This window comes from Denticeps clupeoides, chromosome 20 (assembly GCF_900700375.1).
Source record: "Denticeps clupeoides chromosome 20, fDenClu1.1, whole genome shotgun sequence".
Classification (NCBI taxonomy): domain Eukaryota; kingdom Metazoa; phylum Chordata; class Actinopteri; order Clupeiformes; family Denticipitidae; genus Denticeps; species Denticeps clupeoides.
Window position 1 is genome coordinate 1,961,767 of NC_041726.1, and position 72,089 is coordinate 2,033,855.

At 46.0% G+C, this 72,089-nt stretch overlaps 2 protein-coding genes across 4 annotated transcripts; one reads left to right on the forward strand and one right to left on the reverse strand.

Annotated features, from left to right (window-relative positions):
* Positions 1 to 564: 564 nt before the first annotated feature.
* On the reverse strand, positions 565 to 31,018 carry gatad2b (GATA zinc finger domain containing 2B). Of its 3 annotated transcripts, none has more exons than XM_028964153.1 (11): positions 30,858 to 31,018; positions 12,434 to 12,793; positions 8,999 to 9,128; positions 8,707 to 8,838; positions 6,811 to 6,939; positions 6,222 to 6,392; positions 5,460 to 5,811; positions 3,901 to 4,100; positions 2,142 to 2,252; positions 1,820 to 2,018; positions 565 to 1,505 (listed from the first exon to the last, which is right to left on the reverse strand). In XM_028964153.1, exons 2-11 carry the CDS (start codon positions 12,790 to 12,792, stop codon positions 1,369 to 1,371), a joined length of 1,920 nt encoding a protein of 639 aa, XP_028819986.1. In that variant the 5' UTR covers position 12,793; positions 30,858 to 31,018; the 3' UTR covers positions 565 to 1,368. The 3 variants fall into 3 exon arrangements, with proteins under 3 accessions (XP_028819986.1, XP_028819987.1, XP_028819985.1); XM_028964154.1 differs by lacking the exon at positions 30,858 to 31,018 and adding an exon at positions 29,626 to 29,698; XM_028964152.1 differs by lacking the exon at positions 30,858 to 31,018 and adding an exon at positions 15,690 to 15,770.
* Positions 31,019 to 52,038: 21,020 nt separating this feature from the next.
* gnrhr1 (gonadotropin releasing hormone receptor 1) lies at positions 52,039 to 60,550 on the forward strand. The gene is made up of 4 exons (XM_028963585.1): positions 52,039 to 52,282; positions 55,798 to 56,329; positions 59,398 to 59,605; positions 59,694 to 60,550. The coding sequence occupies exons 2-4, from the start codon at positions 55,805 to 55,807 to the stop codon at positions 60,101 to 60,103; spliced, it is 1,143 nt and encodes a 380-aa protein (XP_028819418.1). The 5' UTR covers positions 52,039 to 52,282; positions 55,798 to 55,804; the 3' UTR covers positions 60,104 to 60,550.
* Positions 60,551 to 72,089: the final 11,539 nt, after the last annotated feature.

A 72,089-nucleotide genomic window follows, 5' to 3' on the forward strand; every position in this document is an offset into this window, starting at 1 on the left:
GAATACATGGGAACACAATGATGACAGCATAGAGATAAGTGATAAATATCCAAATCAATCTGAAACATGAAGACAATTCCCCGGTTTGAGGTGGAGGGAAGGATAGAAAAACGTGCTGCCCCCATCGTCACATTCGATGGACACATGGCCCTTTCTTCCTCTTAGAACCTTCTGGGTGGCCTTTCATCCACCTTATCCAACGTCCATCATTGTCCTTTGTCGTTTGTGTAATTTATGGAATATGGTCCATATTTCTTGGGCTGTAGCAGAACCCAGTAGCATCCTCCTTTATAAGGGTTACTTCCCTTCCTTTTTAAGGGAAACTGGGAGGCGGAGCCCCAACTTAACAAATCTGGGGTGGGAAAAAAATAATCTAACCAAAATTAAAAAAAAAAAAAAAAAAGAGGGGGATGAAGCTGAAGAGGGAAAAGGGATGCAAATAATATCAATTTAAGAATTAATACTGAAAAAAAAAAAAAAAAAAAAAAAAGCAAAATATCAAAAAGCATCCAGCAATGATTCACAAACACCGTACGTAAAAAAAAATGCTTGTTGCGAGGGCAATTTAGCAACTTTAAGACGTATAAAACGGTCAGATGTGCTGATTTTTGGCATGCAGAGCTTGCATATCTTCTTTAAGTGCAATATGATCTGGAAATATGTAACCATTTCTGCATATGATCAATTTCTACAGACTGTTGTCTTGAGTAGGCATACAAAAAAAACCACAGTGATGTGGTGATATTGCCAAATAAGCGATGAATCACGAAGGCTAATCTCTCTTTATAAAAAAAGAAAGAAAGAGTCCTATTTGTACCGAACAGGACTGAAGATGTTTGATTTATTGATTTTTTTTTTAATAAACTGCAACATTGTTTCTGAATCTGATTGTCTGTGAAAACTTGCCTGATTCTTTTACGTCGGAGCACTAAATCGTTATTTGCATCCCCAGTCTTGTTGAAACTGTAAAATGTATGACCCTTCAAATCTAGCACCCTCCCTCTTAAAAAAATAAAATAAATTAAAAAATAAAATAGGGAGAAATAATATAGACACAAAAATACTACATCTACTATTAAGCATAATACGTGTAACAGAAGCAATAATGATAATTATAGTTGTGATAATAAAAGTAGTAATAACAATAAAGAGCTTTGCTATAGTAAGTAAGAAAGTTAAGTCGAGATGCACTGACAGTTTTGTGTCTATTGATTGGTTGATTGTGTCGTTCTCATGGATTAGTTGGGTAGGCACACGGACAGGCACTGCATGCGATGGGGTGGAGCTGGAGGTGCCGCTGGGAACTGGGATAGGGCGGGGCGGGTGTGAGGGGTTTGAAGGGGGAGGTGCGGGGGATCCTGGCGCAGCTCATTTCTGTCCGGTGATGGACTGCGATATGGACCGCGGAGGGATCATGTCCAGCAGGTACTCCCTCTGTCGGTCCGCTAGGCTGGATGCTTTATGACCCCCGACCCCGCCGGGATTGAGATAAGCAATGTTCAATCCTGCAAGGAGAGCATCAGTGGTTAAAAGAAAATGGTATCTTCCATTATGTGGGCATGTTTACACACAGACACACACAATATATTAAATATTAAATAATACTTTAGTGACCTCTGTGATGTGATATGCCAACCTCATCTGGCCCCGCAAGGTTTCATTTCTTTAGTTAGTTTGGAAAGCAGGTTTGGCCCTTAAACTAGTCATCTTCATCACAATAAGAAAAATGCTATTGTGCAATTGAGTTAATTGCAACCAAACTAGAAATAGGTCTGGGATGTTTCGCCTTTACAGGACGAGAATCTGAACGGCTGCTCACCGGGGATGTTGTAGATCTGTCGGCGGCTGTCGTGGTGCGCCCGGCTGCTGCTCCCACCGCCCACGCCGCAGCGCTTCCCCGTCATCTCCAGCAGCCCGCCGGGCACGGCCAGCTGGGAGGCCTGGGCGAAGTTGGAGAGGACTCCCCGCGCCGAACTGGACAGACCCCGCTGTAGAGCGGCTGCCTGGGGCTGAGGGGCCTGAGGACGCAGGATTCACGTGATTGAACGCTCGGAAGTTGTGGATTCCGATTTTAATCTCTTTTTATTCTGAAATCGCGCAAAACGGTCAATAAAAACCGCGGCCTTTTCCTCTGACAGTACCTGTCGGAGGGCATGGTGTCGGATCATGGTCTCAGCCTTGCTTACGCTGGTGACGGTCTGGGCCGAGCTCGGGGAGAGAGTAGCCTGCTGCTGGAGTCGCTGCTCGATCTCCTGCACGGAAGAGGCGGAAAGGCATGATGGGTAATTCACACCTCCACTCCCGACGCCGATGTAATATTTACACACACACACACACCTGCGCGCGTGTCTGAGACGTTCCTCGGAATTTACCGGGGTGAAGCTGGGGCTGCGCTAAATGGGCTTAAGCAGCCTTCCCTACCATATGCATGAGGCTGTGATTGCATCTTCGCCACCGCATTATGACTGATGTGCTTTCCGGCAGCCGCACTTAAAGACACTTATTATGCATAACGCGGTTAATGGCTTGTTTACCAGAGAAAAGTACGGCGAGCCAGTATTTTGTTTGTTGCAGCAACCAATTCGCCACTAAAATTTGCATGCTCTTTGTACCGAATGCATGCACAGACCTACGTGTGGCCATGCGATGTTAGATCAGCGCTCCTTATACCAATTTGATAAGGGGATTTGCCGCGTTTCTGTTTCTCCAGAATTGCAGGAGGAATCTGGTTAGCTAATCAGTAGTTACAGGGACTGTCCCCCCCCTGGAGACACTCAGGGTTAAGTGTCTTGCTCAGGGACACGATGGTAGTAAGTGTGTTACCCGCTAGGCTGCTACCACCCCAAACAGCTGAATGTGGGCGTATCAGTCGGTCACGTCTGAATATGGGCGTGTCATGGAAGCACACTTCAACGTTGAGGCAAGTTTGCATGGGGTGACTGAGGGTCATGCAACACCGAACTAAGATAGTCGGGCTGTCGATTTGTGTTGCTTGCCAGTCAAATCCAAGCCGGAACGACTCGTGACTGTTCCTCGGACACAACGACCTTCAGGCTCTGGTGTGGCACATGGGGTAGCGTGGGGTAACTGGGGTGACCGGGAGCGCTACACATTCACTTCAAATAGGGTGACGTCACACACCCCTAAACTGAATTGTGCGCCCATCACTCTGCATTACCCGTGGCAGAAAATAAAAAACAAGCACCATTCCATTTATGCAATTCCCCCAAACAGTCGGAGTTAAAGTGAAAGTGAAGTGATTGTCACCGTGAGACACCGCAGCACAGCACACGGTGACATGGTGAAACGTGTCCTCTGCATTTCAAAAGTGTGTAGTGATTGTCACATGTGATACACAGCAGCACAGCACACGGTGCACACAGTGAAATTTGTCCTCTGCAATTAACAATCACCCTGAGTGAGCAGTGGGCACCATGACAGGCGCCCGGGGAGCAGTGTGTGGGGACGGTGCTTTGCTCAGTGGCACCTCAGTGGTACCTTGGCGGATCGGGATTCGAACCAGCAATCTTCTGGTTACGGGTCCGCTTCCTTAACCGCTAGGCCACCACTGCCCTATTTAACCCCGTCACCCTTGGATGAGCAGTGGGCGGCCATGACAGGCGCCCGGGGAGCAGCGTGTGGGGTCGGTGCTTCGCTCAGTGGCAACATTCCGATTACGGATCCGCAGTTATGTTGTCGTTGGCAAGAAAAGAAACGGTTGGTTTCAACTTGTGTGCTCCCAGCACTCCTAAGTAGTATGAGTTCATCCAACTTGACCAAGACCTTGTATGTAATTTTCCAGAATGATAAATATAACACGCTAAATTATTTTCCAGAACGATAAATAAGCTGGCCAGCATACGTAAGCGGTCTGAGACGAGTTGATGAGGGTCAGCTCACCTGCTCTTGCTGCAGGGCCTTGACGAAGGCGTTCTTGAGCCGGTTCGTGTGCTCGGCCTTGAGGGCCTTCTTCTGGTTGGAGGTCATGCACTGCTCACAGAGGATGCGGCCGCTCTTCTCCTGCTTCCAGTGGGGGGTGAAGTCGGTTCTGCACTGGGCGCAGAAGAACGGTTCCGCGCGGAGCGAGCCACGGAACTTGCCTGGAAGGGACAGTTCAGCAAAAAAAAAAAAAAGCAACGAAGCGTCAGACGCGGCTTATAATAATTTATCCCTAGTTCCAAAAGTGTCTGGAGAAGAAAAGTGATGACGACCGGCCTAACCCAAATACATCAGCACAATGTTGCCGATTTAGCGTAAAACAGAAAGGTCAGTTCTGGTATTAGCGTCAGTCTCGGAGCGGAGAAGAGTCGAGAAGGATCTAGTATCTCGAGACATGCCGGGCGTCCTCACGTGACCGTGGACCATCGTTCACTCCACTTCGCGTGCCATGCCGAGTACCCGGCTTCTGGACATGGGGTTTAAAACAGACGACGTAGCAGGAAAATGGACATGGATGCGGTCGGAGTGCGTGTGTTGAATGCGGTTTGAAGAACGAGTCAAGGTTGATGTTCACATTAACGCGTCAAACTACCCTGTTAGTACGGCTGTTGAAATAAATCTTATAATCAATGCATCACGATGCGGTACAGAACATTACCGATTACGTCATAATGGCGGGATTTTGTTTTTTTTTTTTAATTGTTGCTCCGGGTAGGAGAAACTAACCATCTCACTGACGTATCTAAAAACAAAATTGTGAAAAGATAATCAAATCAAATCGTGGTAGTGTGTGGTAGTATCGTAGTAGTCGCCTAGTGGTAACACACTCGCCTATGAACCCAGACCCAGGTTCAAACCCCACTTACTACCATTGTGTCCCTGAGCAGGACACTTAACCCTGAGTGTCTCCTGGGGGGGACTGTCCCTGTAACTACTGATTGAAAGTCGCTCTGGATAATGGCGTCTGGTAAATGCTGTAAATGTAAATGTAAATCGTGAAACCGCTGAAGGGTCACACCTCCATTTAAAAAGTATTCGATCGGGTACGACCCCCATTTTCGTACTGACACATGACACGAACACGATCTGTTGTGGGTACGTCAGAGCTATGCTGGATATCTATTATGTCATCACCGTCAAATACTGCTTTGGACAAAATGCATTTCCCATACACAAATTAATGTTTACGCTTTATGTATACTGTATTTTCGTGTATATTTTACTGTCTGTTGTACAGGGTCTTGTACTTGAAAGTGATACCTTTTACAATAGATATTGTTTATTGCGTCGTATTGGTTGAGACTGTGCAGAAAATTGTAAAATTTCCCACTTGTGGGACTAATATGAACAAAGGATAATCTGAAGAAAAGTTTTCTTCAAGTAGACCGATACAGCCGACACTGATTCCAGTACGCGTACAGTCCGGGTTTGGGATTTTGTTACTAAGACACATAACAAATCTGTCTAGACTGAGCCCTATAAAAAGGAAAAGAATATGTCATTAGTCTTTTTTTGCTCACCCTGGCTGTCGATGACGCTCTGCACCACCTCCTCCAGTCCCACCATGTAGATGAACTCGCTGTTGGCAGCGGAGGGCAGGAAGTGCAGCAGCGGGGCGGGGGGTTTGGGCGGGGGGATCTCCAGCAGGGTTTTCTCCAGCTGCTTGCGGAGGGCCAGCTTGGCGGCCGCCTGGCTGCTGGCCTGATCGCCGATGGACCCCACGGAGGCGGCGCCGGCCAGGGCGGAGGGGCTGACCGCTCCAACGCCTACCCCACCCACCCCGACCGCTGCTCCCGCCGCCTGCATGTGGGCTAGGTTCATGTAAATGGACGAGCCGGACCGCTGAGAGGCCGCCACCTGTTGGCTGGTAGCCTGTTTTGAACCAAAGAAAAATATTATTTGGTTATAAAAAAAAAAATTATATATATATATATATATATAAAAATAAAAAAAACTATACATAACTATTTTAGAAGTTTTTATATTTTAAATGATGATTCGCATGCCTGTAGTCTTTTCCCCTGTGACCCAGGGGATTCCCAAAAAACCCCGACTGCCTCTAATCATAGAAAGCAGACATGATGGGGCTTGTAACGCCGTTAAGGCATGCCGGGGAACACAAGCACATTGTTTTACCCCCTTTAATCGTGTAACAATTTAAAATCAGTGACATCGTGGACGATGCTCGGAGCAGTTTTTGCAGGTTTGGATTCTGGTCTAAACCGTACGTTTAAAACGAACCCTGGTATTCATGTTTTTTTGGTTTTTTTGAGGAACTGCACCTGCTGGTAGCTGACCGCGTTCCCCATGCCACCTGAGGAGGAGCGACTCATAACCGGCTTGGAGGGCAACCTCTGGCCCTGCAGCTGAGCTGGGTTGGGGGCAATGACTCGCTGGGACATCATTATGGGGGGCAGAGAGGCGCTGGCAGCCGACCTGATCACAGTGTGACCCTGTGACGCAACAGAACAGAATTACACAATAAATACGCACGAGCGAGTGTCACAAATGCAGTCTGTGGGGAAAAAATAAATAAAAATGCAGTGCAGTTATTTCCACTAGGTGGCAGCAGAGGCTTATTAAGGCTTAACGAAACCTGCTTATGCATGACTGGATACATAAGGAGGAAGGAGAGAGAGGGAGGAGGGGGGAAAAGAGGAAAAAAAAAAAAAGACAAAGCCAGATCAACAAACTGTCCAAGGCACACCTAATGGCGGAAGGCTGAACAAAAGAACACGCTCTCGGGAATTTTTATTCTGAGCCTTTCACCCGAACCAATGTGAATTCATATCAATAAATATGTACATTTCATGAACTGAGGTCGTAAATATATGAGGTACAAAAAAAAAATGCGAACACACACACACAGACCTGTGTAGTGCGGAGGTTTTGGGGCTCGGTGGCGTTTAGGCCGGGCCGCACGGGCAGCTTGCTCAGCCCCTGAGAGCTGTGAATGGTAGACGGCTGCGCCGAAGAGGCAGCATTTTGGACCACCGGCACCTGGAGGACAGGGAGTTGGGGTGGGGTGGGCGAAAAGGAAGAAGCAGGTTCATTTTCGAGACGCCATTAGCATACGAATATGGGCCGAGGCCAGCAAGAGAGCGAGGTTCGCTGAGGAGCCGCCCTCGGTCACGTACCTGGAGCGGCCGTCTCAATGTCACAGAGCCGGGGCAAACATAACAGTGAGTTGTGATACAGTGTTGGACACCGACCCTCCGAAACACACTCTGCAGCTCTAACCTGACCGCACTATTTATGGACATATTAGTGCTGCCACTGCACTTCAAGCTAAAAAAGCCCAATCAGCACCTGCAGCAACAGTAATATACATTAGTGGAGTGTGCGGACGAGTCGGAACCGGCACATCGGTATACATGTATGGTTCCGAATCTGCATCGAAATAACACGAAGCCGCTCAAGAAATTCTGCCCAGACATCGCTAATGCACAAAATGACTATGGTACCTGGAATTGGCTGATAATTAATATCTGCATAAACGTCTTGATTTCCAGTGGAACGCTGAGTCTACTAATGCCAGCCTGACACTGTGAAAGCTTCATTGATTATTAGAAAACCGCTTTTGCAATCATCTTAGTATGGGGAGACAAAACTGGCCTTCTTCAGGCTAGCAGAGTATCTGGTGCATCAGCAAAATCATTACCTTTGTCAGCGAGCATTCCATATTAATTTAGTAATATTTTCTATTAAAAAAAAAAGTTTCATGGAAAAGTAGGAAGGCTCTAAATAAACAATTTGAATGGTACTGCTCTGGCGACTGAGTACAGGATCAAATGACATTCTGCACAATCACAAATGATTCAAGCATCTTCAAGCCTGCATTGGTGTCCATACTTTCACCAAATCAACCCATGTATCCCAGTTGGAGCCAAGCATCACCAGTCCAAGGCACCAATACAACAGACACAAACCCTGGATGTACAGAAAAAGCAGCCCTCACAGGTTAGATTTTCAATGTTCCATCACACACAACTCCACTCAAGAACAGTGTGGTAACAAGATGAAATGTTGAATCGGGTGTGTTAAATGAGCTTAAACCCAAAAGCCAAATTCAAAATCAAATTTTATTTGTCGCATACACAGTCATACACTGTATGATATGCAGTGAAATGCTTTTAGCGACTGCTACAGACCACAGTATTGCAAATGTTGCAAGTATACAATGAAGACCAATATGAAAATATTGCAAACATAACCAAATATTACACTTTTATGTCTTTAACACAGGTAGGGTGAAGGTGTGCAAATGAGTGAAAGACAATGTATAAAGATGTATTAATTATAAAAATAAAAAAATAAAATAAAAATAAAAAAATTATATATATATATATATATATATATATATATATATATATATATATATATATATATATTGTGCAAAGAGTAAAAAAAAAAAAAATTTGTGCAAAGTGAGTTTGTGCAAAGAGTCCAGAGTGATTGAAAGTGAAAGTGCTGGAGTATATTGGAGTTCTATGTAGTAGTGTTGTTGAGAGCACCAGGACCAGAAAGCAGCACTAGGGTACTCACACTTTCAGATGTGTTTTTTATTTTTTTTTATTTTAGTGCGTAAATCGTTCAAGTTCATCTACCGAGCATTAGAAATAATAACACTCGGCTGGGTGGGACGTTTCTTCGTCCTCCCCAACATGCAGGTAACGAACAAACTGTCCTTTCTTGTTACATTAGTGAACATTCCCAGGACAATCTGGCCCGTAAACGTCTTGTTGTGATGTCTGAGTGTTGAATTACCTTCTGTACAACGTTCTCTTTCTGCATCTGACTCTGTCGAAGTTTCTTCAGCAGGACCAGTCGGGCCTCTTCCAGCCTCAACTCTTCTCTCAGGGCCTTAATCATCTGCTGCCTCTCTTCGCCCGTCTTTCCCTGAGAAGCACATACACACGCGCGGTCAGAAGATAAGGATTTTCCATTAAAAGAAACAGACAGACAGTCACAGAAGATCGCAAGACTAAAGCGTGAAGGACGGCTTGGATGGGAACCAAGCTGAACTTGAGGAAGGAACCAGTTCACTTTGTGTTCGCACCTTGAACATCTCCAGGTTGGCTTGGTGTTGCCGCTCCTCAGGGCGCGGTGTGGCCCGCGGGCTCGACGCTTCGTTGTCCGACAGGATGATGACGTCTGGCGAAGGAGTGCGTCGCTCCCGATCCACGTCACTGAGAAAGCCGAAAGGGGGGCCGTGAACATCTGAAGCTTCTACGAGCGTTGACACCACTTCAGACCCCACTTACTACCATAGTCTCCCCGAGCAAGACACTTAACTCTGAGTGTCTCCAGGGGGGGGACTGTCCCTGTAACTACTGATTGTAAGTCGCTCTGGATAAGGTGGTAGTAGCCTAGTGGGTAACACACTCGCCTATGGACCAGAAGACCCAGGTTCAAACCCCACTTACTACCATTGTGTCCCTGAGCAGGACACTTAACCCTGAGTGTCTCCAGGGGGGGACATTCCCTGTAACTACTGACTGTTCTGGATAAGGGCGCCTGGTAAATGGCAGAAATGTTTGGAAATTTTCACGTAAGCTGCGCGATATAAACTGTATGCGATTTAAATTTGGCCAAAGGGAGAGATTTTGATTATTCCGTCCTATTGCAGAAATATGTGCTCCTCGCGAAAATGACAAAGTCGCATCGCCCATGTGAAACAACGCCCACCAGCAGCACGAGCCATCGGTTTTGGGTGAGAGTGCAGAGCGCATGGCAGGGTTTCCACGAAAAATTTGACCCTACTGCTGAACACAGGAAATCCTAAACGTTTATAGGATCACTCGCGTCATAAAAAAATACTTGCTATTCCACTGGCCTTATGGGTGAGACAGAAAGTCCACTTTTAGTACAATTGCCCAGATATTGATTTACATGGTAAAAAGTGGGGAAAAAAAAAAAAAATGTCAGCACACGGTGAAACGTGTCCTCTGTATTTAACCCGTCACCCTGAGAGATCAGTGGGCAGCCATGACAGGCGCCCGGGCAGCAGTGTGTGGGGACGGTAAGGTGGCACCTTGGCGGATCGGGATTCGAACCGGCAACCTTGTGATTACGGAGCCACTTACTTAACCGCTAGGCCACCACTGCCCCAATACGGTATACGGTTATGCTACATGCTGATTTTTACTTCCTGTTGCAGTGCATTTGCTATGGACACGTTACCCTTTCAAACTGTTAGGTTTAAATTTAATACCATCTTCAGTCTATGGTTAAATTTATATGGCAATAATCGCACAGCCCTGATTCCTTGCACGTTCCAGAAAAAAAATTTATTCAACTTGGTTCTCAATTTGTTGCCAGAAATGGTGACAAAACAAAAGGACATGCATGTTATCATTTAGCCGTTTTATTTTCACCTACAAAGCACTGCAAACCAAAATCAACTACGCAGGCAGTTTAAAAATGGCCAAATTTTCCCGGTAACTTCAGCCTATCACACGACTAGCAAACTCGATAAAGGCACAGACTGACCCAGGTACAGGAGTTATACAGTAGGGGTGTAGAAACTAATCTTAGAATTGATGCATCGCGATGGAGACGTGGACTATTTTGCGTCGATGCAGCACAGAACATAATCGATTATATAATAATGTCTACAACACGACGTTATCGGGAGTTTAGAAAACCAAGCCTACGGAGCCCCGTGCCAAGCGCGCCGTGAACCTCGTGGCGACTGCAGCACACGTTCGGTCTGAAAGCGGCTTTCGATTTGCTCCAATAAGCAGAAAAATGGTCTGCGTTCAGTCCGCACTCACATGATGTCACGGACGTCTGAACCAGGCGCATTTCTGGCATTTGTTGAGTCAGGTGAGGTCGGACGGAACGTTTCTGCTCATTGTAGCAGATCAAAGCATCCATAAGGTTGAACGAGACCTAAACTCTGGAATTTGAAAACAGCACGTGAAGTAACGCAGAAAATATACGGGATGTATATTTGCATTGTGATTAATCAATAATAGAGTTATTGATAATCGTGATCGAATCAAGTCGTGAGACCAATGAGCGTTCACACCTCTCGATACATCAAGAAATATGTTGCATCATTTAAATTTACGGCATTTACCAGACGCCCTTATCCAGAGCGGCTTACAATCAGTAGTTACAGGGACAGTCCCCCCCCTGGAGACACTCGGGGTTAAGTGTCTTGCTCAGGGACACGATGGTAGTAAGTGGGGTTTGAACCTGGGTCTTCTGGTTCATAGGCGAGTGTGGTACCCAACGGGAGAGATTTTGTATCCACGATACTGTCAAATACTCACGGTGTTGCAGGAGTAATAAACAACTGGATGCAAATAAATGTTGCCAGAATCAAATAAAATCACTTCCAAATATATTAAATGCTCGGCTAAACCAATTTCACTATGGGACAAAAAAAAACACACACATAAAAATGTCTTCTGTCCCTCCGGCCTACTTGATAGTGTCATTTCTTTTTACAAGATCAAAATGCTTCAGGGTTATGATTAAGTCGAACTAATTTTTGAATGTGAGTGACAGAAGCATTTTTTCCCCCCTTTTCATTATTTGACTTCTTCAAGTCTAGATAATAGAAAGTAGTCTCAGGAATTATGGCGGCGTGTCATATCTTTACATTAATGCAAGTTATAAAAAAAAAAAAAAAAAAAAGGCAGAGTGGCTTTTTGAGGTTATGCATAAAGTTATTGAAATACACTATAGGCCAAACATTTGGACACTCTGTTCTCATTCTTTACTTTCATGACCGTTTACGTTGGTAGATTCTCACTGAAGGCATCAAAACTATGAATGAACACATGTGGAGTTATGTACTTAACAAAAAGTGGAGACCTGACCTCCACAGTCACCGGACCTGAACCCAGTCCAGATGGTTTGGGGTGAGCTGGACCAACAAGTGCTAAACACCTCTGGGAACTCCTTCAAGACTGTTGGAGAACCATTTCAGGTGACGACCTCTTGAAGCTAATCGAGAGAATGCCAAGAGTGTGTAAAGCAGTAATCAGAGCAAAGAAACTAGAATATAAAACATGTTTTCACTTATTTCACCTTTTTTTGTTAAGTACACAACTCCACATGTGTTCATTCATAGTTCTGATGCCTTCAGTGAGAATCTACCAACGTAAATGGTCATGAAAATAAAGAAAACATGAGAATGAGAAGGTGTCCAGACTTTTGGCCTGTACTGTATATATTTCATGTGCTTGATAGCGTGCAGTGACCGCATAGCTGCATAGCAGTGATCTGTGATAAAACAGCACAATACTAAATGCCAAAATTCACTTATGTTCAGCATTCGCTAAAACACAAGCGTAATTTATTGTTCTGTTCATTTTTGCAGTAAATTTTTTTGAGAATTAAAACAATACGAACGCATGCCAGTTATCTACCGCATTGTTCCACATTGTACAATTGCAAGTTTAAAGCATCATCGCAGCAATGGACCATTAGGCAACAGACATAAATAAAAGACGATCCCTGAAATTAACTCTGTTCTCACCTCCTCCTTGCACTCATGTCCACCGGTTCATCTAGTATGTTCTCCTTGCCATTTTTACTCGGGCCCCCGTGGCTCCCACCACGAAGGCTTCCATTCATTTTCTCTTCATATGTGCCGGCCCCCATCAGCCCATGGCTGGCCCCCGGGCCCTTGCTCTCGCCGATGGCGGCTGCCATCGCCGCCCCTTCCAGGGCGGCCAGGTCCTTGCGTTTTAGCAGGGCCAGCATCTTGAGGCGCTCCATGGCCTCGTGACCTTCCATCTTGAGCCTTTTGGCCAGTGCGTCCTCCCTCTCGTCAGGCGCCTCCAGGCCCCGCTTCAGCAGGTTCAACCTCAGCGCCTCCTCGGTCATCCGCTCCATCCTGCAGTAACGCGGAAAAAAAACAAAAAAAACATATATATATTATAACCACAGGTCCCAAAATCATTCGTTTCTGTTCATACCCCGGGTTCAAGTTGGTTGGGGCATCCCTCATCCTCTCTGAATCAATCCTTCCCGCATTCCCAAAGCCGTAATAACATTTGCCTGCGCACATCAACGGCCGTACCAACGAGAGGGGACTTTTACCGCTTAAATCGAGTAATTAACTGCATTACAAGCCAATTTTGCCCACGTCCGAAGCCTGACAATCAACTCGGCAGTATCTCAGCACCCTACCCACGTCCAGATGCTGGGATGGAGGCCTCCGCAGTTGCCCTGTGGACGTACCACGCCCGTCAGTCCTGGCCGCCAAGGGGCTCGAGTGTACATGATTTCACAGAGAGGAGGGTCCAGCGTCCAGCCGATTCGTACAAGCGCTAACTAGGCACCGTTCAATAATTCAAAACCGCGAAAGCCGGCTGGAGTGACCTTGCAGTTGCATTATGCACATTTTTCGAGAATTAAAACAATATGAGCGCATGACTGATGCCAGTTATCTACCGCATTGTTCCGCAATTGTACAATTGCAAGTTTAAAGCATCATAGCATTTACATTTTACATTTACCAGACGCCCTTATCCAGAGCGTCTTACAATCAGTAGTTACAGGGACAGTCCCCCCGCTGGAGACACTCCAGTTTAAGGACACGATGGTAGTAAGTGGGGTTTGAACCGGGGTCTTCTGGTTCATTGGCGACTGTGTTGACCACTAGACTACTACCACCCATGTAGCAGCAATGGACCATTAGGCAACAGACATAAATAGAAGTCGATTCTCATGTCCACCGGTTCATCTAGTATGTTCTCCTTGCCATTTTTTGCAGCTATGCAGTCACTGTCGTAAAAAAATCTCGCCAAGACTGAAGCAACGGACGGGCGTCCGACCGGCCCGCTGAAGACGGGCTCGGTTAAATCGTGCGATGCTCATGTGCGCGCGGGGTCGTCTCCCTGGGTTACACACGCTCGAGCAGACCCTTCATGGCCTGGGGGGGAACTTCACCCCCAACACGGAGAATTGATGGACGTCGTGCGCGGGCTTTTGTTCGCTGCCGAGCGTTTGTATTCCGGACCGGGACGCGGCGGGTCTGGGCAACAGCGCTAATTTGAGGTGCAACGCAGCGATGATGTTTCCACCACCATCATCATCATCATCTCCAGGAGCCTCGGCACACCTCTTAACTCTGCTGGTGCAGAATAAATAAATATATAAGTAAATCGCAGCGATTCCATCAACAGCAGACTTCACGCTGTTTAAAGCTGTAAAAAAGGCGTAAAAGTGATACGTATGCGATACGGAGTCGAAACTCCTCTTCACTTCTCTGCTTTACGAATGCGGACGGGCTGAACAGTCTAGGGTTAAGGGTTAATTCGAGGCGCCGGCTCCGACCTCAGGTGGGATTCGTCGGCCGGAAGAACAAAACGGCCATCGCAATTAAGGCCGGATTCGTATTCACGGCACAGACGAACACGGCCTCATCCAACGGATGACAAACGGGGCTCCTTTGTGAGGGGGGGACGGCTGCACTGCACCAACCTTCCTGCCACGACACCGCACTGAACCAAAAAAAACACACACGCATTTTACATTCGCAAGGAGACATTACAAAAGAAAAAAAAAAAACGACCGCCCCGACTTCACGACTCCGCCAAATACCGTCGTTCTGCATAAAGGGAGGTTCTCCGAGGAACATTTAAAAAACCATCACTTGCTGGTTTATGATACATAACTAATTAATGAGCGCAAAGCCACGTCGGCGTTTCCGTTCCAGACCCGTTTGCTTGCGGGCTGTCGGTAGAAATCAAGGTCAAGGAGAGATCTGAGGAGCTAACCGCACAAGTTGCGACCTCGGTGTGCCCCGCTTTAACGTGCCACCTTCCCGCAGACGCTCTTAATTGTAATCTACGGGGATTTAATTGGCCCCCCTCGATCGAGCGGGCGCTTCCCTTCGCCCTCGCCGGATGCCCCGGGATTTTATCTCTCGATACCTGGCGCGGCGCGGAGAAGGGTCGTAGTCGTATTAACGGCAGGTTATTAACATCTCCGCAATTCAGACGGTTGCTCATCGTTGTCGGGTTTTTATTGAGCCACGCACCGCGCGAGAGCGAAACAGTGAATGAGGGAGAAGGATAGAGAGAGAGAGAGAGAGAGAGAGCCGGTGCAGAAGAACCAACAATGTCAGAGAAGAGCCAATCCGCGTTGCCATGTGGTGCACGTCAGTCTCACCCCCCCTTTTACATAATATAATGACTGTTTCAGTCAGCTGCTCCTCGACCCGCCCCTCCCTCGAAGCGCCACCAGCCGCCTGGCCCCGCCCCCGACGCCCCCCCCCCAGTCCACACGCACTTCGCGGCGGACTCCGAGCCTTCGGGCGCCTCGCCAAGCAAAGCAGCAGTGGCAGCAGCTCGGGGAGACGAGAAGAAAGGACGGAGCCGAGCGGAGGAGAGAAAGAGAGACGGACGCCGGGGGAGAAGAGGAACGCTGTGCGCGAATGGAAATAAAGCAGAAAAAATATTTTTTAAAAAAACATTAAAAATGGAGATTAAATTCCCTGCCACCTCTTCTCAACGGCTTCCTCCGAGGCGGACCGGGGTTCTCTAAACGCCTGTAGTGCCCCCCCCCCCCCCCCCCCCACACACACACACACACACGCTGTGTAAGTGACCCAGCAGATGACAAGATACGAGCCACAAGCGTCGTTCCTTCACCCATCATGCCAACATAAGGGGTCCCTTTGTGCCCCAGCCCCCTCCATCGCGGTGCTACCACGGCTGTGTCATGCCACAAAGCTGTGTGTAAATGACCCCTCCCAACCAAAAAAAAAAAAAAAAAAAACTCACAGATAAACACGCTCCCCCACTTTCCGGGGGCCCGTTAAAAGGTATGCCATACCTCGCTTCCTCTTTTTTTGCTGTAATTTATGCAAGTTTACTGCATGGGGCCGGTGCCTTTAAAAGAAGGGGGAAGAGGCGCTTGGTAGTTTTGAGGATTGGGGGGGGGGGGGGGGGGGGGGGAGATAAAGGGGAGGAGACTGAGCGAGAACAAGACGAAATAAAAAAAGAAGAAGAAGAAGAAGAAGGAGACAGCAGCACTCTCCTGACACGCTACCCTGTCATAATGCCAACCCCTTAATTCCCCGTCCGCCCATCCCCCCCGCCCGCACACCATTTTCTTTATGCACACGCCACTGCTGCCTGTCGATCAGATCACTGCGTGCACAAAAATGTCTTCCTCCGTCCCTCAGTCCTTGCAGCACCCCGAGACCCTGGACAACCCCCTTAAAAAAAAAAAAAAAAAAAGGACTGGTAGACGCGTATCAAAGCTCTCGTAAGGTGAGACGCAGCAGTTCCGAGGGAGTTTGGCAAATAGGCCGAAAGCCGGACAAATAAAAAAATGATAAAATAAATGCCGTGGCAATGGTGGCGATGATAATTGGGCCGTTTTTTTTTTTTTCCTACGAGCGGAATCCTCGGCTCATTTCACGCATGATCTCCATCACGACGATTCCATCCGGCTGACGCGGCTCTGCGCCCCACCTCCCAGAGCCGTTCCGCCGGAGGTGCCGCATCCCTCGCCAGAAAGACAAGTGGCACGCCAAAGTGTGCCCGAAGATCGAGCGTACAACGGAATCAGTCCACGGGGGAGGGGGTTCCTGGCCCACCTCCCAAAATCCGGCTCTACCCACCCACCCGATTAAACCCTGCCTGCATCTTTGACACGTCTAACGAGTCCAACGTCCTTAAAATGGCTGCCTGGTTATCGGCAGGTGGTTCGAGCAGCCTGACCGCCAGGGTGGAGGCAGCCTATCGTGTAACACTATCGCCTATGAACCAGAAGACCCAGATTAAAATCCGACTTACTACCAATGTGTCCCTGAGCAAGACACTAAACGTATCTCCGGGGGGGGGGGGGGGGGGGGGGGGGGGTGGGGTCTGTCCCTGTAACTACTGATTGTAAGTTACTCTGGATAAGGACGTCTGGCAAATGCCGTAAAGGTAAAAATGTAACAGAAGGGTCCTGGCCCACCTCCAAAAATCTGGCTTTACCCACCCGACATGTCTAACGAGTTCTTAAAATGGCTGCCCGGCCGTCGGCAGGTGGTTTGAGCGGCCTAACCGGCAGAAGCTCGCTGGGCGGAGACGTTTGTTTAGCGTTACAGCGTGATAAATTGTGCCGCCTCGTTATCCAAAGGCAAATCGCCGGGGATGACGGTGACTTCGAGTAATGACTATAATTCATGGTAATTTGAGGCCATGCCCGGGTTTGGAGTCGTAAAGCCTGAGCTTCAGTGCGGGTCGCCCGGGGTGAATGTCGCCGGCAATCGGGCAGGGCAGAGGGAGTCTCTGCAGGCCTGAGATCTTATTGGGGAGGTATTGCTCGAAACTCGCCCCCCCCCACCCAAACCCTTACTGTCTCTCGTATGCTACATTGGCAACAATTATGAGGCTACTAATTAGATATCTAATTAGCACGGCGCCGGCTAATTGATTTATCAAGGTAGAGCTTGGGAGAATTGTGGAAGGAGAAAAAAAACGGCTCGCGAGATAACAGACATAAAACTTGGTTAATAAAATTGCCCCGCGGCAATAACGAAGGATAATGGGGAGATAACGTCTTTATTTTAGAAAAGTACGGTTTTCTGGGCTCAGTAGGCCAGTAGCCCATCTGGATGTGAGACGAAAAAACACAGCGGACCTTTTTCCCCCAGAGAGGTTTTGGCATTAGAGGCCAGAAGCTGGTTGGACCAAAGGTTTCGGATAGTTGTAGTTTACTAGACCAAGAGAGGGGAGAAGAATTTTTTGATACGAAGCTGTGTAACTGTTCTGATGACTCCCAAAATAATACATAAAGCCTAAAAGGTTAAATTTCGCTGTCTCTGGCAAGTGAACAGCAAACACAAAATTTCTGAGTGGCAAGGCATTTTACACAATAGTGTCTTGAAAAGACAATTTTCTATTAAATTGTTCACAGTGACAATAACCCAACAGACGTGAATTCCTATAATATCAGCATTTTAACTGCATATATATATGCATATATCCGAACATATTAGTTCTCACAATCAGGCTACCCAACCAATCAGGGTGGTAGGGTGGTACGAGCCTAGTGGGTAACACACTCACCTATGAACCAGGAGACCCAGGTTCAAATCCCACTTACTACCATCGTGTCCCTGAGCAAGACACTTAACCCTAAGTTGCTCCAGGGGGGGGACTGTCCCTGTAACTACTGACTAAGTCGCTCTGGATAAGGGCGTCTGGTAAATTCTGTAAATGTAAATCAAGTCCATGGGTTAAGTGGAATTATTAACACACGCTGTGTAAGTGACCCAGCAGATGACAAGATACGAGCCACAAGCGTCGTTCCTTCACCCATCATGCCAACATAAGGGGTCCCTTTGTGCCCCAGCCCCCTCCATCGCGGTGCTACCACGGCTGTGTCATGCCACAAAGCTGTGTGTAAATGACCCCTCCCTTCGACACGTCTAACGAGTCCAACGTCCTTAAAATGGCTGCCTGGTTATCGGCAGGTGGTTCGAGCAGCCTGACCGCCAGGGTGGAGGCAGCCTATCGTGTAACACTATCGCCTATGAACCAGAAGACCCAGATTAAAATCCGACTTACTACCAATGTGTCCCTGAGCAAGACACTAAACGTATCTCCGGGGGGGGGGGGGGGGGGTCTGTCCCTGTAACTACTGATTGTAAGTTACTCTGGATAAGGACGTCTGGCAAATGCCCTAAAGGTAAAAATGTAACAGAAGGGTCCTGGCCCACCTCCAAAAATCTGGCTTTACCCACCCGACATGTCTAACGAGTTCTTAAAATGGCTGCCCGGCCGTCGGCAGGTGGTTTGAGCGGCCTAACCGGCAGAAGCTCGCTGGGCGGAGACGTTTGTTTAGCGTTACAGCGTGATAAATTGTGCCGCCTCGTTATCCAAAGGCAAATCGCCGGGGATGACGGTGACTTCGAGTAATGACTATAATTCATGGTAATTTGAGGCCATGCCCGGGTTTGGAGTCGTAAAGCCTGAGCTTCAGTGCGGGTCGCCCGGGGTGAATGTCGCCGGCAATCGGGCAGGGCAGAGGGAGTCTCTGCAGGCCTGAGATCTTATTGGGGAGGTATTGCTCGAAACTCGCCCCCCCCCCCACCCAAACCCTTACTGTCTCTCGTATGCTACATTGGCAACAATTATGAGGCTACTAATTAGATATCTAATTAGCACGGCGCCGGCTAATTGATTTATCAAGGTAGAGCTTGGGAGAATTGTGGAAGGAGAAAAAAAACGGCTCGCGAGATAACAGACATAAAACTTGGTTAATAAAATTGCCCCGCGGCAATAACGAAGGATAATGGGGAGATAACGTCTTTATTTTAGAAAAGTACGGTTTTCTGGGCTCAGTAGGCCAGTAGCCCATCTGGATGTGAGACGAAAAAACACAGCGGACCTTTTTCCCCCAGAGAGGTTTTGGCATTAGAGGCCAGAAGCTGGTTGGACCAAAGGTTTCGGATAGTTGTAGTTTACTAGACCAAGAGAGGGGAGAAGAATTTTTTGATACGAAGCTGTGTAACTGTTCTGATGACTCCCAAAATAATACATAAAGCCTAAAAGGTTAAATTTCGCTGTCTCTGGCAAGTGAACAGCAAACACAAAATTTCTGAGTGGCAAGGCATTTTACACAATAGTGTCTTGAAAAGACAATTTTCTATTAAATTGTTCACAGTGACAATAACCCAACAGACGTGAATTCCTATAATATCAGCATTTTAACTGCATATATATATGCATATATCCGAACATATTAGTTCTCACAATCAGGCTACCCAACCAATCAGGGTGGTAGGGTGGTACGAGCCTAGTGGGTAACACACTCACCTATGAACCAGGAGACCCAGGTTCAAATCCCACTTACTACCATCGTGTCCCTGAGCAAGACACTTAACCCTAAGTTGCTCCAGGGGGGGGACTGTCCCTGTAACTACTGACTAAGTCGCTCTGGATAAGGGCGTCTGGTAAATTCTGTAAATGTAAATCAAGTCCATGGGTTAAGTGGAATTATGTGGTCACAAGTTTCACATTATTTTTTGGTCATTGTCCATCTCTGCCACCTCCAAGATCATGTAATCATGTAAAAAAAAAAAAACTGCTGGATCCAGAGCTTGCCTCCGGTGAAGGGAATTCCATCCAGTACACTTGCTAAAAACTTTCTAAAAAGTTAACACACGCTTCTGCTGATGCAAATGTTGCTCGACCCCACCAAATTGCATTCGCTATCTGTGACAGTTAAGACAGTCCAAAAGCGCCATCACAGGATAATTGGACAATGAAGGAAGGGGGAAAAAAAAAAAAAAAAAAAAAAACGCACAGAACCAGTGAACCAAACCACCTGCAAAGTAAAAACACAGCCAACAAGTACAAATTTAAGCTCTTTCAATAGCAAGACAAAAGCAACATTTTGGCATCCTCCAGGATACTTGGGCCAACATCAAGATATTGATGTTGATGGTGGCTGGTAGTAGCCTAGTGGGTAACACACTCGCCTATGAACCAGAAGACCCAGGTTCAGGTCCCTGAGCAAGACACTTAACCCTGAGTGTCTCCAGGGGGGGACTGTCCCTGTAACTACTGATTGTAAGTCACACTGGATAAGGGTGTCTGATAAAGACATCCCCCAGAGGTGCATACACCAGAAATGTTACCCTAGCACCCATTGCAGGCTCTCAAGCTGAAGTCATTTCTTTTCCTCATACCTCAGCAGGAGACGTACAGCAGGTGACGAGACACCAGATTGGTCAAGAAGCACCCTCCACCTTCAATGCCACCGCAATCTCGCACAACCTCTCCAAACGTTATCAGCAAGTGTTCAGGAATTAACGTGGGTTATTAATTTACGTCTGGCATTATGTTTGAGGGTAGAATTAAAAGGGGCGTTGTTGCCACTTTGACAGTTTACTCTACTGGAGGGATGGACCTCATTCTTACAAAAGAAATTGCCTCATTTTAGGCTTGACCGTGGCAGAGATCAGGCCACTGAAGGTCAAATCCAAGAATTTACATAATTCCCCAAACTCATCAAGCCTTCAGCGATGTCCGTTCCCTGTGGAAGTGCTCCCAGATAAATGAGTTTCTCTGTTCAGATCACCAGTCTACATCTCGTGGAACACATCACAGGAGCCACAATTCCCATACCCCTTACGCCCTTCTCCACAATACTGATACCGGACCAACAGACACGATTCGCCCGCCATCTCAGATGAATTACCGAGACCACATGGAATGGAGAACTAATGGAGAACAATCTCTTAAAGCGTGACACCAACCCACTAAGGAAGTCCCCTCTACCTGTGGGAAGTTCCCTCTACCACCACGTTAATGCTACGAACACAAACGCATTGTCTCTGCACAAGCGACGCCGGCAAAATCCCTTTCGTCAAGTGAACAGCAAAGAGATGCACAGGGGCCTACTCCTAATCAGCTACCAAATCTGATAAAAAGGGATTACGCACATCGACAAATTCAGTGGAACATTGAGGCAGGGCTGAGAATTGCTGATTAGCTTTGCAAGTAGCTTGGAGACACCACACGGGCCTATAGCTGGAAAATCACAGAGACTGCAAATTATGTGCATTTTGCCACCACAACGCGAGCATTTATCACATCAAATCACAATGTAATTATGACTGTTATGCAGCAGTGGTGGAAAGCATGGCAGTGTAATGTGACCTGGGCGCTTTTTAGAATTTCAAGGGGAATCTGGGGGCACAAACCTCGTATTGTACAGTGGTGAAACAATAATGTCCTGAAAGGCCACCGGGAGGTCTCAGGGTGGGAGAGGAACCCAACACCATTGGTTTATTCACTAATTGGATGAACATCCCACTACCCACACTCATTGATGGCCCAGCTGTATATTACTCAGAAGAGGGTGCTGCTGGGAATATGACCAAAATTTGCATTCGGCCAGATTCTGACACTAATGAGGCCAATTAGGCGGATGGCGCCCATGGCAACAGAGTTGTAATTGGCTGGCCTGGGCAGCCAAAGAAGTTATGGGTAACAGGATGTTGGTATCAAGTCAATAATGCCGTTCTGTTACACTAGAGGCAGACAAAACTTAGGACGTTGGCATGTTTCGGTTTTATCGACTCTTTTTGTATCCTCGGGTCGAGCATCGGAGGGGAGATTGCACCACGATGGTGGTCATTTTCATCAAATGCGAGGACACACGTTCTTTAATGGGGTGCACGCAGACGGCCGCCGAGCTTGCAAGCGCACACCTAGGTGGGTAGAACGCTCCTCAGCCACGACACTTAAAGCCACGCTCTTCATTAAACAAGACAACAGCTCATTGTGGCCGTTGCCATGACAACAGGCCCTTCTATTTTTAAGCCGTGTCACTAATCAATTCCTGTTCTGCTGTCGCCCTGAGGCGGGAGGGAGGAGCGGAAAAGGGATGGTTTGGGAGGAGGTAGGAGGGTAGTACCAGCATAGGAGTGGGGGGGCAAAAGGGGAAGAATGGGGGGGGGTTCTGTGAGACAAAGAGAGAGGTGGATGAGAGGACCACAAGCAACTGGATGCCACGACATTCGCCACATGGCACATAATCATGGGCGACGGCGGGCGACCATTTTCACTAAATCTTCCAGGTTGGTTGCTGAAAGCAGATTGCTAATGGTGGAGGGCTGCCTGGAATCTAACATGACATCAGGTGCAGCGTCATTTCAACCAGCCTGAACAGGGAACACACCGAAGCGTGCTTATTATTGGGTGGCATGCCATATGTTTCTCACATTCGGTAGACGGCTGATATAGGTGGAACAGCTCCCAAAAAAAAAACCACACAGAACGCTACAGATTCGGGGGGGTGAGTCTACAGGAATACACATATGAAATGTTTAACATCCCTGCACTGATGCACAAAGGGCAGCCCACAGCCAAATTACACAAAGTGGACACTACCTTTCATTAATCTTCAAATTCAAATAAACTAATATGGTACTGTCAACTAATAATTAATAAACTAATAATTCCTTTCAAAAACGGCATTATCCTAGACTGGGAGGATATCGTGGTGCTCAGCCAGTCAGCACTGAGTGATGCCAGGCTGGTAGAAATAACACTGCTTATAAATATGTAAACATAATACATATATAACATAAATATGACTAATTAATCTTATATATTTAATTAAATATATGTATATAATTAAAAAGGTATTTTAAAAAATGGCAACACGAGTTACAAGCCTACAAAATGATGTAAGTGATATTTTAATGATACTATATTGACCACAGGTGACTTAGATAAATAAATTTCACAGGGTGCCATATAAAACAAAGCAAACCGGCAGCTGGAACAACATCGTAAAGATTCATCTTGTGCAGCGAGATCCACCTCCAATCCAGTTGATTCTAAGCAAGGCAGCAAACAGCCGCACGTTGCTGTGGTCATAATTCGCCGAAACAAGTACAGTGAGCAGTACAGTGGGAATACGGCAAAATCTCCGCATGACGCAATTAGGGCCAGAATAACCCTCACACTGAGCTTTCAGACACAGCAGCAGACATGGACTCAATGTCATTCTTCTTAAGAATTAGCCTCCTGTTCCTTTAAAAAAAAGCGGAGTCACTATATATATATATATATATATATATATATATATATACACACACACACACACACACACACACACACACACACACACACACACACACACACACACACACACCCAGGGTACCCGGTGGAGTCAAAATGTGAGGGAGCCAGTCTAAGCCGGTTTGTAACCTCAGGGTACGGAATTATCTCTTAATATGTAGCCGTTAGTGGTCAGGACGTCACACGAAGACTGAGGGAGGGCAAAACACAGAGAGCGAGAGAGAGAGAGAGAGAGGGAGGGATACAAAAGGCAGAGGGCGGGGGGTGTGGGGGGATGCAAAGCCACTGTGCTTTTGGGGCAGAAAGAGGAAAATGTAGTCCTTGTGAGACGAGAATCTAAGGCCTGGCACCTTGACAAAAAAAGGCTCATTGCGGAACTTCAGACCACAGGGTGGGGCATACATTTTGTTTAAACAAAATGGGGGGGGGGAAATGCTGGAACTTGAGCCATCTGGAGAGACTGAGGTTGCCGGGAGAGTCTAAAATGGGGCTTGAACGTGACAGAAAAATAGGTAGACATTGATGCAGCGCAAAACCAAACAAATGCGAACAAACGTGCGATTCGTTTAACCAAACGAAACGCCTTACCAACGCGAGACAAAGGTACCAGCTAGGCACACATCTGTACGTATACGAAGAGCACGCACGTGTCGAGCAGAACATCGGGGACGTTAGATGCACAGTTAGCATGACCGTCGATTCCAGTTGGAAAAACCAAGAAGCCGCCTTTTGTTCAAACGCTAAACAGGTACGATTTAATGGTGGCCTCAGGCTGATTGCGGTATAAAATGGGTGAAGGTGTAGATGTGCAGCTTGTTCTCACGTAAAAGGGGGTGGAGTCTTGTGGTGGCTGGAAGAGCGGAGAGCAGTACTGGGAATGGTAATAGGTTGCAAAAGCACAGCTAGCACAATGCGAACACACGTATTTACAGCACAAATTTACAGCCTCGTGGTACGGGGTGGTATTTACCACGTCGGCCTCAAAACACAACTGATGGAACACCAGGACATTGAAGCAAATACGGCATTTTCTAACAAATCTTTTAAATATTATCTCTACACAGAGCAAGAGTAACTGATCATTTTACCAGTCCAATATGATATCGTATTATCGACCCAAAACGTCTATACAACCCGTAGACAACTTCATTGTTACGGTGAAGAGCGTGCACGTGATGCAATTAAACATCCTACCAGCCAAACCTCCAGAGGGAGCGGTTCTGGTCAAGTGGACTGGCTTCAGAAGAACCCAGACCTGACCTCTAGCACGTCTGCTCGGTGAAAGTGCTTCCCCACTAGCGTGCCGTTGACAAAGCGTCGAACATCTGGCCCGCCCGTTGTTTGGGTGGCCGTGCCTTGTGCTCGCAGATGTCCCTCTTGAGGACACGGGGCCCATGCGGTGCAAAAAGCAGAGGCCGATCCAAGTTCACAGCGAGCACAAGAGAGCCGTTAAAGGTCAAAGAGGTGTGAACGTTGGTGCAGGGAGGAAGTAGAGAACTACATTAAACACATAACATGCCTACATTCGCTTACTGTGTAACCGGCGCAAGGTTTTACATGTACAGAATTTACCAGACGCCATTATCCAGAGCTACTTACAGTCAGTAGTCACAGGGACAGTCGTCGTCCGTCCCCCCGGAGACACTCAGAGTTAAGTGTCTTGCTCAGGGACACGATGGTAGTAAGTGGGATTTGAACCTGGGTCTTCTTGTTCTTCTGTTACCCACTAGGCTACTACCACCCCTCATTTAAAGCCGGACCCACGAGCTGTACACTCCAGGATGTCGGACATTGGCCTCCTTCCTCCGCCCGTGCGGCATTTACTACTCCCCAAGCGAGATTCGAGATCTGGTGACTCACCCGTCGGCGTTAGTGAGACCGCGGCTCGGTCCTTGCTGCCTTCAACTCGGCACACGCCATTAGTCCGGGCCTCATACAAAGCGGAGGACTCGACGGGCAGAAAGTGCATGCGGCCAACGTCCTGTACGCGGGCTGAGGGAGCGGCTGCCTGCCATCCGCCCGCTCGATAGCTTTCATTTGATCGTTTTCAACAGACGCTGAAGTGAAAAAGAAGAAGCTCGTCCTCCAGTCCTCCCGGTCGCTGCGACCGCGGCCTCTTTGCTGTTTACCGCCACTGTTTATCCAGCTAAAGTGTCGGGGAAGCCCTCCAATTAAACTTCAGAGGGGGCCGTTCATCTGGCTGATTGTTTCAGCGTGGGGTTTAATAAGCCTTGCATGAGGCCCTTCGAACACAGACGCCCATTCAGGTGTTAACAAGGCCTGTTCGTCTCTCTCTGAAAAATCCGCCTCTGAACGGAACCCAAGATGCCGACCAACTGCTAGGACACAACTTTTTAAAGTGAAGTGATTGTCATTGTGATACACAGCAGCACAGCACATGGTGCACACAGTGAAATTTGTCCTCTGCATTTACCCTTGGTGAAGCAGTGGGCAGCCATGACAGGCGCCCGGAGAGCAGTGTGTGGGGACGGTGGCACCTCAGTGGCACCTTGGCGGCTCGGGATTCAAACCGGCAACCTTCTGATTACGGGGCTGCTTCCTTAACCGCTAGGCCACCACATCCTTGGTAAGGATGGAGAAATAACGAAAGCAGGAAGCAACATTCTTAATTAAAGGGTTAAGCCACTTAAGCCCCGGTCCTCTTGCAACTAATATCACAGGAAGGCAGGATGAAACGAGGAGCCCGAAGGGATCTGGAAAAGGGAGGAGTGGGCCCGAGGCGCGATCTGGAACAGAGGAACAATGACACCGGCGACAGAGGTCTGCTGCGTGCGCAACCTTCGCCAAGGACACGGGAACCATCATCGCACGGAGCGATTAGTCCTCGGGAACGGGGAGGAACGCACCTGAGACGCAGGTAACGCATCGTCGACATGAAAAGCCGACACGAAATAATTTCTCCGCGCCCGCCGCCGTTCGACATGAATCCCTTGTTTATCGCTACACTTTACAAGCCTTCATTAACATCACATATCAATTAGCGGCACGTGCCAGCGACTGACAGGGCTTCTCCCCCTCAAAGGATTTTCACTTGGGCGGATTTTTAAATAAACTTAATTTTCCTGATTAAGAGCTAATTATACTGATTCCTCTCCCCTCGAACAGCAGCCATTCATCTCTTAATTTCAAGCAAGCAGGGGCCACAAAATGAATGCGGATCTAATGGGGCGCCCAAGAGCTTCTCTTCGCCAGTCGGGGGGGGGGGGGCTACTCGGCTGAGCAGGGCCGCTATAGATCTGGGACGTTCGGGGTTCACCAGATCTCCGCATTAACCGCACGGTCCATTAGCAAGACGCTTTTTCCTGCTCAGACAGAATGAAGTACGTTCAGCTGCCCAAATATTACATATAAAAGGGGGGGGGGGAATAAAAGTCGTGGAAGATCTGTTCCCTGCTACAGCCGGTCTCTCTCACTGCAAATGGCTGGTGGAGTGTTTGTTAGTCGGAGGACGATGCTCTTAAAGCATCAGCAATCTTACTTTCGGACCAATCAGGCTCAACCTGGGCAGCACAGTTCAGTTTTGCAGCATGGGGTTGGAAAGCAAATCGATACAGCAATACCTTGTGATTCGTTTCCTGGTATCGTTTCTTCGGTATAGTCGTTTGCATTAAATGCATTTTTTGGTGTGTTTTTATTACTATGTGTGTGGGTATATATATATATATATATATATATATATATATATATATTGGCCATTTTAGTTTTGTAACGTACTTATAATAACCTTGTTTCATAATCATATTCCTCGCTGTATCTGTGTCTATCTTTACGACGTTATAAACACCAATTCCAGCAGAATTTCCACGAGCCCAGGTGCACTCGTGTTTATAGAACGTGCCACTTTGCTATGTCTGCTACAGTGGTTTATAAAAGGGACGCTCCCGATTCCACACAGGATTCCTGCTTTAAGTGGAACTAAGGACCGAGGAGCAAGTTCCGCAACATTAAGATGCGACTTTCATTGCTGTTGTGTTGTGTGCTTGTTTCTACGACGCCTTGTTTAAGAGATAATGGCATGGCGGCCCGCTTAATCAGATGATATGATGGCGCTTTAATAGCATCAACAGAAGCAGCACTCATAAAGATGATTCCTTTCTGGGCAGACGGATTATCCCTAATCTGCACCAACACACCGGAACAAGATGATACAGGCCTGGGATACAGGAGATTGGGATCTGCAACCAAATATCTGCAGAAAGACAAGAAAAGGGACGAGAAAGACGTTCTCCCTGACACAGTGGTTCCATCGAGAACACCTGGAGACCAGGAGCCCCTTGTGGGTTTAACAAGACCAGGCATTCGCCGGCGATAAGGTGGCCACACACCATGGAAATTAAAGTGTGCACGCTGCATGAAATCCCTTCACAGGTTGTGCGCATAAGCCGGGAAGCGTCGACTCAAGTAATGAATGGGCGAAGACGGCGACGAGGGGGAGGGGAGGGAAAAACAAATACGACGTTGCCAAGTGTCTTCCGTCAGCGGAGCAGAGGGAGCGTCAATAAGAACAGTGTTCAGGGCCGTTCCTGAGGATGCGGCGAGGGAAGGAGGCTTCCACCCCCACGGCAAAAAAAAAAAAACGACTCGGGACAACCTAGAAATTCCAAAATGATGTTACGGACAGTAAAATCTGAGATAGAGACCCTAACGAGACATGGGACAACCTAGAAATTCCAAAATGAGGCTTCGGACAGTAAAATCTGAGATAGAGACCCTAACGAGACTATAGACAACCTAGAAATTCCAAAATGAGGCTTCGGACAGTAAAATCTGAGACAGAGACCCTAACGAGACATGGGACAACCTAGAAATTCCAAAATGAGGCTTCGGACAGTAAAATCTGAGACAGAGACCCTAACGAGACATGGGACAACCTAGAAATTCCAAAATGAGGCTTCGGACAGTAAAATCTGAGATAGAGACCCTAACGAGACATGGGACAACCTAGAAATTCCAAAATGAGGCTTCGGACAGTAAAATCTGAGATAGAGACCCTAACAAGACTAAAGACAACCTAGAAATTCCAAAATGACTCTTCAGATAGTAAAATCTGAGATAGAGACCCTAACGAGACATGGGACAACCTAGAAGTTCCAAAATGAGGCTTCGGACAGTAAAATCTGAGATAGAGACCCTAACGAGACTAAAGACAACCTAGAAATTCCAAAATGACTCTTCAGATAGTAAAATCTGAGATAGAGACCCTAACGAGACATGGGACAACCTAGAAATTCCAAAATGAGGCTTCGGACAGTAAAATCTGAGATAGAGACCCTAACGAGACTATAGACAACCTAGAAATTCCAAAATGAGGCTTCGGACAGTAAAATCTGAGATAGAGACCCTAACGAGACTAAAGACAACCTAGAAATTCCAAAATGAGGCTTCGGACAGTAAAATCTGAGATAGAGACCCTAACGAGACATGGGACAACCTAGAAATTCCAAAATGAGGCTTCGGACAGTAAAATCTGAGATAGAGACCCTAACGAGACATGGGACAACCTAGAAATTCCAAAATGAGGCTTCGGACAGTAAAATCTGAGATAGAGACCCTAACGAGACATGGGACAACCTAGAAGTTCCAAAATGACTCTTCAGATAGTAAAATCTGCGATAGAGACCCATACGAGACATGGGACAACCTAGAAGTTCCAAAATGACTCTTCAGATAGTAAAATCTGCGATAGAGACCCTAACGAGACTAAAGACAACCTAGAAAATCCAAAATGAGGCTTCGGACAGTAAAATCTGAGATAGAGACCCTAACGAGACATGGGACAACCTAGAATTTCCAAAATGAGGCTTCGGACAGTAAAATCTGAGATAGAGACCCTAACGAGACATGGGACAACCTAGAAATTCCAAAATGAGGCTTCGGACAGTAAAATCTGAGATAGAGACCCTAACGAGACATGGGACAACCTAGAAGTTCCAAAATGACTCTTCAGATAGTAAAATCTGCGATAGAGACCCATACGAGACATGGGACAACCTAGAAGTTCCAAAATGACTCTTCAGATAGTAAAATCTGCGATAGAGACCCATACGAGACTCTGGACAACCTAGAATATGCCAGTATGCAGATTAAAGTTGACACTGACCCGTCTACACAGCATGTGGACCTCCGTTCATTCTGTCAGGCCTGACCACAGATGCGCCAGTCGGTACCTTTTGACGGTCAGCGTAACGGAGACCATCCATTTAACGATGAACCTTTTTAAAAGAAAACCACCTGCCAGCGTCCCGCAGACGGCTGTACCCCTCTTACTTCAGATGGGGTTACGGCGGGGGCAAAAGGTCACAACGACACTGCAGCATACGTCAAAACCCGTTTTGTTTTAAATAACACGGTTTTGAGGTATTTTACAGCGCAGTAGGTAACTGGTAAAGTTAGGTCCACTAACTTTTTTTTTTTTTTTTACCAAGAAAAAGGGGGTTCGACGTGTGACACGCCCGGCGCACCGAGAAGAACAGACCGCATACGTTATCGATTATTCCTTTTTCTCTTTCTGCCCGTTAATCAGCGGGCTCCCTGTCGGTCGCAGATCGATACGCGCGTCCGGGCCCGGAATTAAAATCTCGGTCCGTCGGGCAGCCATTTGCGTGGCGTCTCGGCGCAAGTTGAGAGCAGCGTTCTCGCTCGCGTAAATGGCTGATGCGTTTTCGGATTCTGTTTTTTTTTTTTTTTTCTCTCTTTTCTCCTCCTTCTCCAGCCTGTAATTGCACGGCCGTCGCCTTCCAGCGTGCTTCGCTGCTCGCCGCACTTCGCCGCTCGGAGGAAAGGGGGGGGACTCAAAAAAAATAATAAAAACCACCGAGAAAAGTCTGTGCGCTTCCACAGCCTTTTTATTTGATCTTATTTGATTGAAAACGTGCGTTTTTTTAGGGACGGAGCGGGCTGCGTCGTGCGCCCGGAGCAGCTCGCCGCGCAGCCGGGGAGGACGCCGGGCTTTTCTCCGCCAATCTGGGTTAAACCCCCAGAGACGCCCGACGGAACAATGGACGCGGGCGTAATTAGGGCCCGGGCGCCTGTTCGCGGCCGTAATTCGGACTTTCCGACGGGGGGCGAGGGGGGGAACAGTCAGCGGCTGTCCAGACGGGAGCCGCTCCGGCCAAAACCGCAGCATCTCCGACTAGCCGAAGCCGCTATGCTATTGTTCTGGCTCCGCACGACAATTCACCCCCCGAACCGCCGGAGAAGCTCCCGCGAAGCCCCTTCGTCCTCCTCCTCCTCCTCAAAAAAAACTAAAATAAAAAATGAACCCCAATACGGAAGCGGTCCGACGAATTGCGACCTCCGCCGGCTAGGCCCCGTCCGAAGCCTCGGACTCACCTGGCTCGCCCGTCCCCGTCAGGTCGCGCTGGCGCGGGCTTCGCTCTCCGGTCCTGAGGCGCTACAGTCGCTCGTGACGACCAGTCCCCGGCACCGGCAGCAACACAAAGGCGCTGATTGGGCCTCGGCGGCCGCTCATCCCCCCCCCGCTCCCCGGCCAGACAGACGGGTTATTGGTCGGCGGCTGAGTCGGAGACGCGCCCCTATTAAGGTGTATGTTGTTGTCTGTGTCTGGAGGGGAGGGGACAAGGAGCCCCAGAAACGATGGGAACTAAACGGGCTTCGCTGTGCGCGTCGCGTCGCGTCGGCGGCCGCGGAGGCTTCCGTCCTTCCTCGCATTCCGGTTACATTTCAACAACTACGAAGGGTTTTTTTTTTTTTTTGGTGTAAGATTTACGACGCGGATGTAAATACGGCAAAAATTACAAACGTTGAAGATTTTTTTTATATTATTATTATTATTATTTGTTAATTTCTTTGAGGGGGGTGCTGACTCAAGTCTCCAAAACGCCGATATTCTCGGACGCGAACAATGCGGGAACCTGACCTACTTTCACGCCGGCTGCGCTGCCAATACGGGCCTTTAATAAGCGTTTTAATTAGACAGAGCCCGGAACCCTGCGCCATTTCTCTCTCTCTGCGTGTGTGTGTGTGTGTGTGTGTTGCGGAATTTCTTTTTTTTATTCCGTGGTGCGATACAAAGGGCTCCTGCGCGGACGGGGACGTATTGATTTATGCGCCACTGAGGATACGAATGTAGCCCCGCCCCCTTTTATCACACACACACACACACACACACACACACACACACACTCCATCCGTCATGTTTGTTTACACTCGTTCAGAAACGAGATGTGGTGGCTTTTTTTTTTTTTTTATTCCACGTCGCACACGTCGCTCTCGATCGCCTGTAATCGAACTGCAATCCCGATAAAACGGACCGCCGGCCTCGTCCGCGCCGGTAGCCGGGCCCTCTGCCGGCTCTCGGGTGGAAGTGTCCCGGAACGCGTGCACTCGGTCTCTTGGACCTGGTGTCACCCGAAACCCGACCCTGTCACCCGTGTTCGAGTCCGTGTGCAAAAGTGGAACAGTTTACAACACGAGACGTAACGTGGAAGTGAATTTACATTTACAGCATTTACCAGACGGCCTTATCCAGAGCGACTTACAGTCAGTAGTTACAGGGACAGTCCCCCCCTGGAGACACTCAGGGTTAAGTGTCCTGCTCAGGGACACGATGGTAGTAAGTGGGGTTTGAACCTGGGTCTCCTGGTTACCACTAGGCTACTACCACCCTAGAAAAAGGACATATTGAATAAAATGCACCTCCGACCATCTCAGGTTCAGTAACGTAGCAAGTTTGGTCCTGACTGTGAGAGACCCCGCCCCTCCATCGCCGCTCAAATTGCACGTCAAAAATAACCAACAATGGCAGGAAGTCGCCCCCCCCCTGACACATCAACCACTTCCCCCTAAACCAACGGGCACAGGGCCGGGAAAAGCCAGTCTGCTCCCGCGACCGGGCCGATGTGGTGGGCAGGTACCGCGCTGGGAGGGTGTGGCAATTCGCATTGAATTCGTGGGAACAATTACATTTACATTTAAGGCATTCGGCAGACGCCATTATCCAGAGCGACTTACAACGTGCTTCCATGTCACCATGGATGAAGTGATCAGTTCTGGTTCACTAGGACCCCCAACTATGAATACAATCTTTTTATTCACTCTGTTCTAGTTTCTATACAGAAGTCAGACAAGAAGAAGGTTACAAGTTCATCTAAATCTTCTCTAAAGAGGAAGGTCTTGAGCTGCCGTGTGAAGGTGCTCAGTGACTGAGCTGGAAGTTCATTCCACCACCGAGGGGCCAAGATGGAGAAGAGTCTAGATGAGCGTCTTCCTTTTACCTTCAGAGATGGAGGGACCAGGCGAGCAGGACTGGAGGCTCGGAGTATACGGGGTGCAGTGCGAGGTGTAATAAGGGCAACAATGGCCTGCGTACGACTCGCGGACGGAGAAGGGACTTTTGTGAAGTCCTGTTTGTGGCAGGCCTCTGTTTTGTCCCATAGTGACCTTGAATTTCTGTGGTCACGTGACACCTGACCCATCCAGGTCGGGCCCGAATCGCTCACAAAGAGGGGCCACGCCGCCGCGTAATCTGTGCATTTCTTTTTAGAGACGGCTGCACCATCCGGTGTTTCGTGCGGCCAAAAAGCCATGGCCGCCGGGGGGGGGTTGGGGGCGATCGTGTTCCCATTCAAATCGCCTGAATGGGGCATTGTGCAAACCGTTCGGTACGAATCAGATGTAGTCGAGCTCGCAGCTGAAGGTTTCATCAAGGCCGCGGGCGCTCACAGAAAAGGAAGCAGCTTCAAATGCTGGAATCTTGTGTAAAAAGGACCACGGAATTCCGACGTTCCGGCACAGGAAGGTCCCAAATACAGGACCTAAGCAGGTTGAGCGGCTTAAGTGTTGATTAAAAGGCCGCGCCTAGAACACCAAGGTGTACCAAAGCGCGTTTCGCCGCCACTGTGACATCGCAAGGACTGCAGCAGAACGCCGGGTCGCTCGAATAAAAAACAACGAGGTCAAGGTCAACTCCTCCATCTGCTGGACATTTCTTTTCACTGCACTGGACCCAGCTTTCGTTACGCCCCTTTATCTGGTGGAAGCCACAGCAAGTCTTCTTATTTATTTGTTTATTGCCGGTTATGCGGCCTCGGACGCCGAAGAAGTTCGTGGTCGTTTTACTCGAAGAAAATGAGCGATTTGTTCTAAACCCCCGTATACCGACTGATCTCGGACGCTAAGGAGGGTCGGGCCTGGTTAGAACTGGGATGGGAGGCTGCCGGGGAATACCAGGTGCTGTAAGCTTTTTAGTCAGAAGGTTGCCGGTTCGAATCCCAAGGTGCCACTGAGGTCGCCTTGATGAAGGTACCGTCCCCACACACTGCCCCCCGTGTGCCTGTCATGGTGCCCACTGCTCACCCTTGGGTTAAATAAAGTGAGTGAAGTGATTGTCATTGTGATGCACAGCACACGGTGCACACAGTGAAATGTGTCCTCTGCATTTAACCTGTCACCCTTGGTGAGCAGTGGCCGGCCATGACAGGATCCCGGGGAGCAGTGTGTGGGGACGGTGCTTTGCTCAGTGGCACCTTGGCAGATCGGGAGGACACAAATACAGAGGACACGTTTTGTTGTGTCCCCGCGTGCTGCGCTGCAGTGTTTCACAGTGAATATTGCTTCACTTAAAAGTCTGGGTATTTTTGTCGCCTTTACACAGTCAGCATACGGGGCTGACGGCTAATTATTTCGATCGCTCTGCTGCCAGGTGGGCCGTGCATTGTGGCGTCACACATGGGACTCCTGCCGCAGCCAGAACCCTGGAGACCGAGGAGGAGACCGATGCAGAGGACGTGAGGTTGTTCGGGGAGCGGTTCCTACTGTCTGCAAGAAGGAAAATCCTGTCAAAACAGACCCACGGCTGCATTACTAAGGGACGGGAGGCAGGAGGCCGCGCCCGAAGCTGTTCCCACCAGAGCGCTGCGTCGGGAATACCGCTTCACAAGAGACTATGTTTGCAGCTGGACATACCGTCCATACAATTTAACCACTGCTACCACTCTTACATTTACATTTACGGCATTTATCAGACGCTCTTATCCAGAGCGACTTACAGTCAGTAGTTACAGGCACAGTCCCCCCCTGGAGCAATTTAGGGTTAAGTGTCTTGCTCAGGGACACGATGGTAGTAAGCGAGGTTTGAACCTGGGTCTTCTGGTTCACAGGCGAGTGTGTTACCCACTAGGCTACTACCACCCCTCTTAAAGAGCTACCACTCTTAAATGCTGCCGTTCGTGTTGTTAGAAGATTGCTAAAAAGGCATCGCAGAATAAAGGTTTTTGCCCAAATTTAGCAATAAATTCTGGACCCCCTGATAGAACATTGCTCTGGTCACCTTCAGCATGGATGGCCACAGTAATGTCATCTGCAAGGTGTCTCTAATGCTAATTTACTGTATGAGGACAAGGAGAAATGTTCGAGTGACTCTTGTCTAACAGGACCAAAATGTTGTCCTAATACTCATAATTAGGTGTAATATGCATTATGTAATAATATTTTAGATTTTTTTTTTTTAAATAAAAAATTAGACCCTGCCATGCCACATTCATAAAACACTCATTTGTTATCTCGATGATCGCTTTGTGAGAAAACGAGCAAAACCACTCCGGAAATTTGCAAAACCAGGTCAATTGTGCGGGCAGTGGGACCAGTTGGTCTGCTGTGGCAACCCCTAAAAGTACCAGCACCGTATGCTCCTGCAGATCCAACAGAATCACGTTTACCTATCGAAAAGGGTGGAAATCTTCGTTCTCTGTTATATGAACAATATGATGAGCGGCTGAAAAAGATCCTTTTGATATTTTGCTTATTACTCGTAAGCACACAATGTAGAGCAGGAATCTAACCGGTGGGCCAGTGGTGGCCTAGCGGTTAAGGAAGCGGTCCCGTAATCAGAAGGTTGCCGGTTCGAATCCCGATCAGCCGAGGTGCCACTGAGCAAAGCACCATCCCATTTATGGCATTTACCAGAGCGACTTACAATCAGAAGTTACAGGGACAGTCCCCCTGGAGACACTCAGGGTTAAGTGTCCTGCTCAGGGACATGATGGTAGTAAGTGGGATTTGAACCTGGGTCTTCTGGTTCATAGGCGAGTGTGTTACACACTAGGCTACTACCACACACCGCTCCCCAGGCGCCTGCTCACCAACTCTCACCACTGCTCACCAAGGGTGATGGTTAAAAGCAGAGGACATGTTTTGTTGTGTCACCGTGTGCTGTGCTGCAGTGTTTCACAATCACTTCACTTTACTATTACTTTATTTTGCAGACGCTTTTATCCAAAGCGACTTACAAGGACGACACCAGCAATTCTCGTTCGATTTCTATAGATTTTGAGTTTACAGAGAATATCAGAATTCAGATACTTGAATGATCCTTAATTTACTCATCGAATCTTTAATTTTAACAGGCTTATGTATGGTAATATTTGCGTGTTTACAGGATATATATATTTTTAAAACAAACTGCTTCTCATGGTGCACCAAACTGTTACGTAGCCTCCCATTCACTTTAGCCCTCATTTGTATGGACGAGGCATGGCTTCATCGCTCACACATTTATATTTGCTCTACGCCAAGTTCTCTCGTCCTCAGGGGTGCAGAAACGTAATTGAGGAGCGATACACCTGCGTCCCACAGCTCACAGCTCTATCGGCGACAACAAATATTTACTGACCAGAAATTTGTCTGGAGCACATACAGCGCGTCGTCCTGCTTTCATGCATATGCATGAATCTCGACTAAGGCTTATGCTGACACGTTCATTGCTGTGAAGGTATTCAGCACATGGAGGGATGATTTTCTTGGAGTCGCTAAACACTTACTTAATTCTCCTTGGCCCTGGAAGTCAGAACCAGAACATTTGATATGCTGATGCAGTAGGGAAGTTATGTAAACATGCAAAATGCATAGCAGATGAGTTTATGGGTGTTATGCAATCCGCCTGCAGGGATTGCAACACTGAATGGATTTGATATTCATTTGCGAAGAAAAAAAAAATCTTTAATGATTTTTTATTTCTTCTTTAGGGGTAATAGCACAACATTTTCCTCTGACTTGTATACCGTGTGCATTAGAACGTGTTTCACTGCTGCAATTTGCTGCAAAACTAATAATAATGCATATGCACTCACCAATAATTCAGTGCATCTGCAATAACAATGTTCTCTAATGATGTTCATTTGGTACTCACTAACGAATTTGGAGCCAAGCAGTTAGCGACGTGGCCTCACACCTCCAAGATTGTGAGTTGGAATCCCAGCCCGGACCATTGCATGCTCTCCTAGTGAGCCTCCACTGGGTTTTCTGGTTTCCTCCCACCATCCAAAGTACATGTACACAAGGTGGACTGGAATTGTCCGTACGTGTCAGTTAAGGGAGTGAATGGTGTGTGCATTTATTCAACTAAATGTATTTCAACAAAATATGTCTATGAATTGTAACAAAACACCTCCATCCAGCAGAGGTCAGTGTTGCACTGTTCTGCCCAAAGGCTGGGCAACACGCGCCTATAAATTATATTAAACAAAAACCACCACAAACTGGTCCATGACATATTAAAGGATACAAACAGTCACACTAATAATCTTGTGTTAAATTAAAAAAAAGTCCTAATACCGACAAACACAGTCACACGTTTTAGATTATTTAACATTAATTTGTCATATTTAACTGACATGTCACGTCATATTTCTTTCCTCCCCAGATGGTAACTGTCTTGTGTTCCCTTCCCATGCAGAGTGTGCAAATATCCATGTTTGCAGACACTTTATTTGCACTCATTTCATGTTTACGTACTGTAAGATTTGTAAAAAATCTACAATGAGTGATGAGATGCTGATGGTTATTAAAACTCACATTATCAGCACACAATGTACCTTCCACTACACATGCATTCTTACACTATCTTGCGCCTTGTATAATTTGCATGTTACTAAGACTTACCCTACTTTTTACCATGAGCTTATCTCAATATGAGGAACAGACGGCCTTTCATAGACAGAACATATCAGATTGTGTAACTTGAAAGCACGTTGTAAGTCGCTCTGGATAAGGGCGTCTGCCAAATGCCGTAAATGTAAATGTGTGCATGTTCCCTTGCAACACACTGCAGGCCTTTATTGCGATTTGAACTTTTGCCCTTTCCTCCTAAAAAAAATTGTGACACGATCAGTGGTTTTACAGTTTTTCTCGATTGCTTAAACACATTTCTTGAAATTATGCCTCGTATTCTCAAAACAGTAAACACAAATCCTTAACGTCTCACCCAATTTCCCAAACGTCGTATTTTCAGGTCAGAATGAAGCTCTACACTCAAAACCATTCACTCTTGCAGAAAAACCAAACTTTGCCCACAGACATCACACACATGGCCTCAAAAACACACACACTACAACATAGTCTTACACATTGGTGCAATAAATTTAAAACAATATTTCCAAAACTGGCAAGTTATGTTGCTTGTGGGTCTTCCCCTCAAAAACCTTTTCACATGATGAACACAAAAGACGCAACCAATGTATATATAGTGGCCCATTTTTATTAATGTACAGTACAACACACACCAAAATATTATTCCACCTCAGCATCCTGTCTTTGGGCTGGGTCAGGCCTCCCCTGATCCACCCCTGGCATGCATCTGCTGATATGTCTAGGCAGGCTTCTTCCATGGCCTGGAGGAGGTGAACACGGACATCAGGTTCTGTCATACACTTTCCACCGCCATGCCGAAAATAACTCGTCTATCGGGTTTAGAAAGGGAGAGTATGCAGGCAGAAAGATGTTAGAAAACCTTGGGTTATTGGTAAACCAGTCATGAACCAGAGCAGCAAATTTGGCTGTACTCGTTGCCCAGCCTCCCTCAGTCATACCATGGACAAGGGCATGGTCAACTAAAGTGGCTTGAATTTCATCCGAGACCGCTTGTCTCCTTGCCCTTGCTCTTCCCCTTCATGGTCGCCGTCGTCCTCCTCCTCCCTGGTGTCCAAGACCTCCTTCTCCTCCTCCTCCACCACATCCTCCTCTCCCTCTCCCTTCACCACGTCCTCCTTCTCTCCCTCTTCCTTCACCACGTCCTCCTCGACCTCCTCCTCATCCACCTCCCTGGTGTCCTAAACCTCCTTCTGCTCCTCTTCCTCCTCCTCCCCTCCTCCTTCACCACGTCCTCCTCCTCGACCTCCTCCTCGACCACGTCCTCCTCTCCCTCCTCCTTCACCACATCCTCCTCGACCTCCTGCTCCTCCTCCTCCCTGGTGTCCAAGACCTCCTTCTCCTCCTCCTCCTCCACCACCACCACATCCTCCTCTCCCTCTCCCTTCACCACGTCCTCCTCCTCAACCTCTTCCTTTGCATCTCTTTGGATCCATTGTTTCAAACTTGAATGAGCTGACTTTGGCCCTTTTATCTACCCATCAAAGTTTCTGATTGGTGTGTGATAAATTTTGACTCCTAGTGTTTCCACTTGGTTAATTGTGTGCTAATTGAGCTCAAGCTGTGCTGACTTAAGTTAACATTATTGAATGCTAGTGCTTTCCAAATGACCACATGGTGTAAGCACTGAAAAATGCAGGGATTTGTGTGTAAAGTTTTGCAGTAACAGTTCACCAAATCTGACTCATGTGTTAAAGCAGGGGAATAGTGTTTATAGTTCAGGGAAATGGGTGTACTTTTTGAAAAATAGCATTATGGTTTTGAAATTTTAGTTCAAAAGATTGGTTATAGTGTTTTAGCAATCAAGAAAAACTGTAATCCAAAAAACAGACAAAAAAAAGGGAAGCTTGTGAAAAAACTTCGATTTAGGCTTGGACAACAGTGAAAGGTTAAGAGACAAGAGGATGAAAGGATGAAAAGACAGTGTGGAATCATTGTTGAATTGGTTCATTTTGTGGAATTGGTAAAATTGTAAAAAGTTAAAAGACTAAAGGAAGGAAGAGTGAAATCATTTTTGACCTTGGAATAGTTAAAAAATTGTGATATTTGTGCTTTAATTTGCAGCTTAACATGAAAGTTGGTGATGTTTAAACCATGTTAAAAAATTAACATGTTAGCATGCTAATGCTGGCATGTTAACCTAAAAAATGCTAATGGTGCGTGGTCACGACATGATGCGTCACTATGCATGTGACGCATGTGACACATGAAATTAAAAAAAGTATGTTGCGAAATTAGCATGTTAGCATGCTAACATTAGCATGCTAACGCTACTTTTTCAATGTGGTCTAAATGTCACCAAATTTCATAATCATCAAAAATGCTAACAGGGCCCCAGGTTCTTTAGAATTTGTGCTGACTTTTATGTCAGGTTGTGGGGCTTTTCAATCAGCGCAGCTTGACATATGGCCTGGCTTTGTGTAATCTTGGGGTGGTGCGCAATTCCCAAAAATCGTTCTAGTCCGAAATTCAACTTTTTTGGACTTTGTGGCCACTTTGTCAAACAAAGGAGTTGTTGTCTTGTAGATCTTGCATGACGGACGTTTTTACATATGGCTTGCCTTGGTCCGACTTGCGGCTCACACACAATTTTGAAAAAACAAAAAAAGTGTCAATTAGTGGGAAAAAGTTTGTTTATTTATTTATTTCAGTCACTTTTCCGGCACTTTATGTGGGTGGTAACGAAGCACGCACATCGTCAAGCTATGTATCAAAAATTAGTACTCAATTGTGTGAGGTTTGTTATTACTGTTATAAGTGATATAAGTGGGCGTGGCTAACATGCTAATTTTTGAACATGTCCCAAATGTCATGAAATTTAACGAGACTCATCTCGGCCACGCCCTGTTAGCATTTGGCATTAGCATGCTAACGCAATAATTTCTTAACATGGTCCAAACGTTACCAAATGTAATGTGTTGCATCTTGGTAATGCCCTGTTAGTATTTTTTTCTGTTAGCATTAACATGCTAATCTTTCAACATTCTCACCAAATTTTACGTGACCGCCTGCGTATTATTTTTTTCACGTTTGGTTATGTTATAGTTTTATTCCAAAATGGATTAGAATTCTGAGGGGAATTCTAGTAAATAAACACATCTAATAATAAAAACAAGAAAATAGCTTTGGGTTTAGGGCTGCAACTAACGATTATTTTAATAAACGATTATTGATTAATCGTAGAATCGGATAAAAAACAAAAAACAAGAAAAGCATTCATTTCCAACCCTTTATTCAAAAACAGAACCAAAATCTTTAGAAAGTGCACAAACATGTTGCTCCTTGAGCTGCTATAATAATAATACAATTAAAATGGACTAACACAAAAAACATACACATGTATGCTTTACACCTGTCAGGATTCGGTCCGAAATGGGGGTTACTCCGGTCCGGATCAGGATCAGGATCCGGACCGGAGTTTAATTATTGTCCTGCGTAATGTTCCCTAATCGTTTTCGCCTGTGTTTAATTGTATAAAGCTGCCCTGTTCGTTTCTGTCCGCTGTCAGGTCTTTGAAGTTATGTTCCGTGTTCACCAGTGTCTACGTCTCGGATGTCCTGTGATTCACCATTAAACCCCTGTTCCGTGATGTCAGGTGAAAGCGTCCTCCATTCCTAGTCATTCCTCGTCACTTTTCGTCCTCCTCTCCGTTTACCCGCCGCGTCATGCCCGCATGGACGTGACAAAGACTTGACCCACATTTGGACGCCACCTGACGCAGCCCCGCTGAGATCGGAGGAGCCGCGACTCGCCGGGAGGACGCCGCCAGCTTCCTTGTCCCTGGCCTTCCATGGCTTCATTCAGCAGGGTCCCGACCCCTGCCTCTCAGTCCCGTGTCTGGCGGCGTTGAAGGTGAGGAGCAGCCATTCAGCGGGGCGAGCCGGAGACTGACAGGGAGCGGCGGACGCATGCGGACGAGGTGCCAGTACCAAACTGGCCCGAAGCCGTCTGCGCTGGAGAACCGCCGCTCATCCATCGTGAATACCGGACCATTCAGTCATTCATTAATCATTCATCTCAGCTCATCTTTTCTATCCTGGTTCACTCGAATCGATTCCGTTCGATTCCTCCTGTCCACTCGGACCATTTAAGACTGTGTTTTGGACTTTCCTCCCTCCTTCATGGACTGCTTCGTCTGGCCCGCCAGGCGTCGTGCCATAGAAGGGGGGATTCTGTCAGGATCCGGTCCGAAATGGGGGTTACTCTCGTCATTCCTTGTCACTCTTCGTCCTCCTCTCCGTTCACCCGCCGTGTCATGCCCGCATGGACGTGACAACACCTGCCAAATATAGACTTTTTTTTTTTTTTTTTTTTTTTAAATAAAGTGCCACCTGAGCTGCCAGAAAGATAAATAATTTATAAGAAAATAAAGAACATTTTGTTTGAATGTCAGAACTTGTTCTCTAGACTACACTGCAGATCCACACACTCGCAGACGCACACACTCACAAACTCTCACACTGACACACACACACACCCTCTAAAAAAATGCTTTTCTAACTTAGTAGTTTTGTCCTGTTTTCAGTCCAAATATCTAAAAAATCTTGAATCAAGATACATTTACTAGACACACGAAATAGCATAAGAAACTAGAAGCCAAAATTCCAGGGGAAATTTTGATGGGTCTGTCCGGGCATTGGTCACAGCTGCGGGCATGGGATTTGTAAAATGGGGCTTCTTTACTGTGGTACTGCAGTATCACTTCAAAGAAGTTTTATTTTACAAATCCGTTGTTTCTTTACGTTTGACGGTCTTCGCGTGGCGGTCTTTAACGCTCTTTAATGTTCTTTTTTGCCATTCTCAGCACAATAATAAATGGTCTGTCTTCCTGACAGACCCAATTATCTTGTTTTCTGAAAAAACATCTCAAAATTAAGTGATTGTTTGCTTAAAACAAGCAAAATTATCTGCCAATGGAGTAAGAAAACTAATCTTAATGAGATATAATCTCAAACAGAAGTTTTAAGCATCACTTAATTTTCTCACGCCATTTTTCTTGTCTAGTAATCTTGATTTAAGATTTTTTAGATATTTGGACTGGAAACGAGACACAATTACTAGGGTGGTAGTAGCCTAGTGGGTAATACACTCGCCTAAGAACCAGAAGACCCAGGTTCAAATCCCGCTTACTACCATTGTGTCCCTGAGCAAGACACTTAACCCTAAGTTGCTCCAGGGGCACTGTCCCTGTAACTACTGATTGTAAGTCGCTCTGGATAAGGGCGTCTGATAAATGCTGTAAATGTAAATGTAAATGTACTAGGTAAGAAAAGCTTCTTTGCAGTGTAGCTATACATGACAAAAGATTGAAAAATGAATGGATGATCAGAGGAAATAGGACGCACCTTAGCTCTATTTTGAGCTTCATGGCAAAGGCTGTAAATACGCATGTACATGTGCTTTCTCAGTTTAATATATTTGCCAAAACCAATTTTTACATTGTCATTATGGGGTGTTGAGTGTAGAATGCCGAAAAAAATCAAAGATTTAGTCAATTTAATTAATTGATTAAATTTATATATTATATTATTAAATTTATATATTATCATCTGGTTAACAAAACATGGACAAATTGATGCACTATATATACATTTATATATTATCATCTGGTTATGCATGTTTTCCACTCTCTGCGAGGCGCATTGTAGAAAGCACGTTGCTCCCATGTATGAGGGCAGCTCCATGTGAAATTAGTGTCATCTGAATTAGCTCTAAAACTAAAGAATAATTTGTTTCTTGAGAGGAAATTTTAATAAATTACAGGAAATTAAGTTTTTTTAAACATATATCAGCACACACATATATATATATATATATATGGCATTAAGTAATAAAGAACAACAAGATGAAATTTCTTCTTCTGACTTACATGTAAAAAGTGTCACAGAAAAAAATTCCCAAGTTCAAACAGGTTGTATGTTAATTTTAAAGAAGGTCTGGCAAAAAATTAAATCTGGAGTCAAAAGAATTGCACAAAAAATTACGAATGTCTTTTGCACTGAACACGCGGCAGAAGGCTTTACACCACACTTTCATAACGTGCTTGCGAGAAGAAATGGTTGACACAATTTGATATTATATGTCACCATGTATTACTTTTATTTTACAGAATATGGTTAAATGAATGGTTAGATGCATAAAGATGCCTCGTAAAAATTATCGCTTCATAAAGGGACAACCCAACTAAGAAAGCAATATTATTTAAGTGTAAAGATTTGTAAGAATTTTAAATGAATAAGGACAATTTGATGAAGAGTTCTTATCCCTCTCAAGAAGTTAAATGGGAAAGAATATATATAAATAGCAAGAATAGCTAAGGTCACAAGATTAAATCTGGTTTCAAGAATATGTGTGAAAAATTTAAAAATGGCGGCAAACGTGTGTTAAAACAATTAAGGGCATGGTTTAAAAAAGCTGGGAAGTGCATAGGGAGCTGCATGGAAAATCTTTTTTACTATGACACCTCTTATTATTACATGGCACCTGGTTACCTATACCCTGGTTACTATAATGGACTTGGGTACCTTCATGGACTTGGGTACCTTCATGGACTTGGGTACCTTCATGGACTTGGGCACCTAGGACTTGGGTTGCATCATGACCATGGCTTACATCATGACCATGGTTTCCATCATGACCATGGCTTACATCATGACCATGGCTTACATCATGACCATGGCTTACATCATGACCATGGTTTCAATCATGGCTTGGTCCATTGTTGAGTGAATCTAATACAGAAAAGTGCATAAGTCAAATAAAAGCTCTACAAAATACAACACAGGGCATCTTATAGGTTAAGAAAACATATTGGTGACGTTAAGGAAAAAAACTGGAAGGTTGTGGTATCAAATCCTAAATTGCAAGGTACCGTTCCTATTAGTGATTAATCGTAATCGTGATGTCAGTGTCTGTGCGATTACATGAACGCAAAAAGCTGCGATTTAAATGATTAGTACATGGATTGGATCGGCAACATATCACTTATTCAAAGTTTGCGAGCTGACTGAAGTCTCACTTCAGTCGAATGTGCTGGTTTGGTCACATGATGGTTCAATGGAAACCTCAGATTCGTGACTCGCATAGACATATGGGTAGACGCTGCATGACGAGCTGCCTTGTACATCAACGTCGCTGCAATATTGTGATAGGCTCTGCTATGGAGAGAAGTGCATAAAAATGCCTCACTTTTGTGCTGCTTGGGGCTGTACAAACCGCTGTACGTTCCAAACCAGATCCCAGGGGTTACATAGGTAAGGCTGGACAATTGTTTTGAATATATTTGGCCATTATAAAATCCTGTTTTATAAGTCTTAACCTTAGGTTAAGCTAGGCTAAGCTAGCGAAGCTATGCATTCCCGTGTTCAAGTCAGCTTCCAAACAACGTTTTGGCTAAACGTAGGCATTAACTATTTAGACTATTTGAAGGTTTCCTAAAGAAATTCACATCAGTTTAACTAGCTAAGCTAGGATGAGCTAGCAAAGCTGTGTATCCCTGTGTTCAAGTCAGCCTCCAAACAACGTTTTGGTTAAACGTAAGAACTATAATACAGGATTTTATAATGACCTAATATAATCAAAACAGTTGTTTAAGCCTTACCAGGGTTTGTCGTTCGACAGTAATGTAAAGAGTTTTTTGTGATTATTTAATTTTGGAGAATATTGTATGAAAGCACCGGGCATTTTGAAGTTGTTTGTATGTTTCACTTTGAAATTAAACATTTCACTATTAGTAATTTGTATGCTACTTTTCATTGATATTAGAGGTGGGCATAGGTTAATTTTCTTAATCTAGATTAATCTCACTGTAATCTTGGAATTAATCTAGATTAATCGCACTGTAATCTAAATTAATCTAGATTAATCTATATTTTAAATTAATCTACATTAATCTATATTAATCTAGATTAAAATGGCTCATTTGAATTCTGCTGAAGGCATTCAGAATATGTGTGCTACCCAAATAATGACTAAAAGTAAGTCTTAAGACCATTAGACCAGGGGCTCATCTCCTGTTTCCAAAATGCATCACAAACTGCTTGAGAAAGCTGTTCTACTATGATAATTGGTGATGAAAATAAATTATGTTCAGTAAGATGTACTTGTGTTTACCAACGGTTTATTCAGTTAAATAGCTGCATCCATGTTACCACGTCACGTTTGATGTGGTCATTTCATAGTTCGAAGACTCGTTCTCGCACCCTACAGTGCAATTCGGCTAGGTATACATCCGCGCTAAAATATCAAGGTAAAAGTCATTTTAGTGTAGCGGTTCTTCTTCTGCGTTGTGTAACTTTTTATTTCGTTTTTTGAACCACAAATGATGAGCTAGGGGGCGAGAAAGAGATTTTCTGTGCAAAGTGTATTCTGTAGAAAAGGTCGCGTCAGAACATTGCGTCTTTCTGCACCTCTCTCTACAATATACAGTATTAAAAGAACATAAAAAAATATTCACAAAATAACACACATGCAAAATATTCCTAATATGTACATGAATTAAAATTTAAGAAATAACTTTTTGCACACAAACCCCACTAACATCATGCTTCTCAGGACTCTGTCTCATAGCTGACATCATGCTTCTCAGGACACATCTGCCCTACTTAAATGGAATTGTCTGTCTCATAGCTAATATCATGCATTTCAGGACAAATTTAACCCTAACCCTCTCATAGCTCACATCATGCTTCTCAGGACACATCTGCCCAGCTTCAGTCGAATCTATTATCTCATAGCTGACATCATACATTTCAGGACACATCTGCCCAGCTTCAGTCGAATCTTCATGCTCATGCCCAGGGACCAAATGTCACATCGCTCGTCATAGTTGCCAAGTTTATTAGAGTTTAAAACCTCAGGAGCCATGCATTGTAGCGTTCCTGCAAATCCAGCTGGTTTGTTCTCAATCCACTGGAACAGGCCAAAATCACAAATCTTGTCTTCCCCAGCATCAGTGATCAAGATGTTTTCTAGTTTGATGTCCCTGTGCATATAACCCCTCCTATGCATGTACTGTAGGCCTTCTAGACATCCTTACATATGCGAGCGTTCCAGCTCAGTGAAGGGTCCTGTCTTGTAACACAGATCCCACAAGAAGCCACCACCACAATACTCCATGCACACGTAAACCAAGTCGTCATAGGAGTAGATCTGTATGAGCTTTGTAAGGTTATAGTGGTTGACGTTCTGCATGAATTTCACTTCCTTGCTAGTTGTTATATCATTTGCATCCCCCCCCCATAATCTTAACTGCAGCCATCTGGCCGTTCTGTCTATTCATGGCCTTATAAACTACCCCATATGCCCCCTTACCAAGGACGTTCAGGAATTTGTAATAGAAACAGGTTTTGGAGTTTAACCCCATTCACTTCTGTTTCACTGACCTGCATTTCTTGGTCTACAATTAGTTAAAGAATAGTTGTAATATGTTTGCAATAAGATTACTATCCTTAAATATACCTGTGACTGTTCTTTATGAAGAGCAGGCTTTTCTTTAGGAAAGAATTGGGTGGAGTGGGGATGTTTTTTTTTTTTATAAAGTCCCTGCATTCTTCCCTTACGGCAGGGGGTTGGCCAGGAGTGACTGAGGGAAATTGGGGTGTGTTGTGTTCAAGTGAAACCTCAGTTTATAGATATAGATATGAAAATCTATGAAGTGCAATTGTGATATGGTAACAACTGAGTTGTTTAGCAGGGTGATAGTGAGGGGAAAGAAATCTTTCCTATATCGTAGGGGTGATGAAATTCGATGCATCGCGATGCAGACGTGCATCAATATTGTATGGATGCAGTGCAGAACATAATCGATTTTATTATAATGAGGTCGCTTGGTGATTTTCTGGCAGCGGTATAAAAATTCTTGTTAAAAAGTAGCGCCGGTAGTGTAAAATGATTGTGCGGTATGGGATTTTTTTGGAATTACTGATCATATACCGTACAGAGGGTAAAATTATGGTACAAATAGAATAATTATCGTACATCTGGCAACACTGACCTGCACTGAAATCTCAGTAAAATAAGCCAACCAGGATGCACACATGCAGTGATCCACACATACACATGTTCTCTCTCTCTCACACACACACACTTTCCATCTTGTTTGCACTTCACTCCAGTGCATTTAGCTTTTTAGGACACACACACACATAGCCCTAGAACCATCAAAATGTAATGCAGAAAAAAGGACGTTATTTCGGTTTAAAACGAGTTACTGCTGAACACATTACTGAACATAATTAAATTTTTTCACTCGTGGCCATATGAACTTTTTCCTGTAGAATTGTTATTGTTGGATCTATTTTTTCTTTGTATAATTGGTTTCAACGAGCAAGCTCTTGTGTGTAAGGTGTGAAAACGCTAGCATTTCTGTTTACATTGTTTACAATGTAAAAAATATTTTAATTTAATGAAAAATTTGGCCAAAATGCACATCCCTGCCTAAGTCGTCAACAATATGCATGAACAATGCTCATATAATCAAGAAAGTAAGAAACCAAAAGCACAGAAGTGTGTCTAGGTCAGGGGTGGGCAAACCACAGGCCACTACGCTGAAAATTGGTATGGGATTTGCGAAATAAAGGCATAATTATGACAGCTCTCAAGTGAACTCATCCTGTAATGCATGACGCTGCACCAGGTGACGCATTAGGTGCAGAAAGAGATGTAAGTTACATTATACTTTTTTAAAATTATTATTATTTAAAAAAATATTTAGGTTGAGAAGTAGTAGGGAAAATCTTTTTTGCTGAGGTGGTAGAAAAACAAATCAAGCGATGTGGTAGGGGGAGAAAACTGGTCATGTGACTATGCAAGCGGCCTGACCTGCTTGGAGATCATGTGCGAGGCACAGGCCCCTGGCATGGCTGCCCACATTTCGTTGTGTGCACCTTATGTGATGTGCTGCAGTGTTTCGCTTCACAGACCTGCTGGATGTGAAGCATGAGGAAGTCGACCTTATACAGTGCCTAGCATATTGATAATGCATTCCTGTAACATTTAAAAGATTGCAGTGTAATTTTGCATGTCACAAAGATTCTTAATTTGCATGGCATACATGACCCTTACGGGGCTCCTTAGAAAACAATGACTGGGGTGTGGGACAAGTTTGACCATGAGGTTAATAAATGTATAAATGGCATATTTTTGACATGCCTTCAAGTCCCTGTGCCTTCGTTTCATCACCGCTCCTGTCCTTCAACATCCAGATCCTTCACTTCCATTTGTTGTGGAAGTGAACGCATCAGAGGTGGGTGCTGGCGCTGTCCTCTCTCAACGCGGTCCGGACCAGGAATTGCACCCGTGTTGCTTCTTTTCAAGTTCACTTGAAAACGGTGTGCTAGCAGTCAAACGGGCACTCGAGGAGCAAAGCAAAAGCTGTGACACTTCTCTATGGTGGACCACTTGGTCGCCCTGCCCGCCCTACCGTCCTCTGCCACAACTGCTGACCTCGTGCTTCAGCGCGTTGTCCGCCTCCATGGGTTCCCCCAGGACACTGTGTCTGATCAGAGACCCCAGTTTGTCTCAGCTGTGTGGAAGGCCTCCTGCCGCCTCATTCCACCTGCAGTCTCTCCTCTGGCTACCACCCTCAGACCAACGGCCAGGTGGAGAGAACCAACCAACACCTGGGACGATATCATACTATCTCTCTCTCTCTCACACACACACACAATATCTCTCTCTCTCTCTCTCACACACACACACACACACACACAATCTCTCTCTCTCACACACACACATTATCTCTCTCTCTCACACACACATTATCTCTCTCACACACACACACACACACAATATCTCTCTCTCACACACACATTATCTCTCTCTCACACACACACAGACACAAACTATCTCTCTCACTTTCTCTCTCACACACACACAAACTATCTGTCTCACTCTCTCTCACTTCTAACACACATACACACACACACACACTATCTCTCTCTCTCTCACACACACACACACACACACAATCTCTCTCTCTCACACACACACATTATCTCTCTCTCTCACACACACATTATCTCTCTCTCACACACACACACACACACACACACAATATCTCTCTCTCACACACACATTATCTCTCTCTCACACACACACAGACACAAACTATCTCTCTCACTTTCTCTCTCACACACACACAAACTATCTGTCTCACTCTCTCTCACTTCTAACACACATACACACACACACACACTATCTCTCTCTCTCTCACACACACACACACACACACAATCTCTCTCTCTCACTCACACACATATTATTTGTCACTCTCTCTCACACACACACACACACAATATCTCTCTCTCACACACACATTATCTCTCTCTTACACACACACAGACACAAACTATCTCTCTCACTTTCTCTCTCTCACACACACAAACTATCTGTCTCACTCTCTCTCACTCCTAACACACATACACACACACACACACTATCTCTCTCTCTCTCACACACACACACAATCTCTCTCTCTCTAACACGCAGAGACACACACACACACACACACTACATCTCTCTCTCTCACTCACACACATATTATTTGTCACTCTCTCTCACACACACACACACACTATCTCTCTCTCTCTCACACACACACACACTCACACAAAAACTATCTCTCTCACTTTCTCTCACACAAAAACTATCTCTCTCACTTTCTCTCACACAAACACTATCTCTCTCACACATACACACACTCACACACACACACTCTCTCTGTCTCTAACACACAGACACACACACACACTACATCTCTCTCACTCACACACATATTATTTGTCACTCTCTCTCACACACACACACACACACACACTATCTCTCTCTCTCACACACACACACTCACACAAAAACTATCTCTCTCACTTTCTCTCACACAAACACTATCTCTCTCACACATACACACACTCACACACACACACACACACACACTCTCTCTGTCTCTCTCACTAACACACACACTATCTTTCTCACCTCTCTCTCTCACCTCCCTCCCTCCCTCCAACGGCCAGGTGGAGAGAACCAACCAACACCTGGGACGATACCATCAACACACCTGGCCCGGTTTCCTCCTTTGGGTGGAGCTGGCCCATAACCTGCAAGTTTCCTCCGCCACCGGACATAGCCCATTTGAAGTCTGTTACGGCTTTCAACCTGCCATCTTCGCCCACCAGGTGGCCACAGGTGGGTTCCCTTCGGCCCGTCAGATGATCCGTGGCTGCCGAAACGCCCTCCTCACCGCCACCCGCAGGACGTCAGCCCAGCACGACCGCGCCGACACCCACGCCGACTGCGCTTCCGAGTGGGACTTTGTCTCAGAGCCGAGTCACACAAACTGTGCCCTCGGTACATCGGGCCGTTTCGGATCCTCAGCCGGGTCAATCCCCTCGCCTACCGTCTCCAGCTCCCTCCTACTGACACTTGGTTTTGGCTGTTTGTTTGCATTTCGGAGATTCGTTCAGAAATCGCCTCCTTCATTCAGGGGCAATGCTGGTTCCAGGGCCACCTCAGGGCCACCTCAACTTCTGTCACTCCCACAACATTTGTGCTCCATTCAAGCAGCTGTCGCAGGGAACAACGTTGATCTTTCGCTCAGATCACCACGGAGCGAGGAATCGATTCCTGAGATGCGAACGGGATTCAGCACTTTGTATTTGCAGGACAGTTCCCCATTGCACACCCTGCACCGAATCTCTCTCTCACACACAATCTCTCACACACACACACACACACTATCTCTCTCTCTCTCACACACACACACAATATCTCTCTCTCTCTCTCTCACTCACACACACACACTATCTCTCTCTCTCTCACACACACACACAATATCTCTCTCTCTCACACACACACAATCTCTCTCTCACACACACACACACACACACACACACACTATCTCTCTCTCTCTCACACACACACACATCTCTCTCTCTCTCACACACACACAATATCTCTCTCTCTCACACACACACACACACACACACTCTCTCTCACTCACACACACATTATCTCTCTCTCTCTCACACACGCACACATCCTCTCTCTCCCACACACATTATCTCTCCACACTCTCTCATCCTAACCACAATACACAACACACACACTATCTCTCTCTCACACAACACACACTATCTCTCTCTCTCACACACACATTATCTCTCTCACACTCTCTCACTCCTAACACACACACACACACACTATCTCTCTCTCTCACACACACACACACACACTATCTCTCTCACACACACACACAATATCTCTCTCTCTCACACACACACACACACACACAATCTCTCTCACTCACACACACACATTATCTCTCTCTCTCTCACACACACACACTATCTCTCTCTCTCACACACACATTATCTCTCTCACACTCTCTCACTCCTAACACACATACACACACACACACTATCTCTCTCTCTAACACACAGACACACACACACACACACACTACATCTCTCTCTCTCTCACTTTCTCTCACACAAACACTATCTCTCTCACACATATACACACACTCACACACAAACTATCTCACTCACACACACACACACACACACACACACTACCTCTCTCACCTCTCTGTCTCTCTCACTAACACACACACTATCTTTCTCACCTCTCTCTCTCACCTCCCTCCCTCTCTCCCTCCCTCCCTCTCTCTCTCTCCGCTTGACTGCGGCACCGCAGATCGGAGATGGAGGTTGATACGGACTGATTTCCCCGGAACATTTTTATTAGTCAGGTCCCGGGGTTTTTTTGTGGCATCATGTGCGTTTTCCGGTGCTGAAGCGGATCTGGGAGGAGGACGCGCTCGTCCGATGTGGATCCGTGGACCGCGACGCGCTCCTGGGCAGCTTCTGCTGGAGGTGAGGGGCGAGGTTCTAATAAAGTTCCCGTAACGACCATCAACGTAACGACGGATATGATTAAATCATATTCACAAAGCACGACGAGCGCATGATTCACGAGAAGTTCGCAGCTCCGTTTCCATTTAAACCCCCAGACAATCGAATACTGGTATCGTTTTTAAGGTAATAATTTAATTTCTTAATCAATACTAGATTGGCTACCGGTTCTTATTGGACGAACGCGAAATATCATTATAAGATGACGTCAACCATGGTTCGTCAAGCCACACCCACATTATGTTTTATGGCTGTCAGTCATGTTGCTGGAACAGCATGAGACATAAAATAACGGGCCAGTAAATAACCATGGTTATTAACCATGGTGAACCGTCTTCACCATTTAAGACAAGTCAAGATACGATGATCCTTTATTAGGCCCGCAAGTGGGAAATTTAGTCAATGGGGAAATTGCTTGATTCTACGATGCATCCTAACAGGTGCTGTTATTTGTTTTTGTGGTTTTTGTGATTCTCAATTTGTTTGTGTGGTTTGCACACCGTAGTTTCAAGCCAGTTAGGGGTTTTTAAAGCAAGTTGCTTCACGACGCTTGGAGCCAATGTGAGCTCCCCGGGCGCCTGTCATGGCTGCCCACCGCTCACCAAAGGTGATGGTTAAAAGCAGAGGACACATTTCGTTGTGTCACCATGTGCTGTGCTGCAGTGTTTCACAATGACAATCACTTCACTTTATATACAGTACAGGCCAAAAGTCTGGACGCACCTTCTTATTCAAGGTGTTTTCTTTATTGTCATGACCATTTACGTTGGTAGATTTTCACTGAAGGCATCAAAACTATGAATGAACACGTGTGGAGTTCTGTACTTAACAAAAAGTGGAGACCTGACCTCCACAGTCACCGGACCTGAACCCAATCCAGATGGTTTGGGGTGAGCTGGACCAACAAGTGCTAAACACCTCTGGGAACTCCTTCAAGACTGTTGGAGAAGCATTTCAGGTGACGACCTCTTGAAGCTCATCGAGAGAATGCCAAGAGTGTGCAAAGCAGTAACCAGAGCAAAGAAACTAGAATATAAAACATGTTTTCACTTATTTCACCTTTTTTCTGTTAAGTACAGAACTCCACACGTGTTCATTCATAGTTTTGATGTCTTCAGTGAGAATCTACTAATGTAAATGGTCATGAAAATAAAGAAAACACGTTGAATGAGAAGGTGTCCAGACTTCTGGCCTCTACTGTAGGTGACCGTGTTCACTATGAAGGTCTGATTATGTGCAGTACACATGAAAGGCCTCACATCGTACTGCTTGATGAAGGTTTTTAGATTGAATGCTGTGCTTTCTTCTCCGGGACTGCTGCCTGGATCACACTGTAAAAATGGCGTGTAAACACGCAGGGCTCTAGGTCGCTGTCCCAGTGCTGGACGTCGGGCCACAGCGAGCCAGTGGACGCCAGTGTTGCCGAACAGACGGAACGCAGCAGGACCCTGGATCATCGCCCTCATTAATGTCAAAGTACAGGCACGGCTAAAAATATCTTTTTAGAAATGTCTAGATTTGGGGGGGGGGGTCGGCTGCACAGCAGAGGTCAGAAGCTGACCGGCCATGACAGCGGGACAGTGTCCGACGGTGGGCTGCAGGAACCGCGCCAGCTGAAGGACCATAACTGTGAAACGGTGGTGAAGAGCGAGATCCTCTTGCATAACGTGCCGGGTAGTGAGATGGTAGGAGTCAAACGCAAACCGCCATCGTGTCCCTGAGCGAGACACCTAACCCCGAGTGTCTCCGGGGGGACTGTCCCTCTAACTCTGGTTGAGGACGTCTGATAAATGCCACAAATGTGCAGCCTGGCAAAACGCCGACTGGCTCAAGTCACGTTAATTGTTATTAGTGCTGTCAAAAATGTGATTAATGTTAAACGACTGATGCATAAAAAAAAATGGCTGTGTTTACTGTACGGGTTACACCAACGACCGAGGGTGGGTGTGTCTGCTCAGGGTTTGATTGACAGGCGCTTGCTCCCGTCTTAAAACGGCTTGTTGACTTTTATTTGCCGCGAGCGTGGAAGCGAGTGAACCGTTACGAACTTATTTTTTATCTTGGACGGTCCACTTTCTGCTATTAAAGGGTCGTCTTGTCTTATCGTATCTTGGTAAACGTACGGAGGTTGGATAGTGGGGGGGGCTGGGGGGATAAAGACCTGCTGTCTTGATTGATGGTCTGAACTTCGGGTTCAGGATCGGCCATTGATTGCCTTTAATGGGTTATCATTAACTTGCGGTCCAGTTAACATGCATCGTGTTTGTTGCCTTTTTCGGCCGCCGGATCATATCAAATGGGATAAAGAGCGGAAATTCCTCTCCGGCTCGGCACGTCCGCGTCCCGCAGAGTTGCCGATCAGGGCTCTACAAAAGGGCATGTCAAAACCAAACTGGCAACACACCTATTACCTGTCCGAGGGACCTTTGCGGAACGAGTGCTGTCACATTTCCTGCTCGTCCCGCGTCCCTTACTGTCCCTAACAGCTAGATGACAGCAACAAGATTAATCTCGCTGATGTGCTGAAGGAATTGAAGTGGAACTTCACACAAGGTCTCAGGGCTCTTTTTACATTTTTACATTTACAGCGTTTACCAGACGCCCTTATCCAAAGCGACTTACAGTCAGTAGTTACAGGGACAGTCCCCCCCTGGAGACACTCAGGGTTAAGTGTCCTGCTCAGGGACACAATGGTAGTAAGTGGGATTTGAACCTGGGTCTTCTGGTTCATAGAAATTCACACAAACGCAGCGAGAAGCTGGTTAGAGGCAGATTCACTGCCATACTGCCCACGTACACGACACGGGGAAGAAGAGAAGATGTTCCGGGGTCGTTGGAAGGGGTTGTCCAAGGTGATGTCAATATCTGCAACGGATCGGCCGCTGCGTCTTTACCGACTGTGTACTGACGCGCCGCATGGTGCTCGAATTGTGTCCCGTGAGAACAGGAACATGAACCGTCCCCACACACTGCTCCCCGGGCGCCTGGCAAGGGTGGCGGTTAAATACAGAGGACACGTTTCACCGTGTCACCGTGTTGCTGCGCTGTAGTCAAGCCAACAAGCCCAGAATATATGGCCAGGAGGGCAGTGATTCTTCCCTGCAGGAAGCGGCCCTGTAATTAGAAGGTTGCCGGTTCGAATCCCGATCCGCCAAGGTGCCACTGAGCAAAGCACCGTCCCCACACACTGCTCCTCGGGCGCCCGTCATGGCCGCCCACTGCTCACCAAGGGTGATGCAGGTTAAATGCAGAGGACACATTTCACTGTGTGCACCGTGTGCTGTGCTGCCGTGTATCACATGTGACAATCACTTCACTTTCACTTTCTTCTCTTTCTTTCATATGTGGGAATTTCTTCTTGGAACTCCTGTTTCTCCTACAGTCCAGAGAAGTTGTTGGAGTTGGGTGATGGAGTGGCGGCCTGACCTTGATTTAATCAAAACTTTTTGAACTAATTGAGGATTTTTGCCTTCCAGAGACAGGATGTCGGCTAACTGGTCCATCGTGCTGCCTACAGCGGTCTCCTATGATGGACGCCCTTCCAACTCCACCCTCGCACCCCTCCGCCCTGAATGGGAGACGCCCACGTTCACTGTGGCGGCCCGCTTCCGGGTGGCGGCCACCATGGTCCTCTTCGCGTTCGCAGCGGTCAGCAACCTCTCCGTGCTGCTCAGCGTCACCCGGGGTCGCGGCCGCCGCCTCGCCGCCCACCTCCGGCCGCTCATTGCCAGCCTGGCCTCCGCCGACCTGGTGATGACATTTGTGGTGATGCCCCTGGATGCCATCTGGAACATTACTGTCCAGTGGTATGCTGGCAACGCCATGTGCAAGCTGCTCTGCTTCCTGAAGCTCTTCGCCATGCACTCGGCCGCCTTTATCCTGGTGGTGGTGAGCCTGGACCGTCACCACGCTATCCTGCACCCGCTGGACTCCCTGGACGCGGGGAGGAGGAACAAGAGGATGCTGCTGGCTGCCTGGACACTGAGTCTGCTTCTGGCTTCACCACAGGTGGGCTATGTTGTGGTGAATGAGATGTTGCCGCCTCAGGAATCCGCACATAACACTTCCAATTGAACCGAACAGGGGGATAAAACCTACACCACATCAGCCATAACATTATGACCACCCTCCAAACATTGAGTGGTTCCGCATTTTGCTGACAATTTGTGTCTGAAATTTAGGCAACAGCCACATTACTTACAAAATACGATACTATGACGAAGTATCTTGGTCAACGAACCCTTCTGACGTGATGAAGATGAGACATAAATGCTGGTCATGTGATGATAACTCTCGTCTAATTGCGTTAATATATTTAATTGCGTTATTATATTTAATCGTGTTATATTATGCATCTCTCATCGGGTCGCAGAGATGATGTCACTTCCGCAATACGGCATTAATCCGATTTTAGGATACATGTGATGGGTGAGCAGATTCTTTACAATGAAGTGGAAAAGAAAACAGAACGTGTGGTCGTAAAACATGGAACAAATCGGAGCGTATTTCGTCTGGAATGAATATCGAGTATTCTTCAGTCTATAACGTAACAATAATATAATAATAAGATAACCTTGTTTAATTGTAAAATGGGTTTGACTAAAAGAAGATGTAATTTGTCTGTTCTACTTGTAAATACATTTATATTACTTAAAAAACGAGACTAAAATACAGATTTGATTGACTAAAACTAGACTAAAATGTTCTCGTTGACTAAACTAGTCAGTTCTCGTTCTGACTAAAATGAGACCAAAATGCTCAGGGATTTAGTCGAGTAGATGAAAATGAGTGACTGAGACTAATAATAACTAAAATGACAGCTTGACACAGACCGGACTAAAACTAAAACAGGCCGCCAAAAACAAGTCCTACATCTATTCTTATATTTGAAAATTGCACTTTGCATTAAAGCGCATTAATGCCTTAATGAAAACAGAGCTGATCAGCTGACCGCCAGTTCCATCTCCTGATCCTCTATCTCTCTCCTGACTGATGTGAAGAGTGACAACCAATCATATTACCTGTCTGGGGTCAGTGTCCTCTTTCCCTTAATAGGATACAGCACCTATATGGATGAGACGGAACAGAGGAACGTCTGGACGCTTCTGTGATTTCAGCCTGGCATGCTCCAGAGACGCGCATCTCTCTGCATGGCTGCCTTTCTGAGAGATGTGGTGCTATCTTAGTGATGGGGAAAGGGACATCTCTACACTCATTCAATTTCCGTAATGCAAGGATTTGTCTGTGAACGTGACCTTGTGCTCCAAAAATCATTAGGCTTTAAATAAGAAAGTTCCACTGGACGTCTTGGAGAATAATGATAGCCACAAGGCAGCAGAATGGCAATCGCAAGAAGGTCACATACCAAATATTTTCAGCTCTGTCAAATGGGAAAAGCAGTAGAGATGTGGCAGTATGGTTGTATATGGGGTTGTATGTCATGGAAGTGATGGAAGATCTCATTAAACTAATGACTAATTCGATGTCTAGTTGGTTATTCAGATGTCCACTTTCAAAAGCTGATACCGTTCAATCCTCTTCTAAATGAGAGATACTGAGCTTTCATTAAAAAATTAATCCGCTTTACTGTAACAATTAACTGGAGTTAATAGGTAATATCACGGACAGTTTGAAAAATTAAAATGAAATATGAATTAAAATCTGTCAGACGCTTCTAATATACAGTACAGACCAAAGGTTTGGACACTGAAAACATGTTTTATATTCTAGTTTCTTTGCTCTGGTTACTGCTTTGCACACTCTTGGCATTCTCTCGATGAGCTTCAAGAGGTCGTCACCTGAAATGCTTCTCCAACAGTCTTGAAGGAGTTCCCAGAGGTGTTTAGCACTTGTTGGTCCAGCTCACCCCAAACCATCTGGATTGGGTTCAGGTCCGGTGACTGTGGAGGCCAGGTCTCCACATTTTGTTAAGTCCATAACTCCACATTCATAGTTTTGATGCCTTCAGTGAGAATCTACCAACGTAAATGGTCATGGAAATAAAGAACACACAGAAGAGAAGGCGTGTCGGAACTTTTGGCCTGTACTGTATGTGACATTTTAAGTAATGCTTTACTGGCCGACATTATCTCATTTATAATGCCAGAAGGACTGATCTCAGACTAGAATACTGTAAGTACAGGTCTACGGATTAAATCCAGGTATTGGCAATTACGCTAAAACACGCTACTGTAAACTGTCACAAACGGCTTGGCTTTACATTAACATGAAAGTGCTGAAAATACGAAGCTGCGGGATAAATATCCATAAATTTATTCTGGGCCCAGGCAGATGTGGGCACCGACTGTAATGGTGCTTCTCTCCTGTATCGCAGCTACATAGTTTACTGCATAATTTATCACATTGCTTTGCACACAACTTGAAAGATTGCTGAGTCTCTGCTTGCACCAAACAAGCAGCGAAATGCTGACGCTCATCGGTTTTGAACAGCCAACCGTTTTGGTTTTTGAACAGTTTTATGAGGGAAAAAACAAAACCAAAAAACAATTTAAAATCTCACAAACATGTCAAGGTGAACATTCACAATGGCGAATTGCTTCGTAATCACACTAATTGCCAAAAATCCCCGACCTATGAAGTAAGTGTCAGCCAAATATCCATACGGCAGGACAAAACATTATTTGTCACGATGGGGGATGGGGGACCCAGGCCCAAGTGTTAAACGAAACTTAATTCTCTTCAAAAATAGGAAACAAGAGGGGACGAGGCCCAAATGAGAAAAAGAACGTGGACACTGCTGAGTCAATCACCAAGTCCGAGTCCGAGTTCATTTAGCAAAACCACTGTGGGTGGTAGTAGCCTAGTGGGTAACACACTCGCCTATGAATCAGAAGACCCGGGTTCGAATCCCACTTACTACCATTGTGTCCCTGAGCAAGACACTTAACCCTGAGTGTCTCCAGGGGGGGGACTGTCCCTGTAACTACTGATTGTAAGTCGCTCTGGATAAGGGCATCTGGTAAATCCTCTAAATATAAATGTAAATGTAACCAGACGCATGCCTAATTTTAATGATATTGCAAAATTCAACCCCGTTTATGTTGTTTTGTGAACAGCTCTTCATATTCCGAGCCATCAAGGCCGAAGGTGTGGACTTCACCCAGTGCGTCACCCACGGGAGCTTCCAGCACCGATGGCAGGAGACGGCCTACAACATGTTCCACTTCACCACACTCTACGTCTTTCCCCTGCTGGTCATGAGCTTCTGCTACACGCGCATTCTCGTCGAGATCAACCGCCAGATGCACCGGAGCAAAGGCAGGGGTGAGGGGACATTTTCTTCAAACCTGTTCACAGCAGTGATGGGCTGAGCCAAATGAGTGGGAAAGGGAATTGATTTGTCTTCCTCTAGGTGGAGAGCCGTGTCTAAGACGCAGTGGGACGGACATGATCCCCAAGGCGCGTATGAAGACCTTGAAAATGACCATTGTGATCGTGGCGTCCTTCGTGGTGTGCTGGACGCCCTACTACCTCCTGGGAATCTGGTACTGGTTCCGGCCCAGCATGCTGCAGGAGACCCCGGAGTACGTGCACCACGCCCTCTTCGTCTTCGGAAACCTCAACACCTGCTGTGACCCCGTTATCTACGGATTCTACACCCCCTCCTTCCGAGCGGACCTGGCCGCGTGTTGGTGCAGGCGGCAGCAGGACTCCTCCCCCAAGTCCTTAGATCGTCTGTCTGGCCGCAGAGGAGGAGGAGCCAGTGGGGAGGCGGAGTCGGACTTGGCCAGCGGTGACCTGCCAAGTGGACACCAGGCTTAAAGAGTTAACTCCAACATTCGGTGACGTCCGATATAACAAGTAAAAGCATTTAATAATTCAGGTTCTGAACACGATGCACCAAACCGCATTCAGAATGGCGACCTCCTCGACACGTGGAGTCCCTGCATGCCGATGGAATGCCGCACATTTACATCCTGGACACAGTCTCTCATCGCCTGGCACTCAGGAATCGCTCGATCGAGTTTGTCTGAACATGTCGTCCACAGGAGGCGTGAACTTAATCCAATGCTGTGCGCCCAGAACCCACTGGCTCTCCAACTGAATGTATTTCACAGTCCTACCTGATATTATTAAAGTCTGTATTGCCATAACCGGTACGGTGCGCTTCTTGATTCCAAATGTACTCTTATTGGACCAGTAAACTGAGGGTAAATGTCTACTGTATACTGTTCATATTATGCATGGATTCGGGCCTCCTAAAGTGAATAATTGTGGCGATCGGTGTATGTGACCTCCATGTAATGTATCGTCCATGTAATAACTAGGATCGTGGCAAGGTCTCGGCTCTGAGAGGAAATAAAAAAGGAATTATTTCAAAAAGTCACTGTGTGTGTGTGTGTGTGCTGTTGCTGTCAGAGCGGCAAGGAGAATGTCAACAGCTCTGGCTGCGCGATCGCTGCAAAATCGCATTAAGGACTCGAGCACGGGGCAAGAACCTTACGTCACACACTCTAAACACTCGTCTCTCTTCAGACCTGATGATGATGATGATGCACCAGGAGTTTTTTTTTTTCTTCTGGCCCTCGAATGAGAGACGATGCATCTTTTTCGAATGGAGCGGAGTAATGAGATAGAAGCGAAATGAGAACAGCATCACCAGTGGGTCACACCATGGCCCCCGGCTCAGCTGACCGCTCATAATCAGACTTTAATAAAGAATGGGGCGACGTGGGAGATGCGTTACTGTTCATCTCGTAGAAGAAATGGGGAGGTCGTGCCTGCATGTCTCACACGATCTGCATTCAGCTGCACCCAAGAAGTGCTGTTATTAAACCCAATTGCTAAGCGCTGTATGCTAACAAACATGAGGCAAACACGGCGAACATATTAACATACCTGGATCAAGGTGATCACAGGGGTTCAAAGGTTCATGCGCTGGGTGCACCGGCCAAACAGGGCGTGGCCAGACACACTAATCGTACATTACGTTCCGAGTTGTTCTAATGGTCACATACTGACACCACTTGCCGCCACTAGGGCTGGCGAACTTAAAGCCATTCTTTGCTCTGTCCCTTGAAGTTGGTTACACAACGCATGGCGGTCGTGGACTCATCTAAACGTATTTCTGTAGGAATGAATCCATGGAGAAATCTGGAAGGTGCCCTGGTCTCCTCTGCTTGTTTCCTCTTATCTGCATACCGCAGCGTGCACCGTATGCCTGGGGTTGATGGAAAGCTTTTGGCAACGGTGCCGTCTGATTTATCTCTCTGACACCTGCCGACTGAAGCTGCTTGTTAAGAGGAAAAAATGAGCTAGATGTCCTGTGCATGTCACTTGCATGACTTTGTCCTACCTAAAACGAGTCATTTTCAACAAAATCACTGTCTACTAAGCATGGATCAGCATCTGCTGGCCAGAGAACTCCCAGTGTACATTTTAAATGACGTTTTATGACCACTATGAAGAAAAGATTTTGTTTGTCGGGAAAGAGGCCGTTTCCAACTCGTTCTTGGATTTAAAATGTGTTGTTAAAATTGCCAGAAGTTTAATTGTTCACAAACGCATCACAATTTCTACAGCTTCCTTATATCACAGATGGCCTTACATCAAATTATTGATTCCCTTTCAGGCCCTCTGTAGTGTTTGCCCTCACACCAAAGCTCCAGGTGGCTAGAAAGAAATCCATACATAAAGCTATCTGAAATGCATTAATATTGATTTTGATGGTCGTAGTTCTCCGTAAATACAGACAAGCCCCACAAAATATCCTGTAAAGGGCATATCATGACTGAATAAAAAAAAAGTTCTACTGTCATGGCTTAAATGCAAGGTGTACAACCTACTCTGTGTTCATCGCTGTACAATTCTAACTGGATAATTTCAGATAATTAAGAATGCACCATCGCATTCCATGGGGCAGTGTTGGCCTAGCGGTTAAGGAAGCGGCCCGATCCTCCAAGGTGCCACTGAGGTGCCACTGAGCAAAGCACCGTCCCCACACACTGCTCCCCGGGCGCCTGTCATGGCCGCCCACTGCTCACCAAGGGTGATGGGTTAAATACAGAGGACACATTTCACTGTGTGCACCATGTGCTGTGTTGCTGTGTATCACAATGACAATCACTTCACTTAAATATTCCTCATGATATTTGTCCGGAAAATGTAAATTATTGACAATTGACTTGCCATTTGGATATCACTGTTCACGACCTCCCTTTGTCTCTCTGCACTCGCTCCAATCGGCCGATGCCTCCTCCTACGCCCCCAAACGCTGTTCCTGTACCCCAGTACCCCTGCATCCTCATACATTCATGCATCTCCTCTTCATTTGTTTTCTCACGTGTAAATCTTTTAAAACACGAAATGCTTATATCCCAAGCCATGTAGTAAAATCATTATACTACTTTGTACAGCCATTAATTATTTACATTCAAATCGAAATAATGCCAGTCGTGAATGTATTTTGAACTTTGATAACCGCAATAAATGGATTAAAAATTGCTGCTCCTCTTTTATTGCTCCAAGAAGAGGACAATCGTCTGATAATAATCAGTGGCCACACTGTACAACAGCACAGCGGATTCAGACCACACGTCTCCATCCTCCAAGGCCCAGCAGTTGGGATGCCGGGGCGGGGGCGTGAGGAGTAATTGGCAGCCCCTCCCTAAGTGAGGCGATGGATCGTGCGCAAGGCAGCGTCTACGAGCTGTCAAGGTGTCAGCGTGTGCACCCCCAACTCTGGCTTTTGGTGCGTCTCCCTCCCAAACTTGACAAAAAGAAAAAAGAAACGTCCTGCCCCTGCGTTCACATTTACCGTCCTCCTCTGTTCCAGTATGACACGTCCAAATTAAAAAAATAACCCCCAGCGTCATTTATACACACTCTGTGTCCTTTATGAAAGGCCGGGAATGCGCATTTCACAATTGTGCATGCTATCAGCTTTTAGGGGATATTTATTGATTTGAATTATTTTGTGCCTTTTGTGTTAAACCAAAAGCCCCAAGTCACAAAGGCACACTTTCTTTTTCAGTGTCCTTTAGAAGGTAAAGAATATGAGATGGGTCCATCAATACTGAACTGACAGGCACTGACTTTAAGGTGAAAGTGGTTGCATTTGAAGGACAACGGTGGTCCTGGGATTCTGTTGCCTTACAACTCGCTCTTCGTGTAGGAGAGCCAGGATCTGGCATTTAACAAATCGCTTTATACCAAAGCAAATTATTGTGACTTAAACAGGAAAGCCATGCGACTTATGGGTGGTAGAAGCCTAGTGGGTAACACACTCGCTTATGAACCAGAAGACCCAGGTTCAAACCCCACTTACTACCATTGTGTCCCTGAGCAGGACACTTAACCCTAAGTTGCTCCAGAGGGACTGTCTCTGTAAATACTGATTGTAAATCGCTCTGGATAAGGGCGTCTGATAAATGCTGTAAAATGTAAATGTTATGATTTATGCTTTAGCATCACGGTTGCACAGTGAAAAGTTGTAAAACTGGCAACGTTTCTGGCACGTTCTAACACAGAGGATGAGAGTTGTAGCTGAACCCGATTTTACGCTACAACGCACAACGTGGGGATGTAGAGGGTAACCACATGGACTGAACGGACGCACAAATACCTCGGATCTTCTCAAACCCGCACGTACCCACAAAACCAACGTTGACAGTACTGAGCGGGTTCAGGCTGTTTCGGTAAAGCTCTGCCTCTCTGCATTTGTAGTCATACTACATACTACCGGGCTGGTAGTAGCCCAGTGAAACAGAAGACCCACACACTTGTCATGCTATTTTTTATTAAATTATCTCATTTTTAATAGTTCCACGCCATTGTTGCTGAGCTCTATCGTCAAAGATAGACGGTGCATGAGGAGTGTTCACTAACAACATTTCGGGATTTACAGAAATAATGAAGCCTACTTTTGTCATTCTGGGTGGTTTAAACTTGATTGTACGGCAAGATCGCAGTGCAAGTATCAAAATTGTCCAAGATATGGGCAAAAAAACACACAAAGTTCAGATAACGATCTGACAAGCATTTAACTGCCCTGACTACTTTATGTGCTCACCAAGATATCGAACACAAATCCTCCCAATCTGTCAAACCAGAGCACACAAAAAGCTTCCATACGGCGCCTTGCATGTGCCATGGGCCGTGAGATTTCTCCAGAAACCTGGCGGCCTCTTCGCACAGGCGGAGGCGAGTTAAATAGCACCTCAGCATGGCTGGCACGAGAGGGACGTCACTGCCAGGAGCCCCATTAGTCCTGCTGGGCCGTAGATCTTCAGCGACAGCTCTTTTGAATGAGGTTGCATCTGCCGACATTTCCTCCTTACAGAAGGCCGCGGCGATAGGACGCCCCCCCCGGCCCCCAACCGGTTTTTCCAGCCACGGTTTCCAGTGCTCGGCTCCTTTTGGCCATTACAGGTGTGTAGCGATGAGGGGCTGCCGGCACAGCGTGTCTGCGTTCGGCCTGCCGCGTGATTGATGAGCGCGTGGCCCCGGCTCCTCGTTTACACGGGTTGTACCCGGCTGAGGACTCACATCCATCACGGCCGGGCGACGTGGAGCCCATGCCGCTTTGATAATGGCGCATCATCAGACCTGGAACGGGATCAGGGTACAGCCTGCCGGGAGGAGTGAGGTGAATTAAGGGGGCCAAAACGGGACCCGCTTTTGTATTTTCCAAAATATAATTTTTTTACATTTTACATTTACAGCATGCGGAGGAGGTAGAGACGCTGCTGTGCTTTCTTGGCCAGTGCAGTGGTGTTTTTTGTCCAGGAGAGATCCTCAGTGATGTGCACACCCAGGAACTTGGTGCTGCTCACTCTCTCCACGGATGCACCGTTGATGGTCAGAGGAGCATGCTGAGTATTTCCTCTCCTGAAGTCAACAACAATCTCTTTCGTCTTCTCCACATTCAGGGAGAGATTGTTGTCTCCGCACCACGTGGCCAGGCGGCTCACCTCGCTTCTGTAGTTGGACTCATCCCTGTTATTAATGAGACCCACCACAGTCGTGTCATCCGCAAACTTGATGAAGAGGTTGGAGCAGTGTGACGGAGTGCAGTCGTGGGTCAGCAGAGTGAAGAGAACCTATGTATATCACAGCTGCCACGTTGCGTTTTATCACATCTACGAGAAAATAAAAATGTCTCTTTTTCACCTTTTTTCTTACCTGCTTGATTACCAGCCAGCCATCTGTGAGTGAGGTATATTTATATTTATTGGCTAAAAGCGTAAATGAGTAAAGATTCAAATAAGTAGCAACGGATCCTATTACAAGTGAATGCTTTTATCAACAGACAAGTTACAAGTCTTTGTTAGTGATAAGTGGGCTAATATGGGGCTTGATGATGAGTAAGATTAATAAAATAATCCTGGTCTAGTAATAAAAATTTTAGAATAATAGTATTGTTGGACCTCTGCAACATTTTATGTTTTTTGTAATATATTTTTTTACACTAATATGGCGCACTAATCTTCTGACACTACTCTAATACGTACAAGGCAATTATTATATTGTTGTTATACAGTTATAGGTTAATAATAATAAAATCTGCTAGAAATGTCACCCCCAAGATAAAAGATCTGGCAACAGATTTGGTTCACCCCCAAAGTGGACTGCATTGCTATGGCCCTGGTAAAATGCCACGTTTTCATCTACAGTTAACGAATTACAATGCAGAACTTAACATTGCATTGCTGTTTGTTATGTTTGCATTAAAGGTCGTTAAATTCATATGCAAATGAATTTCCTCTCGTAAAGGTTGGGTGTCATACTGCATTATCTACTAATGGGGGGCAGAACAAGGCTTCTGATTCGACACAAGTAATCGAAACGTTTGCAGCAGCCAGTGCAAATGTTCCAAATGAGGCATGATGCAACTCATGTATTTTATTGTACTGTGTTGTCCCATATTTTACTCACTGATTTTTAATTATTTAGCACCTTCCGTCATTTTCCATCTAGCCGCATGGTGCCACAATGTTAAAATTGTGAATTAAACGTTGACCTCGTCTGGTTTAAATAAGCAGGATTTTGCACCTCATTTTATTTCTGTCTGAATGTGCACAAATGTTTCAGTGAAGGACATTTTATGGATCTGTTAACCTGTCTGGCAAAAGTGTTTCACTGTCCAGAGTGTCTGTGGATGTGAAATGCCGCTGTAGTTCAAAGTGTTTGTGCGTGTGTCAGAGTGTGTGTGTGTGTGTGTATGTGTGTGTTTGCTCCCGTGTGTGTTTTCTGCTGATTCCAGCAGGATCTTCTGCCAGAAGACAAGCCCCTCCCTCCTTCCCCATTCCTAATGCCAAAGCTGCCCTTTAAAAAGAAATGTGTTTGCAACTGACGTATAATTAGAGTTATTTATGACTCCATGGAGATGAAATTTAAGCACGTCTGTAACATCCTGGCCCACCAGGTGGCAATATATAAATACACTGTTTGTCTTTGTTCTAGCCAAACGTACCTCATGGGTCTTTAATTATGCTGAATTGTGTCATTATTTAAGCCTCTGCATTCCTCCCTCCCTTGTGTATGTTTTCTGAGGTTAGTACTTGATTTGTTTCATGGTCCTCGTACCTCATTTCTGTTCAGTTATTTACATTTACATTTACCAGACACCCTTATCCATTGCGACTTACAGTCAGTAGTTACAGGGACAGTTCCGCCCTGGAGACACTCGGGGTTAAGTGTCCTGCTCAGGTGTCCTGCTCAGGGACACTATGGTAGTAAGTGGGACTTGAACCTGGGTCTTCTGGTTCACAGGCGAGTGTGTTACCCACTAGGCTTCTACCAACCATTAAACTTCCAAAATGTAATGCCCCCGAAAGTTCACGATAGTAACAGTGGCCGAGTTTCTTTTGCTTGTTTTTCTAATTGTCTATAAGTAGTAGTTGGAGTGGGTTGTGGTACAATAAGACACATAAAATGTACCATGAACATGTAAATGTAAAGGGTTAACTTTTTACTTTTAAGTCAATGAAGAAGACTATGGATTACTTGGATAAAAACGGCAGGGGGAAGTGTGAGAGAGTAAACACCCCCCCACAGATGGCAGCTTACAGTGAGAAAGAACGGATGGAAGAGACAGAGTATTAGCGAGGCTATTGAGAAGAAGAGATCATGGAGAAGAGGTAGAAGAAGGTAAAAGATTCATCCTGATGACTTCCTTTACCCCGCTATAAATATGACAGCTATTACATACAACAGGAGCTCGTAATTCAACCCATCCACGTGACAGAGAAATAAGACATGAGAAGGGAAGGCGAGGGAAAGAGGAAAAGAGGCTCCAGTAAAGGGCGTGAGGAGGGAGGAAGGGGGGAAAACATGAAGCACAAAGAAGAAACACCTGCATCGCTTTATTAATGAACTCACACACACACACACACACACACAAAATGTGATCAACACTGCCCATAATTTTACACACGACGGGTACAGAAGGCTTGGAGGACTCTGCCATACGTCACACATCCGGAAAACACAGCCGGGGAAAACATTTGTACACATTTGTTGCACGTTTTTTATTCAAAATCGAATCGTGCACAATGCCTGGGTTCCAAGTGCTCTCGTATGACCACGCTGCAGTGATGGTGGCTCAATGCGTCACAGCCGACGACAGAATAACCCGCTTAACCGGCTAGTAATTAAGATCCAGGGGTTCTGCATTCATCATTCAGACTGAGTGAATATGGCTGAAGATACGCTCGACTGTTACAGCAAGTAGGCATGCTCGGCCGTTTAAAATGTAGTTTTCTAACGACTTAGCTTTAGATTTAGCATTAGCCTAGTTGGTAAGACAATGACCTACGAGCTAGAAGACCACAAAGTCACAGGAAATCCTTCCCACCTGGAGCTATTAGATTGTATAACTCGTCCTTGCTCTGTAGGTGAGGGTGGTAGTAGCCTAGTGGGTAACACACTCGCCTATGAACCAGAAGACCCGGGTTCGAATCCCACTTACTACCATTGTGTCCCTGAGCAAGACACTTAACCCTAAATTGCTCCAGGGAGACTGTCCCTGTAACTACTGATTGTAAGTCGCTGTGTATAAGGGCGTCTGATAAATGCTGTAAATGTAAATGTAATGTAAATGTGATTTTTCTTCAGGCCTATTCAAACACAGATGTGCAATACTACTCACCTGGACGTCTTTGAATGTTTGTTTTACCCCCCTGCACACGCCGCCGCTGCTACCCCCTCTCACTTGTACCCATGGCATAATCATTGTCACTTAGCACTATCTCGGGCATTTCACTGGATATAGTAATATCATTATTGTGATTGAGCCTTGTGCTATTTTTGATAACTGCTCATATTGTACTATTTTTTGTGAATATAATTTATTCCTCTTGTTCCTCTTCCATGACGTTGCCTGATCCTCTCATGATCAAGCTGCTAAAGATGATGGCAGGAGGGTGACCTGATGTGTCGAGCTGACGAGGGAAGGACGCATAATGGGGACATAATGTAAACAATGATTTATTAATAGTAGAAACAAAACCAGGCACGATGGCCAAAAACAGGGGAAATAAAGGCGAGAACGCAAACAAGCAAAACACTCCAGAACAGGTGCAAAGGTCCACAAAGAAAGTCAGGTTCACAAAAGAATGTCGCAGCTCCGATGGGCGGAGCCACAGAGCCTTTTAAAAGCTGTCCTGATTGGGTACAGGTGACGTCTCGAGCTGCAGCCAATCCTGACATGATGACACAGATCAGAAGGGGATGTGACATTGCGCTGAGGAGTGATGATTCCTGAACGTTGTCAGCAGGGGCGTCCGGGGCGTCATGTACAGAAACATACACACGTAGTGACATTCTGATGACGGAAAGGTCCTGAAAATGGCCCGACAGTCATATTGAGATTATGCATAGAAAATATGATTAATGGCGTGTAATCCGGCTTTCCTACGGTGGCCCCTGGTGTGTCAGAAGACAGAATTTTTCCTTAAGGGACATATGCCTTTAATAGGGAAAATATGAATGTTTAAAATTATTTCATTTGAACGCGCGTTCAGCCCATCGGGGGACTTGTTAACAGTGTGCCCACGTGTGTGTGTGTGAGTGTGTGAGCGTGCGGGTGTGACAGAACTGCGAGCCCCCCCCTGCTCTTTTCATCAGCAATTAACGTCTGTGCTTCCAGAAGCTTCTCTGATTAAAATGTTTCAATCTGGCTCCATCGTGTCCCTGAACAGGGCCGGGTGCATGAACAACAAGTGACGACTTTAATTAGGTTTAAGTGAGCGCCGCGCTGCAGCCGCGACACATCTCAATTAGCACGCGGTGCCTCGTTATAAATGATCTCTGCCTGGAAATCCGGGTGCATGCGTCGACTCGCGGGGTGTGGCGTAGGAATAGCTTGGAATTTGCAGGTAAGATTGTGCAAAAATATGAAAATATGATTGTCTTTTGCTAAGTGGTTACCTCGTGGTACACATAGTGTATATATACAGTACAGGCCAAAAGTCTGGACACCTTCTCATTCGACGTGTTTTCTTTATCTTCATGACCGTTTACGTTGGTAGATTCTCACTGAAGGCATCAAAACTATGAATGAACACATGTGGAGTTCTGTACTTAAAAAAAAGTGGAGACCTGGCCTACACAGTCACCGGACCTGAACCCAGTCCAGATGGTTTGGGGTGAGCTGGACCAACAAGTGCTAAACACCTCTGGGAACTCCTTCAAGACTGTTGGAGAAGCATTTCAGGTGACGACCTCTTGAAGCTCATCGAGAGAATGCCAAGAGTGTGCAAAGCAGTAATCAGAGCAAAGAAACTAGAATATAAAACAGGTTTTCACTTATTTCACCTTTTTTGTTAAGTACATAACTCCACACGTGTTCATTCATAGTTCTGATGCCTTCAGTGAGAATCTACCAACATAAATGGTCATGAAGATAAAGACATGTTGAATGAGAAGGTGTGTCCAAACTTTTGGCCTGTACTGTGTGTGTGTGTGTGTGTGTGTGTGTGTGTGCGCGCTCCGAGCTGCAGCAACACTCATATCTCTGTTGAGAGCTACTGAGAGCACCAAACATTATAAGAAACCAACATGAGTCACAGAAACATTTTTAGCGGCAGAATACAAGTGGAACATTCCGATCTTTTCCAGGAAGGAAGGCCTCTTGTGACCCCAAATTCCAGGAAATCTAAGTGCTGCGTGACTCACTGACGGACCACCCTCTTTAAACTCGAGCCTGTCTTTTCCCCCGGTGTTGCAACGTAGGTGTTCGTAACGCACAATGGCCGTGCAGACATGGGAGACAAGGGGCTGGTCGGGCATAGTTTCCATGGCAACTCTCTCGATCTTGTCCTTGACTTTGGAGTGAAAATGCACGTTGTCTCTGGAAGTAGCCACCCTGGAATGTGCAGAAATATGTTGTGTTTAGTCCGGTGACTGTGGCCCCGGTGTTCAGACACACCTTAATAGTTCCATTACGGTAACAGTGACTGGAAACATACAAATAAAGACAATTCAGACCCCAGTCTGACCCCATAACATGCCTGGAAAGACTTTCATTACAATTTCTGTGTTAAAAGATCAGTTACATATAATGATTAATTGCTTCTCTTAATTGGATCTATTTACGAATTAAAAAATAAATGAATGGCAGTTACATAGCAGTGCTGCATGTCTGCTGTGCAGGGAGCGCAGGAGTGGCAGCCCATGGCCACCGACAATAACCCCGACTCTTCTTCTGTAATAGTCTTAAATATGCCGTTTCAGAGTTTATTAATTCGTTGATATATTGTGTGAATTAATCAGTGCAAAATGTGTTTAAATCTATTTATTTTATTGTTCAGACGATCTATTCATAAAACATGCTTTGATCCCTGTTTTGAGGGACGCTCTTATTATTTAAAGCGACCGTCAAATCTTTTTTACGATATAAAGCCTTTATTCTGATATACTAAATCATTATTCGATGTATAATGTAATTTGAGATGGTATGTAATTGATTCGATTGGTTATATTAATATTGCTCTTTCCAAAAATAATTACAAGGCACTTACTTGCCTGTGACCTTATAAGGTGGAAAAGGTAAGATGGGCCTAGCGGGTGAGGAAAAAGACAGGCAATCGGAAGGTTGCCGGTTCGAATCCCGAGCCACCGAGGTGCCACTCAGCAAACACACTGCTCCCTGGGTGCCCGTCATGGTGCCCACTGCTCACCAGGGGTGATGGTTAAATACAGAGGACACATTTCACCGTGTGCACTGGGTGCTGTGCTCACTTTCGAAGTTGTAAACTTCTGTGCTTGCTCCTCTCACATGTCGAGCGATTGTCAGTGTCACTTTTAATGCAGGTGTATGAAAAAAAGACCTTTTTAGTCCACGATTAAAACAATTTGCCACGATAATGTCTGTGCTGCCATGAAAATGAGGACTCCTCAGATTACCTGAAACACCTTTTTTGGATCAGTGTGTGATTATGCAAATTCAGTTTTTAATGACAGATTAACGTGGTCCGCCGCGACCAGGGGAAATGCGTGTTACGGCAAAAAAAAACAATGCAGGCAAATGAATCCACCATTAAGAGGATGTGACCACGCGTTGCCGAAACTTCAGGTTTAAATTGAGGTTTAATCTAGTTTTCCTTCTGTCGAATAAGACAAATTTAGTATTGGGTGGTAGTCTAGCGGGTAACACACTCGCCTGTGAACCAGAAGACCCAGGTTCAAACCCCACTTACTACCATTGTGTCCCTGAGCAAGACACTTAACCCTGAGTGTCTCCAGGAGGGGACTGTCCCTGTAACTATTGACTGTAAGTCGCTCTGGATAAGGCCGTCTGGTAAAT

Coding starts and splice junctions, on each gene's coding strand:
- gatad2b (XM_028964152.1), bottom strand. CDS start 15,739: ATGGCATACCTTTTAACGGGCCCCCGGAAAGTGGGGGAGCGTGTTTAT. Junction 4,101..5,459: donor GAGCGTCATCGACAGCCAGG/GTGAGCAAAAAA, acceptor TGTCCCTTCCAG/GCAAGTTCCGTGGCTCGCTC. Junction 2,019..2,141: donor GACACCATGCCCTCCGACAG/GTACTGTCAGAG, acceptor CTGCGTCCTCAG/GCCCCTCAGCCCCAGGCAGC.
- gnrhr1 (XM_028963585.1), top strand. CDS start 55,805: ATGTCGGCTAACTGGTCCATCGTGCTGCCTACAGCGGTCTCCTATGAT. Junction 56,330..59,397: donor TGCTTCTGGCTTCACCACAG/GTGGGCTATGTT, acceptor TTTTGTGAACAG/CTCTTCATATTCCGAGCCAT. Junction 59,606..59,693: donor GCACCGGAGCAAAGGCAGGG/GTGAGGGGACAT, acceptor GTCTTCCTCTAG/GTGGAGAGCCGTGTCTAAGA.